We start from the raw sequence: 71823 nt of genomic DNA, 5'->3' as shown, positions 1-71823 counted from the left end.
TGGCCTCCGTAAACGAGTCTCTGTCCTGGCCAATGGCCCCCCTGCATGTGCCTCTGTGCCCGCCTCTGGCCTCGGTAAATGAGTCTCTGTCCTGGCCACCGGCCCTCCTGCATGTGCCTCTGTCCCGGCCACTGACTGCGGTATACGCACCTCTGTCCCGGCTGCTGGCCTCCCTGCACGCGCCTCAGTGCCCGCCTCTGGCCTCCCTGCACGTGCCTCTGTGCCTGCCTCTGGCCTCCGTAAATGTGCCTCTGTCCCGGCCGCTGGCCTTCCTGCATGCGCCTCTGTCTTGGCCGCTGGCCTCCCTGCACGTGCCTCTGTGCCCGCCTCTGGCCTCCGTAAATGAGTCTCTGTCCTGGCCACCGGCCCTCCTGCATGTGCCTCTGTCCCGGCCGCTGGCCGCGGTATACGCACCTCTGTCCCGGCCGCTGGCCTCCCTGCACGCGCCTCTCTCCCGGCTGCTGGCCTTGCCACATGGCTTGGCGTTCCTTGGTTTGCAGCTCTGTAACTCCCCTCTCCTTAGCCACCGTCACATGGCCGGCTTCCCTCTGTGTGTCTGTGTCTCTGTGTGGCATCCCCTCTCCGTGTGTCTCTCTTCTAAGGTTGCTGGCATACTGTGCAAACACCCTTCTACTCCACGTGACCTCATCGTAACTAACTGTGTCTGCAAGGACCTTCTTTCCACACAAAGCCACTTTCTCAGGTGCCAGGAGTTAGGTTTTCAAAAAACCTTTTAGGGGGACACAATTCCACCCCAAAAGAAAGAAAGAGAAGACAAGAAACAGCATAAAAAAGAAAGAAAAGAAAAATGAGGGCGAGGGATGCATTCGGTGTGAAATTTCAGCCCAGGACTCTTGGGGTGTGTAAGGAGAGAGAGAATCTAGTTCTAGGTGGGTCCTTCCTGGGGGCCCTCTATGCTCTACCCCCTCAGGAGCCCACTTTGGGTTGCTGAGTGAGCAGAACTGGCCACTGGCAAGCCCGGCCCTCCCCCCTCGGGCCCTGGGAGCCACATATATAAATACAGCCTGTGCCCAATAAGATACAAGAAACGACAGATCGGCTTCCACACCCCATGCCCTTTAGTCACCACCCCCCCACCACAAACAAGAGCCAGATGGCCACAAGGCCAGGTAAGCAGCTTGTCTTCCAAAAGCCACCTTGTGTCTGCAGGACGCGGAGCACCCGGCAGCCCGGGCTGGTCCTCCTCGCCGGCACTCCTCGGCTTTGCCTGATGAACACCAACACGGTTTTAAGCTTCCATCCAGCATTTGCAGCTTACTCGTGAGATGCCAAGCTGGTAGGTTTAAACCCAGTTAGGTCACTTTCTAGCAACATGACCTTGATCTGGCTGAGTTTTCTCCATCTGTGACGTGGGGAAAAGAGTTTCAACCTTACAGGATGTGTTGAGAATTCAAAGGAATGTGTGTGTAAAGTGCGCCAGCCTCACTGAAAATTGAAGCTGTCCATGCCACCGTCCTAATCAGAGCAACACGACTTGTTGGTCTTCTTGTTGGCTGTGGTTGGCTTGGCACAGCAGGAGGGCTTGGGAAGAGTGGACGACTCTCCCACTCGAAGCAGGCTGCTCAGGTCTGACAACGCCTGCTTTGGAAACAGGCACCAAGAGCTCACCTCTAGCCCAGTTTTCACCAAGCACCTTTGGTTGCGTCAGCACTGTGGTGGGTGATAGGACAGGCAGGGAGAGGGTGGGAGCCCAGGACACACTTTCATCTTTAGGAACTATATAGGAGTCTCCAGCTCTTTTAATTAGATTATAACTCTTGCTGGTACTGTTTGTTTGCTTTTTAATAAAATTCTACAAATGGGTCGAGAGCTGTGAAGGGTCTGAGATCTTACTCTACTTGCGGGCTAACAAGTTAGGCTGCCATAGTTTTGTGGATGCTGGCAAAAGACACAAGACTGCTGCATCAGAGACAAGGATGGTGTATTACTCACAGTCACAGCAGCAGGCAGAGTACTAGCCATTTTTGTCTAAGTTATTTAAGCCCTAATCCCCACAGAACGAGACCTGCACTCACTGTGGATTCCAGGACAGGAGAGGATCCTCCAGCTTAGGGAACCGGGATCTTTTCTCTGCAGGGGACACTTCATATTCCAAACCAGGGTTGTCTGCAGACATCCGTGACAAGACATCCTGGGGCAGAGGTTATTGAGATCTTTGCTTTCAGGATGTACAGACAGTCAGGAGACCCGTGGAAAATTGTGTCCCTACAAAATATAACATTGTTTACTACTATTTATTAGTAATGGCAAAAACTGCAATTACTTTTGCACCAACCACACGGAAGAAATCATGCCCTTCATGAACATTGAGAGCAATGAGGACTCAGAGTAATGAGGACTGAGGGAAATGAGGACTGAGGGTAATGAGGACTGAGAGCAATGAGGACTGAGATCAATGAGGACTGAGGGCAATGAGGACTGAGGGGAATGAGGACTGAGGGGAATGAGGACTGAGGGCAATGAGGACTGAGAACAATGAGGACTGAGGGGAATGAGGACTAAGGGCAATGAGGACTGAGATCATGAGGACTGAGGGCAATGAGGACTGAGGGCGATGAGGACTGAGGGGAATGAGGAATGAAAGCAATGAGGACTGAGGGGAATGAGGACTGAGATCAATGAGGACTGAGGGCAATGAGGACTGAGATCAATGAGGGCTGAGGGCAATGAGGACAGAGATCAATGAGGGCTGAGGGCAATGAGGACTGAGATCAATGAGGACTGAGATCAATGAGAACTGAGGGCAATGAGGGTTGAGGGCAATGAGCACTGAGATCAATGAGGACTGAGATCAATGAGGACTGAGAGCAATGAGGACTGAGAGCAATGAGGACTGAGATCAATGAGGACTGAGAGCAATGTGGACTGAGATCAATGAGGACTGAGGGCAGTGAGGACTGAGATCAATGAGGACTGAGGGCAATGAGGACTGAGATCAATGAGGACTGAGGGCAATGAGGGTTGAGGGCAATGAGCACTGAGATCAATGAGGACTGAGATCAATGAGGACTGAGAGCAATGAGGACTGAGATCAATGAGGACTGAGATCAATGAGGACTGAGAGCAATGAGGACTGAGATCAATGAGGACTGAGGGCAATGAGGGTTGAGGGCAATGAGCACTGAGATCAGTGACGACTGAGATCAATGAGGACTGAGGGGAATGAGGACTGAGATCAGTGAGGACTGAGATCAATGAGGACTGAGATCAATGAGGACTGAGGGGAATGAGGACTGAGGGCAATGAGGACTGAGATCAATGAGGACTGAGGGGAATGAGGACTGAGGGCAATGAGGACTGAGTGGAACGAGGACTGAAAGCAATGAGGACTGAGATCAATGAGGACTGAGGGCAATGAGGACTGAGGGCAATGAGGACGGAGGGGAATTAGGACTGAGGGCAATGAGGACTGAGGGGAATGAGGACTGAGGGCAATGAAGACTGAGTGGAATGAGGACTGAGGGCAATGAGGACTGAGGGGAATGAGGACTGAAAGCAATGAGGACTGAGATCAATGAGGACTGAGGGGAATGAGGACTGAGGGCAATGAGGACTGAGTGCAATGAGGACTGAGATCAGTGAGGACTGAGGGCAATGAGGACGGAGGGGAATGAGGACTGAGATCAATGAGGACTGAGGGCAATGAGGACTGAGCGGAATGAGGACTGAGATCAATGAGGACTGAGATCAATGAGGACTGAGGGCAATGAGGACTGAGGGCAATGAGGACGGAGGGCAATGAGGACTGAGATCAATGAGGACTGAGGGGAATGAGGACTGAGGGCAATCAGGACTGAGATCAATGAGGACTGAGGGCCATGAGGACTGAGGGCAATGAGGACTGAGGGAAATGACGACTGAGTGGAATGAGGACTGAAAGCAATGAGGACTGAGATCAATGAGGACTGAGGGCAATGAGGATGGAGGGGAATGAGGACTGAGATCAATGAGGACTGAGGGGAATGAGGACTGAGATCAATGAGGACTGAGGGCAATGAGGACGGAGGGGAATGAGGAATGAGATCAATGAGGACTGAGGGCAATGAGGACTGAGATCAATGAGGACTGAGGGCAATGAGGACTGAGGGCAATGAGGACTGCAATCAATGAGGACTGAGGGCAATGAGGACTGAAATCAATGAGGACTGAGGGCAATGAGGACTGAGATCAATGAGGACTGAGGGCAATGAGGACTGAGGGGAATGAGGACTGAGATCAATGAGGACTGAGGGGTATGAGGACTGAGGGGAATGAGGACTGAGATCAATGAGGACTGAGGGGAATGAGGACTGAGGGCAATGAGGACTGAGGGCAATGAGGACTCAGATCAATGAGGACAGAGGGCAATGAGGACTGAGATCAATGAGGACTGAGGGCAATGAGGACGGAGATCAATGAGGACTGAAGGCAATGAGGACTGGGGAATGAGGACTCAGATCAATGAGGACTGAGGGGAATGAGGACTGAGGGCAATGAGGACTGAGATCAATGAGGAATGACGGGAATGAGGACTGAGGGCAATGAGAAGTGAGATCAATGAGGACTGAGGGGAATGAGGACTGAAAGCAACGAGGACTGAGATCAGTGAGGACTGTGGGGAATGAGGACTGAGGGCAATGAGGACTGAGATCAATAAGGACTGAGGGGAATGAGGACTGAGATCAGTGAGGACTGAGGGGGATGAGGACTGAGGGCAATGAGGACTGAGGGCAATGAGGACTGAGATCAATGAGGACTGAAGGTAATGAGCACTGAGATCAATGAGAAATGAGATCAATGAGGACTGAGAGCAATGAGGACTGACAGCAATGAGGACTGAGATCAACGAGGACTGAGGGGAATGAGGACTGAGGGGAATGAGGACTGAGAGCAAGGAGGACTGAGATCAATGAGGACTGAGGGCAATGAGGACTGAGAGCAATGAGGACTGAGGGCAATGAGGACTGAGATCAATGAGGATGGAGGGTAATGAGCAGTGAGATCAATGAGGACTGAGATCAATGAGGACTGAAGGCAATGAGGACTGAGATCAATGAGGACTGAGGGCAATGAGGACTGAGGGGAATGAGGACTGAGATCAATGAGGACTGAAGGCAATAAGGACTGAGATCAATGAGGACTGAGGGCAATGAGGACTGAGGGGAATGAGGACTGAGATCAATGAGGACTGAGATCAATGAGGACTGAGGGCAATGAGGACTGAGATCAATGAGGACTGAGAGCAATGAGGACTGAGAGCAATGAGGACTGAGGGGAATGAGGACTGAGGGCAATGAGGACTGAGATCAATGAGGACTGAGGGCAATGAGGACTGAGGGCAATGAGGACTGATATTAATCAGGACTGAGGGCAATGTGGACTGAGGGGCATAAGGACTGAGATCAATGAGGACTGAGGGGAATGAGGACTGAAAGGAATGAAGACTGAGGGTAATGAGGACTGAGATCAATGAGGACTGAGGGGAATGAGGACTGAGGGCAATGAGGACTGAGGGCAATGAGGACTGAGATCAATGAGGACTGAGGGGAATGAGGACTGAGGGGAATGAGGACTGAGATCAATGAGGACTGAAGGCAATAAGGACTGAGGGCAATGAGGACTGAGGGGAAAGGGGACTGAGGGCAATGAGGACTGAGATCAATGAGGACTGAGTGGAATGAGGACTGAGATCAATGAGGACTGAGGGCAATGAGGACGGAGGGCAATGAGGACTGAGATCAATGAGGACTGAGGGCAATGAGGACGGAGGGCAATGAGGACTGAGATCAATGAGGACTGAGGGCAATGAGGACTGAGATCAATGAGGACTGAGGGCAATGCGGACTGAGGGGAATGAGGACTGAGGGCAATGAGGACAGACATCAATGAGGACTGAGGGGAATGAGGACTGATATCAATGAGGACTGAGGGCAATGAGCACTGAGATCAATGAGGACTGAGATCAATGAGGACTGAGGGTAATGAGCACTGAGATCAATGAGGACTGAGATCAATGAGGACTGAGGGGAATGAGGACTGAGATCAATGAGGACTGAGGGCAATGAGGACTGAGGGGAATGAGGACTGAGATCAATGAGGACTGAGGGCAATGAGGACTGAGGGGAATGAGGACTGAGATCAATGAGGACTGAGGCCAATGAGGACCGAGATCCATGAGGACCGAGGGCAATGAGGACCGAGGGGAATGAGAACCGAGGGGAATGAGAACCGAGGGGAATGAGGACTGAGGGGAATGAGGACCGAGGGGAATGAGGATCGAGGGGAATGAGGACTGAGGGGAATGAGGACTGAGATCAATGACGACTGAGAGCAATGAGGACTGAGAGCAATGAGGACTGAGGGCAATGATCACTGAGATCAATGAGGACTGAGGCGAATGAGGACTGAGATCAATGAAGAGTGAGATCAATGAGGACTGAGATCAGTGAGGACTGAGAGCAATGAGGACTGAGGGCAATGAGGACTGAGGGCAATGAGCACTGAGATCAATGACGACTTAGGGCAATGAGGACTGAGATCAATGAGGACCGAGGGCAATGAGGACCGAGGGGAATGAGGACTGAGCGGAATGAGGACTGAGATCAATGAGGACTGAGGGCAATGAGGACCGAGATCATTGAGGACTGAGGGCAATGAGGACTGACATCAATGAGGACTGAGATCAATGAGGACTGAGAGCAAGGACGACTGAGATCCATGAGGACTGAGAGTAATGATGACCGAGGGGAATGAGGACTGAGGTGAATGAGGACCGAGATCAATGAGGACTGAGATCAATGAGGACTGAGAGCAATGAGGACTGAGATCAATGAGGACTGAGGGTAGTGAGGACTGAGGGGAATGAAGATCAGAACCACCTGGGTAGAAAGGCTGGGTGGCTGTGGGCGTGCAGTGCCGGACTTTGCAGAGTGGGACACATGCACAATCTCGTCTTCTGCTGACAGCCCAGTGAAGGGCCTCTGAACCCAGCTGGGCATTGGACTCTGCAGGCATCCATGTGAGAGGTGAGAGCTCTACGCAGATTCTTTATTCTGTCTTAGGCTGCAGATCTGCCGTGTGCTCCCCTCCACTCTCAACAACAGCCCGTTCCCTCTCTTCAGCCAGATGTTCACTGATCAGGCTCAGATTACCCAACAGAGATGGGAGATTGGTGCCGGCCCTGCACAGCATGCCTTGAAGGAAGCCCTGTGGCGAGAGATGAACCTAGCTCAACTTCCATTCTGCTGCTGGCGCCTGCCCCGGTAACCCCCATGTTACATGCAGGTCTCTGTCCTCAGAACTCCTGCACACGTGTCCGAGTGCTGAGGCTTTTACTTTGTAGTGTATTGCAAATATCTTTCATTGAAAACAAATATTCATCTACCATGGAATAGCTAACATTCAGTTTAGTGTTCCAATATGTGGGCGACAGCTCCCTTAGCCAGTCACACTCAGCTGGCCAGCGTTTGACCTCTTCCCTGCAGCTTTGTCCTCTCTTAGCTTCTGTGATGTTGAGTTTTCCCGGACCTCTCTCTGCCTCTCTGATGCCTTCTGTCTCCTCAGAACACACCTTTGCTTGTTCCCTCTGTCTGCCAAGTGTCTTCCCCAATGCCTTGCTTCCTTCTTCCCCGTGTTCTCACTCTCTCAGGGGCCCCATCTGTGTGTGGGTTGCACCTGCAGCTTCCTGGGGGCATCTAGGACATCCTGTCCTCCTCTCATCCTCAGCTCCTCTGCCACTGAGCTCCCATTCCCATTGTAAAGCCAGGATTTCCATCAGAGCATCCCCATTTTTCCCACCTTCTGGGTGGGCCATCCAGAAACTTCACATGCAGAACAATGGGAGACAGAAAGCACCCAGTAAGTGGGTGCTGAATAAATGAATAAATGCAGCCCATGGCCAAGAGGGACTTGTGCATTGTGCACATATTAGATCTGTTCTTGGAGCGACTGCATTTGCTGTCCTCTGAAGCCTTGCACCTCTGTCTTGAACCTGCACTCGCCCCCACCATTCCGGGTTAGCCGATCTGTTTTGTAGCCAGGGGTCTTGGTTCCTAGCAGCAGAAATCACTCTGCTCAGCTTACACGGAAAACAAAGGTACTGGAAGAGTGTGGGATCCGGAAGACGTGGGGACCGAGGGCACCGGGGTTAGATTCCAGATAGACACGGAAGGTTCAGATGCAGGCACGGCGTTCATTCCCACGGTCATGCCACACCCATAACGCATGCCTGCTCCCTCGTCCCCACTCACTGGAGTCTCGCGAGCTGCAGCCAGCCCTGCCTGCTGTGGAGGTCTTCCCTCATCACTCCGGTCTGCGTCTCTTTCTTTTCTATTTCCCATTGCACCTCATTTGTTTCTTCACATAAGGAGCCCATTTCTTAAGACAGGTCTTACACTTTTTAGATTCCCCCCACCAAGCTGGGCAGATGCTCCTGCCACGTCACTCTCCGAGGTCTTCATTGACTGACTGCGCAGGGTGGCGTGGCCGTAGACCTATCTCTAGGTGAGGCCCACTCATCAACATTCATCTTTCCTTTCTCCACAGCAGCAGAAATGGAGCTGGGTCCTGGAGGCCTCATTTTCCAGCCTCCCTTGTAGCTGGTTGTGACGTGTGGCTGTTATCCTGAGGGCAATGTCACTAGAAGCCTCTATGAGTTTCCGGGTCTTCCGGAGCAAAGCCCCACAGCCTGCAGGCTTCAACGACAGAAATATCTGTTCTCCCGGCTCTGGAGGCTGGAAGTCTGAGACCAAGGTGTCTGCAGGGCTGGTTCCTCTCCTTCCTTACAGACAGTGTCTTTTGCTGGGTCGTCCCACTCTGTGTGTCTGTATCCTAATCTCCTCTCCTCATAAGGACATCAGTCGTATTGGTTTAGGGCCCACTCCTATGACCTCATTTAACTTAATCGCCTCTTCAAAGGCCCCATCTGCAAATACAGTCCCATTCTGAGGTCCTGGGATGAGGATTTAACGTGAAAATCTTGGGGGGCAAAGCACTAACAAAGCAGTCTGTGCAATTTCCATATTGCTGGCCTAAGAGATCTCCTTCTTGGATTCCAGCTGCAGCCCTTCCTCCTGGCTGGAATGGCATCCACTGGGGTGGCCTTGGAAGCCGTGGGGTCAAGACGGCAGAGGCTCTGTCCACTGAGCTCTGTCCACTACCTGCCAGCGGGGACGCTCACTTCTGCCAGCTGTGCGAGTGGGAAGTACCTTCTTTGTTCTTTCAGCTGTGCTTTCGTTGGGGTCTCTTGTTAGAGGGGCTTCTCCTAGCCTAATGAAAACACGTGGTGCAAATGGAATAGGGAAATGTTCACAGGAGAAGTGCAGCTCAGGGTAACTGAATTCATTACCTGCTATTCTCTGAGTACGCTGGCAAAGGCAGGCAACATTGTAATGGCAATGATGCCCCCAAGCCATCCGTATCTCCAATGAATCCTGGAAATAAATTGAACTGGCAGAAGAACATCAGACGGAAGGAAGTGCTTGACAGGAGCAGTCGTGGGTATATCTAAGCTTCCTGGAAATGTGCTATAAGTGAAGTTTTGTTTTCTCTTTTTCCCATTCTCCATAATTAAAATGTTATGTTAAAATATTTTAATACATAAAAATATATGTAACATGTAAGTTCCAAAACATACTCATATAATGAACCCCTGGGAACCAACTTCTCAACTAAGGACTGAAGTGTAGCCAGTAGCTCGCATGTACCTAGGAGTCCCATCCCTGTACTCCGCCAGAGGTGGCCATGATTACCGCGGCGCAATGATTGTGTCTGTTGTGTGTCTGGACTAGTGAGTGCTACTCCTGAAAGACCGTCAATATAACAAAGGTAATTTACAGCAAGAGGCACTTAAGGTTAATGGTGTAGCTCTTGGAAACACTCAGTGAAGACTTTGATGAGTGCTCTGTAATGGTGGGGAGGCACAGGGCCCTTAGAATAAGAAGCTTGTGTGTTTTTATTTATACACTTTTGACTTCTAGAAAAGTTTACTTATTGTGCCTACATTGCTTCTCCAGTGCACTTCTGTTAGTGCTATGCAGAGCTGTTGAACCTTCTTTCTTTTCTTTTTGGCATCTCTTTCAAGATGAGAGATTCTGGCATCCACCCTACTGCTCAATTAATGATGATTTTTACCAATTTTAGAGATGCAAACGAAATTAGTAACTCTATTGTAATCTTTGAAATTTCATGTCACCTATTGGGAAAATGGAATTCTCCTTAGACTTGGCTTGCCTTCCCTGGCTGTGTGTTGATGAACATTTGCAAATGCGTCACAGTTTGTAAACCCATTTCAAATCCATCACTTTAACGAACAGACGTTTTACAAATAAAGCAATAATCTCGCAAAATTACATGATGGGTCCTGAGGTAGTGAGAGTCAGAGATTAGACCCAAAATCAAATGCACTCCCCTCTGTGATTTTTTTCCCTGCTGATGTTGACCCCCAGTTGGAGTGCTTGGTCAGCAGGAAGTATTCTGATGTTCTGGAGGGGCGGGAGTTACCAGGGTGTATTAGTGTCTTGTGGCTGCTAAAGAAAGTACTATAAATTGGGTGGCTTAAAACAACAGAAGTTCTTCTCTTAGTCTAGAGGCTGGAAGTTGAAAGCATATCCAGGGCAGAATTGGAGGCGTCAGCAGGGCCGTGCTCCCTTGGGAGACTCCAGGAGAGAATCTGTTCGCTGTCTCTTCTGCTTCTGGGAGCTGCTGCCATTGCTGGGCTTGTGGCCGCATAGCTCCAGTGTTCAAGGCCTGGATCTTCACATCTCTCTCTGCCCCATCTTCTCATGGCCTTCTTCTCTGAGTGGATCTGTGTCAAATTTCCCTCTGGCTCCCTCTTAGAAAGACCCATGTGATTGCATTTAAGGCCCACCTAGATAACCACCCCCCAACCTGAAGACCTTTAATTTAATCATAGTCTGCAAAGCCCCTATTTACCACATAAGGCAATACTCACAGGTTCCAGAGATGAGGTTGTGGGTGTCTTTGGGGGGAGGGAGAGATGAGGATGTGGGTGTCTTTGAGGAGAGGGAGAGATGAGGATGTGGGTGTCTTTGGGGAGGGAGAGATGAGGATGTGGGTGTCTTTGGGGGGAGGGAGAGATGAGGATGTGTGTGTCTTTGGGGAGGGAGAGATGAGGATGTGGGTGTCTTTGGGGGGAGGGAGAGATGAGGATGTGTGTGTCTTTGTGGAGAGGGAGAGATGAGGATGTGGGTGTCTTTGGGGGGAGGGAGAGATGAGGATGTGTGTGTCTTTGTGGAGAGGGAGAGAAGAGGATGTGGGTGTCTTTGGAGAGGGAGAGATGAGGATGTGGGTGTCTTTGGGGAGAGGGAGAGATGAGAATGTGGGTGTCTTTGGGGAGAGGGAGAGATGAGGATGTGGGTGTCTTTGGGGAGAGGGAGAGAGGAGGATGTGGGTGTCTTTGGGGGGAGGGAGAGATGAGGATGTGGGTGTCTTTGGGGAGAGGGAGAGGTGAGGATGTGGGTGTCTTTGGGGAGAGGGAGAGATGAGGATGTGGGTGTCTTTGGGGAGAGGGAGAGATGAGGATGTGGGTGTCTTTGGGGAGAGGGAGAGATGAGGATGTGGGTGTCTCTGGGGAGGGAGAGGTGAGGATGTAGGTGTCTTTGGGGAGAGGGAGAGATGAGGATGTGGGTGTCTTTGGAGAGAGGGAGAGATGAGGATGTGGGTGTCTTTGGGGAGAGGGAGAGAGGAGGATGTGGGTGTCTTTGGGGAGAGGGAGAGATGAGGATGTGGGTGTCTTTGGGGAGAGGGAGAGGTGAGGATGTGGGTGTCTTTGGGGAGAGGGAGAGGTGAGGATGTGGGTGTCTTTGGGGAGAGGGAGAGATGAGGATGTGGGTGTCTTTGGGGAGAGGGAGAGATGAGGATGTGGGTGTCTCTGGGGAGGGAGAGGTGAGGATGTAGGTGTCTTTGGGGAGAGGGAGAGATGAGGATGTGGGTGTCTCTGGGGAGGGAGAGGTGAGGATGTGGGTGTCTTTGGGGAGAGGGAGAGATGAGGATGTGGGTGTCTTTGAGGAGAGGGAGAGATGAGGATGTGGGTGTCTTTGGGGGGAGGGAGAGATGAGGATGTGGGTGTCTTTGGAGAGAGGGAGAGATGAGGATGTGGGTGTCTTTGGGGAGAGGGAGAGATGAGGATGTGGGTGTCTTTGAGGAGAGGGAGAGATGAGGATGTGGGTTTCTTTGGGGGGAAGGAGAGATGAGGATGTGGGTGTCTTTGGGGAGAGGGAGAGATGAGGATGTGTGTGTCTTTGTGGAGAGGGAGAGATGAGGATGTGGGTGTCTTTGGAGAGGGAGAGATGAGGATGTGGGTGTCTTTGGGGAGAGGGAGAGATGAGAATGTGGGTGTCTTTGGGGAGAGGGAGAGAGGAGGATGTGGGTGTCTTTGGGGAGAGGGAGAGATGAGGATGTGGGTGTCTTTGGGGAGAGGGAGAGATGAGGATGTGGGTGTCTTTGGGGAGAGGGAGAGATGAGGATGTGGGTGTCTCTGGGGAGGGAGAGGTGAGGATGTGAGTGTCTTTGGGGAGAGGGAGAGATGAGGATGTGGGTGTCTTTGGAGAGAGGGAGAGATGAGGATGTGGGTGTCTTTGGGGAGAGGGAGAGAGGAGGATGTGGGTGTCTTTGGGGAGAGGGAGAGATGAGGATGTGGGTGTCTTTGGGGAGAGGGAGAGGTGAGGATGTGGGTGTCTTTGGGGAGAGGGAGAGGTGAGGATGTGGGTGTCTTTGGGGAGAGGGAGAGATGAGGATGTGGGTGTCTTTGGGGAGAGGGAGAGATGAGGATGTGGGTGTCTCTGGGGAGGGAGAGGTGAGGATGTAGGTGTCTTTGGGGAGAGGGAGAGATGAGGATGTGGGTGTCTCTGGGGAGGGAGAGGTGAGGATGTGGGTGTCTTTGGGGAGAGGGAGAGATGAGGATGTGGGTGTCTTTGAGGAGAGGGAGAGATGAGGATGTGGGTGTCTTTGGGGGGAGGGAGAGATGAGGATGTGGGTGTCTTTGGAGAGAGGGAGAGATGAGGATGTGGGTGTCTTTGGGGAGAGGGAGAGATGAGGATGTGGGTGTCTTTGAGGAGAGGGAGAGATGAGGATGTGGGTTTCTTTGGGGGGAAGGAGAGATGAGGATGTGGGTGTCTTTGGGGAGAGATGAGGTTGTGGGTGTCTTTGGGGAGGGAGAGATGAGGATGTGGGTGTCTTTGGGAGGAGGGAGAGATGAGGATGTGTGTGTCTTTGTGGAGAGGGAGAGATGAGGATGTGGGTGTCTTTGGGGGGAGGGAGAGATGAGGATGTGGGTGTCTTTGGGGAGGGAGAGATGAGGATGTGGGTGTCTTTGGGGAGGGAGAGATGAGGATGTGGGTGTCTTTGGGTGGAGGGAGAGATGAGGATGTGGGTGTCTTTGGGGAGAGGGAGAGATGAGGATGTGGGTGTCTTTGGGGAGAAGGAGAGATGAGGATGTGGGTGTCTGGGGAGAGGGAGAGATGAGGATGTGTGTGTCTTTGTGGAGAGGGAGAGATGAGGATGTGGGTGTCTTTGGGGGGAGGGAGAGATGAGGATGTGGGTGTCTTTGGGGAGAGGGAGAGATGAGGATGTGGGTGTCTTTGGGGAGAGGGAGAGATGAGGATGTGGGTGTCTTTGGGGAGAGGGAGAGATGAGGATGTGGGTGTCTGGGGAGAGGGAGAGATGAGGATGTGGGTGTCTTTGGGGAGAGGGAGAGATGAGGATGTGGGTGTCTTTGGGGGGAGGGAGAGATGAGGATGTGGGTGTCTTTGGGGAGAGGGAGAGATGAGGATGTGGGTGTCTTTGGGGAGAGGGAGAGAGGAGGATGTGAGTGTCTTTGGGGAGAGGGAGAGATGAGGATGTGGGTGTCTTTGGGTGTCTTTGGGGGGAGGGAGAGATGAGGATGTGGGTGTCTTTGGGGAGAGGGAGAGGTGAGGATGTGGGTGTCTTTGGGGGGAGGGAGAGATGAGGATGTGGGTGTCTTTCGGGAGAGGGAGCGCCACCACACACAGTGAATCGATTCTTTAAAAAGCAAATTTCATATTTGTAATCACGATAATAATCCTTAACAGCTATTTTGAAAGTTGGGACCATTTAAAAAGTTAGTTTCCATATGGAAGTGAGATTAGAATACTTTAGATTATAAACCAACCAAGGGCAAGAATACTGGAAAAATGTAACTCTGGATTCAGGCAACAGAACACGGTAGACTGCCTTGGGAGCCTGTGTTAGATGGTTCAATCCTGTGGCTGCTCACCTGGCTGAGGGCCACACACCTTTCAGGTAGCAGAGGTGCCTGGGAGACCCTGCTCCCCTAGTCTAGGCACATGCCTCCAGTCTAGACACACACCCGGGGTGGTCTGAGCAGGGGTCTGCTTGGCCTAAGCCGATCAGCAGTGCCCACCCCGTCTCTGGGAAGGGACCTGGGGAGGCTCAGCGGCGGAGTGCCTAGTGATCCTCCGCATGACGCTTGGACCCATCCCACCCAGGACAGAGGATGGTGGCCTGTGCACTCTGCACCCAAGGCCTTGGAGAGGGAGGGCTGGGGCTGGCATGGGAGGTGTGCTTAGGGATCCTGTAGGGGGAGGGACTGCAAAACAGGGCTTGGTGTGGTTGGGATGGGGCTCAGGGCTGTGAGAGTGGCTAGGAGGTGTATTTAGGGCGGGGCTGGTAGGCAGGGCTAGGAGGTGTTTGGGGGTGGGGCCGTGCACATGGCCAGGCTGTGCACAGGGAGCCCAGGTGCCTGGCTGTGGTTAGGGTGCAGGTTGGGAGGGTGTGATTTGGGCATGGGACTGGGAGGGGGTTTCAGGTCTGGGTCTGGTCGGAGGTCAGAGGTGGGGGTGGAGGTTGGGATCATGGGTGGGGCTGGTGCAGCTGGTGCAGCTGGTGTGGTAAGGGCAGGGTCAGGGCCGGGACAGGGTCAGGGTTGGGGGAGAGACGGGGGCACTGGGGTATCTCCCAGTTAACTCCCTTCGGTGGTACAGAGTGTCTTTGTTATCATTACCAGTCTTCAGGAGTCCCCATCACTGGCTCCCACCACGGTGAGACGGCTGTCCTGGCACGTGAGTCCTGAAGTCGCCCCTGACTTGAGGTGACCTGGGCCAACTTTCAGCTTTCTGTCCAGGTGGAGGAGGGAGGAAGGAATCTCATACCATTACTCTATGCAGTAGCTCAGAGATAATATACTTAATTTTGTAGATATATAAATCTGTGTGATAAAGACTCCAGAAATAGCAAGGACTCATGGCCGTAAGAACATCCTTTTAGAAACACTGAATGTGCATGCTTTCCACCTTCTCTGTGGTGTTGCAGGCCTGGCATTCTGGTGGCCAGTGTGCCTGCTTTCCTGGGGCTCCCTGCAGTCTTGCGGGTGCCTGCTGTCTTGTGGGTGCCTGCTGTCTTGGGGGCCCCTGCTGTCTTGGGGGTGCCTGCTGTCTTGGGGCTCCCTGCGGTCTTGCGGGTGCCTGCTGTCTTGGGCGCCCCTGCTGTCTTGGGGGCGCCTGCAGTCTTGGGGGTGCCTGCTGTCTTGGGGGCCTCTGCTGTCTTGGGGGTGCCTGCTGTCTTGGGGGCCTCTGCTGTCTTGGGGGTGCCTGCTGTCTTGGGGGCCCCTGCAGTCTTGGGGGTGCCTGCTGTCTTGGGGGCCTCTGCTGTCTTGGGGGTGCCTGCTGTCTTGGGGGCCTCTGCTGTCTTGGGGGTGCCTGCTGTCTTGGGGGCCCCTGCAGTCTTGGTGGCGCCTGCTGTCTTAGGTGCCCCTGCTGTCTTGGGGTTCCCTGCTGTCTTGGGTGTATCTGCTTTCTTGGGGACCCTGGCCATGAAAGAATGTACAGCATCCCTTCTGAAAGGAGCCAGGGCCCTGCACATGGGGCCTCTGCTTCTTGGGTGAGCAGGGGGCAGGGGCCTTATATGGTTGCCCCCTAGGAAGGCGCAGCTTCTGGCGGGGTCTCCTCTCGCCTCCCCGCCACGTCTCCAGATATTTAATGGCCCCCCACTGTAAGCATAAGAAAAAAAGAAGGAGGTTTCTCTTGGGGAGTGTTTTGTGGGGCTGGGCAGGGTTTAAGTGACTGAGGGTCGAGTCTGCTTGGCCCTCTCCTCATGTGTGTTTCTGCAGCCACCACTGACCATGGAGCAAGAGTGGGTGGGCATAGACCAGAGCAGGGTGCAAATTCATCAGGGAATAGCCCGGGCTGGCTGCTTCTCAGCTTCCCCTGTTTGACAGATTTATCCAAGTAACTGCTAAGATCTGTGCTGGGGTCGGAATGTGCCCTGCAGATTTCACGTGCTGAAACTTAATTGCCACTGTGATGATACTAGGAGGTGGGACCTTTAGGGGTGATTAAGTCAGGAGGGCTCTGCCCTGGTGAGTGGGATTCGTGTTTTGTAAAGGAAGCTTCACGCAGGGTTTACCCCTTCGCTCTTTTGCTTTCACCACGTGAGGACACAGCGTCCCAGCCACCGTCCTGGAAGCAGAGATTGGGCCCTCTCCAGGCACTCAACCTGTGAGAAGGAGGTTTCTATTATTACAACTTACCCAGGTGGTGGTGTTTTGTTACAGCAGCAGGAACAGGCTAAGACAAGAGAAATAGCTCGAAAAACCACCCTCCACAGAGCACAGTCTTGAATTTGTTTCCTAATTGCTCTGGGTCTAATGGTCTATGGGCCTGAGCCTGGCCAAGCTCCATGGCTCCCCAGAGTACTTGGAGCCAGTGCCGGGGCCTGGTGGAGAGAGGGCTCCGTTGTGATCTGGGATTGTGTCTGTAAAGCTCCAGCCACCACTTCGTTCCCCATCTCAGATCCTGGCAACGTGACCTTCAGGGTTTTCAAAGCAGAGACAAAACTTGTGATAATGCATCTTTGTTCTTTTTTGTTTGTTTGTTTTTGAGACAGGCTCTCACTCTGTAACCCAGGCTAGAGTGCAGTGGCATGAACACGGCTCACTGCAACCTCCACCTCCTGGGCTCATGTGATCCTCCCACCTCGGCCTCCTAAGTAGCTGGAACCATAGGCGAGCACCACCACACCTGGCTAACTTTTTGTATTTTGGGGAGAGACGGGGTTTCACCATATCGGCCAGGCTGGTCTCGAACTCCTGAGCTCAAGTAATCTGCCTGCCTCTACCTCCCAAACACTGGGATTACAGGTGTGAGCCACCATGCCCAGCTGATGATGCACCTTTGACCAAAAAGCACTTCTGGGTAGAAGTCTGAGTGAGTCAGAGTTATGGAGTTAATTTTAATTCATCCACAGTAGTCAGGTAGCTGGAAAATTACCTGGGCTCTGTGGCCAGAGGGCTGAACTCCAGCCTAGGTGATAGATAGATGTCTGTTCCAGCTTTTCACATGTCTTTTTTCCATTAATAGAAGCAGTGGGAAGTCAACCAGACATTCAGCCTAGTTCTGGGGCTCAGGGATTCCTTTACTTAGGATGGTCTAGATTCTGGAAGGCCATTTTTAAATTTAAGATTACAGAAAATACAGCCCCTGGTGGCCTTTCCACCAAATTGGAATATGAGTCCATCCTCTGTAGCTTTTAATCCAGGCACTCCTTTGATCTCTGCTCAGTTTGTTCCATAGGGTTGCTCAAAGGTTATCTGTGTTAAAAATGTGTAGAGGCAAGTAACTATTCTTTAATCTGACCAGTGTTCAAGACTCAGACTGGCTGAATTTTGACCCCAGCTCTGCCACTTGCTGACTGTGTGACCTTGGGCAAGTTACTCAACCTCTCTGTGCCCTGTTTTCTCATCTTAAAATGGGAGTAATCCTACTTCATAGGTTATGATAAGGATTGAATAAGATAATACAGACAAAGGGTTAGAACAGTGCCTGACACGCATCGAGCCCCCAGTGAATGAAGCCGTGCTTGGGATTACTGTTGCCATGTTCAGTGTTACGCAGGACGCCTTGGCAGTTCTGGCCTCCACAGTAGCCGCCTTAGAAGTCACTGGAATGACCCATGGCTTAGATAAGACTTTCATCACCAGCACCTGCAGCACGCTTAGCCTTTAGCTTCCAGAACAAACACCGGTATTGCTTAGGGTACCCAGCAGCGGCGCAGATGCCCTGGCCGTCCACTTAGAGCCCTTTCCATCTGCTGATGGGACTCTTCTCAGCTTCTTCTGACATTCTTGGTTACACAACAGAGTACGTAGCTGAGGTTACCAGGTGCGCCTTAACATACGGGTCTTCAGAATCACTGGACGAGGGGTAGAAGCACCAGGAGGGGAGATTAGGTGGTACTTTGTTCTGCTTAATTCCAAGTTCTTGGTTCAGATCCAACTTTTCTTTATGTTTCCACCATTTACCTTCAACTAAGAATGTAATCCAACAGAAACATCCTTATTTTTGGTTCCTCATTCATTTGCTCATCCATTCAGCAAACATGTGCGTGTTGATTATCTCTACTAAGTAATGCAATAATGCATTGTGTTTATACAGCTGAAAGATCTATCCTGGTGATTTTGTTTTTAAACTAAGAACTGTCTGCTCTAAAGGGGAATTGAAGTGTTTATCTGCAGAGACAGACAGCTTCGTGCAACTCTGGGGCAGTTGATTCTGTGTTATCTTCATCATACTTGGCCTTTGTAAATAAAAGAAACCCAGGTGCCGTGGAGGAAGAGAGAGGCAGACACAGCGAGGCTGCAGTGTTAGGTATTGTTTATCACTCCAACCCAGATGCTTGAGAGTGAAGGGGGAGCAGCTAATCATTACACCAAGACAGAAGGCACAAGCTGGGACCGTCCCAAGCACACAGGGCATATGGTCGCCCTGTACATAAAAGACAAAGGGTTTATGTTCCTAACATACAAATAGGCCCTGGAAGTTAGAAATAGCAACAATTAAGAATAAACAACCATGTAGAAAAATAGATCAGCAACCAGCACCCTCATCAATCAGCAGCCATCAACATAGAGACAAGATCCTTCATGAGCGAAGGAATTACTACTCGCTGACAGCTCAGGTGATTGCTAGCCTTTTTTAGCAATAAAGTATTTTTAAATTAAAAAAATGAAAAATAGATCAGAAAATTAATCAGAAAAAGACAAATGGCTAATAAACAAATGACTAGTGATCAGAGAAATGCAAGATAAAAATCAGAAAACATTTTCACCTGTAGACTGGCAAAAAGTTAAAAGCTGCTCAGTATTGGCAAGGTTTATTAGTTCATTTTCACATTGCTATAAAGAAGTTTCCAAGACTGAGTAATTCATAAAGGAATGAGATTTAATTGACTCACAGTTCCACATGGCTGGGGAAGCCTCAGGAACTTACAAGCACGGTGAAAGTGGAAGCAGGCACTTCTTACATGGCGGCAGGCAAGACAGAGAGAGAAAGAGAGAGAGAGACAGCAGGAAAAACTACCATTTGTAAAACTATCAAATCTCTTGAGAATTCACTCACTACGACAAAAACAGCATGAAGGAAAGTGCCCCCATAGTCCAACCCCACTTCCCTCCCTTGATTACAATTCAAGATGAGATTTGGGTGGGGACACAGAGCCCAGCCATATCACAAGGGTTCAAGGCTCTGTAATGGGGAAGTAAATAGGAACAAAATATTTGAAGGGAAATTTCACAGCATCTGTTAAAACTGAGTTATGCAAATGCTGTAAGTTCAGAAATTTCCCTTCTAGAGCTCTAGCAGTAGAGATACTGAGGCAAGTTCCACAAGGATCTATGGACAAGTATCTTTGCCTTGGCAATGCTGATTAGAGTGAACAACTGGAATCAACTTAAATGCTCTCAGAAGGAGATGTTTAAATAGTTTAAAATCCATTCCATAAGATTGCATGCTGCTAATAAGAGGAAAGAGATTGTCACACAAAGAATGACATAGGTAGTTTGCATCCGACAAACCATGCCTCTTCTGAGTCTCTCAGCCTTTCTGTCCCTAGAAACATTGGCCATTTGCTCACCGTGGAGACCTTCCTGACTGCATGCCCGGAGCCTCAGGTTCCTCTCGCCCTTTCTGGACACTCCCCAGTTGGAGGACATGGGAGCTGCTTCCTGTAGGAGTTGCCAAAGTGTCCAAGCAACACAGCTCAGAGACCAGGCAACATGACTCATGACTCCTGCAGCTCCAGCTGCATCTGATGGGAGGTAGGAGTGAGCAGCCAAAAAGATCTCTCTCGCCCTGCTTCCAATGGGCCGTTCTCAGGCATGGTTTTTCCATATGAACTGTGTAGAGATGCCCCTCTGGCTGAGCGCCTGGTCTGTATCTCTGTGGCTCGTAATGAAGCAGTGCTCAGCCTGCAGCGGTCTCAGCCTGCATGGTCTTCCCTGGCTTCCCTGCCTTGATGCCCTGTCCTCACCATGCTGCTCTGGGATGGCACCTTCCAAGGAAGTGTTAGCACTTAAGCCTTGCCTTGGGCTCTCTTTTCCTCTTTTTTTTTGAGACGGAGTCTCGCTCTGTTGCCCAGGCTGGAGTGTAGTAGCATGATCTTGGCTCACTGCAACCTCTGCCTCCCAGGTTCAAGCAATTCTCCTGCCTCAGCCTCCTGAGTAGCTGGGATTACAGGTGCCCACCACCATGCCCAGCTAATTTTTTGTATTTTTAGTAGAGACAGGGTTTCACCATGTTGGCCAGGCTGGTCTCAAACTCCTGACCTCAGGTGAGCCACCTACCTTTGCCTCCCAAAGTGCTGGGATTACAGGCGTGAGCCACCACGCCTGGCCTTGGGCTCTCTTTTCTAAGTAACATGGACTTAGCCACTTTCTCAAGGAGATTTCTAGTTCAACCATCCTACTTAAAATCACAGCCCACCTTCCCATCTGCCCTCCTAATTCTTCTCACTCTGCTGTACTTTTTCTTTTATGTCCACAGTACCTATCAGGTCCTAATTTACTATACCATTTACTTACTTATTAGCCTGGTGTTTAGTGTCTGTTTCCCCCTGCTAGAAAAGAAGCTTCAATAAGGCAGGGACAGGCTAGGTGCAGTGGCTCACACCTGTAATCCCAGCACTTTGGGAGGCCAAGGCAGGTGGATCGCTTGAGCCCAGGAGTTAAAGACCAGCCTTGGCAACATGACAAAACCTTGTCTCCACAAAAAATATCCAAAAATTAGCCAAGCATGGTGGTGTGTGCCTGTGGTCCCAGCTACTTGGGAGGCTGATGTGGGAGTATCACCAGAGTCCAGGGAAGTCAAGGCTGCAGTGAACCATGATTACACCACTGCACTCCAGCCTGAACCATAGAGTGAGACCCCATCTCAACTCACCAATATATCCCAAGTGCCTAGAACAGTTCCTGGAATGTAGTAGGCACTTATTGAACTCTCACTGAATACATGGATGGATGAATCTGTATGTTTGACACATGATGATATATTGTTGAGTAAAAATCATCATTTTCAACATCCTATGATCATGGATCAGAGGACTTAATTAAGTCCTTAAGTTAGGATGTCAATACTACCCAAAGCAATCTACAGATTCAACATAATCGCTGTCAAAATCTCAATGACATTTTTTGCAGAAATTGAAAAAGTCATCCTAAGATTTATAGGGAAGTTCAAGGGACCCCACATAGCCAAACAAAATTGAAAAAGAACAAAGTTAGAGGACTTACACTTCCTGATTTCAAAATATATTTTAAAACTATAGTATTGTAATCCCAGCACTTTGGGAGGCCAAGGTGGGCAGATCACCTGAAGTCAGGAGTTCGAGACCAGCCTGGCCAACATGGTGAAACCCCGTCTCTACTGAAAATACAAAATTAGTTGGGCATGCTGGTGCATGCCTGTAATCCCAGCTTCTTGGGAGACTGAGGCAGGAGAATTGCTTGAATCAGGGAGGCAGAGGTTCCAATGAGCCAAGATCGTGCCACTGCACTCTGCCTGGGTGAGAGAGTGAGACTTCATCTCGAAAAAAACAAAGCTATAGTAAGAAAAACAGTATAGTACCAACATAAAGAGAGACATATAGACAAATGGGATAGAAGAGAAAGCCCAGAAAACCCTCGTGTATATGGTCAAAATGATGATCTTTGATCTTTCACAAGGATGTCAAGACCATTTAATAAGAAAAGGACAGTTTGTCCAACAAATGGTGCTAGAAAAACTGGATATTCACAAGCAAAAGGATAAATTTGGATCCTAACTTTATACCACATACAAAAATGAAGTCAAAATGGGTTAAAGACCTAATCATAAGACCCAAAACTAAAAAAGCCTTGGAAGAAAACATAGGAGAAAAACTTTGTGACACTGGACTTGGCAGTGATTTCTTGGATATTACACCAAAAGCACAGGCAAAAAAGCAAAAATAGACAAATAAGACCACATCAAACTTAAGAAACTTTTATGTATCAAAGGATACAATCAACAAAGTGAAAAAACAACCTATGAATGGGAGAAAATATTTGTGAATCATATATCTGATAAAGGGTTAAGATCCAAATATATAAAGAACTCCTTCAATTCAACAATAAAAAATTAAGTAACCTGATTTAAAAAATGGGTAAAGGACTTGAATAGACATTTCTACAAAGATGATATAAAATGATCAACAAAACTATGAAAAAAGGCTCAGCATCACTAATGATCAGAGGACTGCAAATCAAAACCATAATGAGATACCACTTCACGCCCATTAGGATGGTTACTGTCAAAAAAAACCCCAAAAGACAACAAGTGTTGGTGAGGGTGTGCAGAAGTTAGAACCCTTGTATGCTCTTGGTGGGAATGAAAAGTGGTGCAGCCGGTATAAAACAGTATGACAGCTTCTCAAAAAATTAAAAATAGAACTACCATATGATTCCGCAATCCCACTTGTGGGTATATATCCAAAAGAACTGGAAGCAGGGTCTCAAAAAGATACTTGCATACCCATGTTCATAGCAGCATTATTCACAAAAGCCCAGAAGTAGAAGCAAATCAAATGTCTGTTGGTGGGTGACTGGTTAAATACAATGTGGTGTATACATACAATGGAATACTATGCAGCCTTACAAAGGAAGAAATTCTGACATGCTACAACCGGGATGAACCTTGAGGATGTTATGTTATGTGAAATAAGCCAGTCACAGAAGGACAAATACAGTATGATTATATAGGATATCTAGATGAGTCAAATTCATAGATAGAGAAAACAGAATGGTGGTTACCAGGGATTAGTGGAAGGTGGCAAAGAGGAGTTGTTATTTAATGAGTATACACTTTCAGATTTGTAAGACAAAAAAGTTCTGAAGATATGTTTCCCAATACTCTAAATATACTTAAAAATACTGGACTATACACTTGAAAATTGTTAAGATAGTAAAGTTTATGACAGGTATATTTTACTACAATAAAAACAGCACAGGCTTGCTTTCTTTCTTTTTGAGACAGTCTCGCTCTGTCACCAGGCTGGAGTGCATTGGCGCGATCTTGGCTCACTGCAACATCTGCCTCCTGGGTTCAAAAGATTCTCCTGCCTCAGCCTCCTGAGTAGCTGGGACTACAGGTGCATGCCACCATGCCCAGCTAATTTTTGTATTTTTAGCAGAAGATGGGGTTTCACCATGTTGGCCAGGATGGTCTCGATCTCTTGCCCTCATGATCTGCCCACCTCAGCCTCCCAAAGTGCTGGGATTGCAGGCATGAGCCACTGCACCCAGCCAAATTATTTTTACCATTATAGTGCATCCATTATTCTGATTTTTTGTGTGTGTGTATTGATGAAGACCTGGAAGAATACACACCACATTGTAAATAGTATTTACCCCGGCAAGTGGGAGGAGAGAATTCCAGTTTTCACTTTATCCATTTTGATATTATTTGATGTTTCCAGAAGAAAAGTATATTACTATTGCAGTTTTAAAAACTATAAACATAAGTTTAACTATTTGAACAGTTTAAATAGGTAAAGAGTTAGATGATACCTGGCTACTTAACTAAAGACAAATGCATGCCTGGGAGTGCTGAAGCTCAGTACATTTTTCCATCTTAAGAAGAATTGTTATTTTTCACTTCTAGCACCCTGAGCCCTTAGGCTTCAGGGTTATAATTCTGGAAATCGGAATTAGGGTTCTGTAAATGTGAGCTGTAAAATTCTCCTGATGCGCCTTTCTGTGGATTGACATAGACACAAAGCAAAGCAGGGCAGAGCAAATAATAAGAATAAAGAGATGACGATGATGATGGTGGAAATCCTGATAGTGATGATTATGATGGTGGTGATTATGATGATATGATGATGTGATTATGATTGATGATGGTGATAGTGATGGTGATGGTGATGAGGGTGATGGTGATGATGACGATGATGGTGATAATAATGATAATGGTGGTGATAGTGATAGTGATGACAATGATTATGATGGTAATAGTGATGGTGATGATGATAGTGGTGGTGATGATGATGATAGTGATGTTGATGATGACAGTGATGGCATTGATGATGATGGTGATGATGAAAGTGATGGTGATGATGATGGCGGTGCTGATAGTTATGATGGTGGTGATGATCATGATGGTGATGACGGTGATGATAGTGATGGTGGTGGTGATGATGATGATTATAATGGTGATGATCGTGATGATAGTGATGGTGGTGGTGATGATGATGATTATAATGGTGATGATCGTGATGATAGTGATGGTGATGGTGATGATGATGATTATAATGGTGATGATCGTGATGATGGTGATGGTGGTGATGATGATTATAATGGTGATGATCGTGATGATAGTGATGGTGGTGGTGATGATGATTATAATGGTGATGATCGTGATGATGGTGATGGTGGTGATGATGATTATAATGGTGATGATCGTGATGATAGTGATGGTGGTGGTGATGATGATTATAATGGTGATGATCGTGAGGATAGTGATGGTGATGGTGATGATGATGATTATAATGGTGATGATCGTGATGATAGTGATGGTGGTGGTGATGATGATGATTATAATGGTGATGATCGTGATGATGGTGATGGTGGTGATGATGATTATAATGGTGATGATCGTGATGATAGTGATGGTGGTGGTGATGATGATTATAATGGTGATGATCGTGATGATAGTGATGGTGATGGTGATGATGATGATTATAATGGTGATGATCATGATGATAGTGATAGTGATGGTGATGGTGGTGATGATGATTATAATGGTGATGATCGTGATGATAGTGATGGTGGTGGTGGTGATGATGATTATAATGGTGATGATCGTGATGATAGTGATGGTGATGGTGATGATGATGATTATAATGGTGATGATCGTGATGATAGTGATGGTGATGGTGATGATGATGATTATAATGGTGATGATCGTGATGATAGTGATGGTGATGGTGATGATGATGAATATAATGGTGATGATCGTGATGATAGTGATGGTGGTGGTGATGACGATGATTATAATGGTGATGATGGTGATGATAGTGGTGGTGGTGATGATGATGATTATAATGGTGATGATGGTGATGATAGTGATGGTGGTGGTGACAATGATGATGGTGGTGATGATCATGATGGTGATGATCATGATGGTGATGATTTGATGATGATGGTGGTGGTGGTGATAGTGATGATGAGGATGGTGATGACAGTGATGGTGATGATGATGGTGATGATGATGGTGATGATGGTAATGATAATGATAGCGATGGTGAATGGTGATGATAGTGAAGGTGATGATGGTGATGATGATGATAGCAATGGTGATGATCATGATGATTATGATGATGATGACGATAGTGAAGGTGGTGGTGATGATGATGATAATGGTGACGATGATGGTGATGATGATGGTGATGATTATGATGGTGATGATGGTGATAGTGATGGTGATGATGATGATGATAGTGATGGTGATGATAGTGAAGGTGATGGTGATGATGATGGTGACAATGATGGTGATAATGATGGTGATGATAGTGATGGTGATGATGATAGTGATGACAATGGTCATAGCTAACATTTGTTGAGCTTACACTCTTGTCAGGTAATCACAGCCCCATGAGGAAGGTACTATTATTATTCCCATCTTACAGAAAACAAAAATGGGATACTGAGAGGTCATGAGCCCAAGCTCATGTAGCTATGAAGGGATGGAGCCCTGGACTTGAGCCTGGTCTCAGGAAGGGTGTCCCAGCTCTCTCTTTCCTTGTCTCCACTGTAGGACTTCACCTGAGGCTTGCAGAGGCACTGAGGAGGCCTCCTCAGCTGAGAGAGGGAAGGAGTTAGCCAGGTAAATAAAGCAGAGCACTCTGGGACTAGGATACCTTCAGGCAGAGGGAGCAGGCCTCATGGGCCTGTGCCAAGGGTCTAGTCATAGCACCCCAAAGCTCTGGGGAGACACCCTCAGAACCCTGGAGGGCAGTTCGATGTACCTGCCTTCCAGTAGCCACAGGACTTCAGTTATCAGGAAGGTCTAGGGAGACAGGTAAGGCTCCACTGCAGAAGGGCACCCACCTGCAGGGACAGGCACCAGGACCAGTGCACTGCAGGGTCTAATTATGTGAACTGGACACACGGGGCTCACAGTGAGAGCACAACAGGGTTAGGTCTCCCTCATTAAAAGATCACAACTGGGTGCCCTAGTGCAAGGGATGGAAGACAATGGGGAGTGCAAGGCACAGTGGCTGGAGGCAGGCAGGGCAAGGGCACTGGAGCTTCTGGGCTGTGAAGTGGAGGTGGGGAGGGAGTGGATGTGGACAAGTCCGAAGACACTCTGGTCTCTGATGTGACTGCGTTCCAAATAACAGGGGGCATTCCAGCCACGGAGTCCACAGTGGGAGTGCACTTTGGGTTCCCTGGGAAGGAAAGCTGCTGGGCCATGGCCCACAGGGGAGGGCCGGCTGCCAACCTTGCTTGAGTCTGAGTGTGGTGCCCCCAAGGCCCACGTGCCTCTGCTTTCGGTTCTTTCTATTTTGTTTGTTTCCTTGAGTCGGTTGCGTAGGGACTGGCTGCTGAAAGGAGGTGGACTGATCTGCTCAGCAGGGGAATTTGACACTGGGTGTTGAAATTCTGCTGTTTAGTGCTGATTTTCATCTGAGCCAAGTATGTTTACACAGGACTAGCAAACTTTCCCCTGCTTGCTAAGGAGAGCCCTTCAGCAACTGTCTTCCATGGCCCTGGTTCTCTGTGTCCTGGTGTCCTCACCCTGGATGGAAATAAGTGCTTCCACATGAGGACATTTTCCAAATAACAGAATCTTTTGCTTCAAGTAGTAGACTCTTAGATTTTAACACTTTTTAATGGAACTATTTCTGAAATCCTTTGCGTCTTTCTCCTGCCTTACATAGAACACCCTGATGACGAGCGTACCCTGAGGCCATCAGGAGCCTCTGCCTCCCATGCTCTGCCCCCTGCCCTTGCTCAGGCCTCAGCAGGCTTCACCTACACCCACTGCAGCTGCGCATTCATGCCATGGATGGGGCGTCTCTCCCCACCTCCCTCGTTGCCCGCACAGTTGTTGAGGGAAGTTCTGGGTGCAGAGCCGCCTCTTTTGAGGCTCCTCCAGACAGTTATCTCAGAACCTATAATTGTGTCCACACTCCTTGGGAAGCAGGGGCGTTGCAGCTGCCCTTTCTTCCTTCCTGTTTGAAGCTGGACACCCAAGCGGGCTTGATGCCTCCTTAGGATGCATGGTCTTCAAGCTGGGACTGAGGTCGTGGTGCATTCTTAGTCCCCTGGGGCTGCCCCAAGAAAGTACCGCAGACCACCTGGCTTAAACACCAGACATTTGTTGTCACACAGCTCTGGGAACCAGAGGTCTGAGCTGGAGGTATGGGCTGTGCTTGCTTCCTTCAAAGGCGCAGGGAAGAATGTGTCCCAGCCTCTCCCCACCTGTGGCAACGGCAGGCATTCCCAGACTTGCAGCTGCACCCCTCGATCCTCTGTCTTCATGTGGTATTCCTTCTGTGTCTCTTCATGTAGTCTGCCTCTGTGCGTGCCTGTCCAAGTTTTCCCCTTTTATAAGGACCCTAATTTCTTCATCTTAAATTGCTTAATTTTGCAAAGATCCTATCTCCAAATAGCATCACATTCTTTGACATTGGAGGTTAGGACTTGGACATATCTTCTTGTGGGGGAGGACACAATTTAACCCATAACACAGAGTGAAGAACGTGAGATCCCAGAGCAATACAACCCAGGATGGACAAACTCCCAGCCTGTGGATTCAACACAGGAGGCACGCTGACACTGACAGGGGACGCTTCTCCCAGCTCCACTTTCTTCCTACTGCCCAGAGAGCCAAGGGGACACTAAATTCAGGTGCTAGGTAGGCTAGCACCTGAATTTGGTGGGTGGTTATAGGCTATTTTAAGTTAAAAATTGGTTTAATAATGCTCAGCACCTGAACGTTTAACAGCCAACCTCCCTCTCTCTCCCCCTCTCTTCCTTTTGTTTTTATTCTTTCATTTCTTCATTCATAAATTTCTTTTGAATATCTAGTATGGAGAAAACCTGGGGTTACTAAGATGAAACAGTGTCCCAAAAGCATTTTATTTTTCATTATTATTACTTTTTATTATACTTTAAGTTCTGTGTTACATGTGCAGAACGTGCAGGTTTGTTACGTAGGTATACACATGCCATGGTGGTTTGCTGCATCCATCAACCCGTCACCTACATTGGGTATTTCTCCTAATGTTATCACTCCCCCAGCTCCCTGGCCCCCAACAGGCCCCAGTGTGTGATGTTCCCCTCCCTGTGTCCATGTGTTCTCATTGTTCAACTCCCACTTATGAGTGAGAACATGCGGTGTTTGGTTTTCTGATCTTGTGATAATCTGCTGAGAATGATGGTTTCCAGCTTCATCCATGTCCCTGCAAAGGACATGAACTCATCCTTTTTTATGGCTGTATAGTATTCCATGGTGTATATGTGCCACATTTTCTTAATCCAGTCTATCATTGATGGACATTTGGATTGGTTCCAAGTCTTTGCTATTGTGAACAGTGCCACAATAAACATACATGTGCATGTGTCTTTATAGTAGAATGATTTATAATCCTTTGGGTATACGCCCAGTAATGGGATTGCCAGATCAAATGGTATTTCTGGTTCTAGGCCCTTGAGGAATCACCACACTGTCTTCCACAATGGTTAAACTAATTTACACTCCCACCAACAGTGTGAAAGCGTTCCTATTTCTCCACATCCTCTCCAGCATCTGTTGTTTCCTGACTTTTTAATGATCACCATTCTAACTGGCATGAGATGATATCTCATTGTGGTTTTGACTTGCATTTCTCTGATGACCAGTGATGATGAGCATTTTTTCATGTCTGTTGGCTGCATAAATGTCTTCGTTTGAGAAGTGTCTGTTCATATCCTTTGCCCATTTTTTGATGGGGTAGTTTGTTTTTTTCTTGTAAATTTGTTTAAGTTTTGTAGATTCTGGATGTTAGCCCTTTGTCAGATGGGTAGATTGCAGAAATTTTCTCCCATTCTATAGGTTGCCTGTTCACCCTGATGATAGTTTCTTTTGCTGTGCAGAAGCTCTTTAGTTTAATTAGATTCATTTGTCAATTTTGGCTTTTGTTTCCATTGCTTTTGGTGTTTTAGGCATGGAGTCTTTGTCCATGCCTATGTCCTGAATGGTATTGCCCAGGTTTTCTTCTAGGATTTTAATGGTCCTAGGTCTTAGGTTTAAGTCTTTGATCCATCTTGAGTTGATTCCCCAAAGAATTTTAAGTCTCCAGAAGTGTAACCAGGATCTCCAGTGAACAGGTAGATTTCTGACAGCTCCTATTTGGGCAGGAACCTGCTTTGCACACTGCTGGGCTCCCAGAGCACAGCATGATTCCTGGCACACAGTAAGTGTTCAAGAACATTTCCCGCACAGTTTCAAAATGAACAATCAAATAATTGCAAATGCCTGTATGTGGAGCTTAGGAAATGCAACAATTTCATTCAGGAGAAACCTTAGGAAAGGGCTTTTCCATGTGCCCAGCCTAATAAAAGGACTCACGATTCATTTCCAGTCCTGGCAAGATTAATACGGTGCAAACTCTCCCTCCTGGTGGATGCGTTAAACTCTGAAACGGTCTTCCACGTAATTTGTTGGCATGCTGACCTTTCTTCAGGCGGCTCCTACAGCTGGCTGGATGTTTGAGGAAGACATGAAGAGCAGTGTGTGATGAGGCAAAGGCAGGAAGCCCCACAGCCGGCCCAGCAAGCCGGGCTTGTGGAGGGGGGTTGATTACACGCAGGCTCGCACACCGCTCCTGGGCTGGCAAGGACAGGGAACAGGCGGTAGGAAGTGGCTTTTTAGGAGCAAGGTTGGTGCAGGTCCGTGGACACTGCTACCCTCCTGACCCTGGGATCTCTCTCTCGCAGTCGTCTGCTCACATGCACCCTGCCCTAGCTGGGTGTTTGCAACTAACGTGATTGATGCGAAATGAGGAGAAAAGGGGAGGCCAAATGTCCACATTAGCCTGGGTCAGCAGGCCCCTGGGCACTAAAGAAAATAGGGATGGGTTTGAAAGCAGTTGATGGCAAATGAGACCTAATTTGAAGGGCAGGGACAGATATCACATACTGAAGCAAGCAGCCTTCCTCCTTGAAAAGATGGAATTTCTGAGGAATCAGTGTGTACCCGGGAAGGGCAGGCTGGCAGGTGGGAATGGGCGAAGGCTCTGAGGGATTCAAGGACTCTGTACTGGTGCTGCCCGTGGGGTGCTTCCTCCTGGGCCTGTGGGTGTCACACTGGCCACCCACAAGCAGATGCCGGGCACCAGTGCAGTGGGGCGGGAGGGTGTGGACGGTTCAGCACACTTCCAACCCCATTCCTGGGAAAAAGAATCCCTAATCCTGTAACAGCTCGTATTGGTGTTAAAACAAATCCTGCCACTGAAACTCATCCACTCTACTTGGAGGAGCCCTCCCTGGATCTTGACCCAGATTTTCATTGTATGATTGATTCTAACAGCTTTATTTATCTCATTCCCCACAGATTGGAGATCACAAATCAGAAGGGAACTCAAGGGCTGTTGGCAACAGGATGGGACTGTGGACAGCCCATGTGCCTGCCTCTGTCATGATAGGCACCCAGAAATATTTCCTGGATGGCCAGTGACCAAGTGGGGGATATCATCTCTTCACACGCTTCCAGCACACACATGTGATGAAGCAGGATCCAGGCTGTGGCGAGGCACCAGGATAGGACAAGCAAGGAGGCGGCTCCTCTCTGTCGGGGGTCTGGCCTGCGGGAGGAAAGCAGCCTGACGGTGCCCACTCTGGTGGCCACTGTGACAAGGGCTCTGCAGCCCGGAGGAACTGGAGGTTTGATGTGAAGAGGAGAGCCAGGGATGACCCTTTGGTGAGGTCTGAGGGATGAACTGGAAGACACTTATGATTTTAAATGAAAAACTTGCCTGAGAGAAGACACAGAAAAAAATACGAAGAGCTAGGTTCCGATGAGGAAATTACTTCTGTGGACCCAGCGCTTTTGACTTCATCTTCCCTCTGTTCCTGAACTTGGGAACGTGGAGAACAATGAGGAAAAAAGGTGTCAAAGCACTCAGAAAAATTAAGTGTCGAATACGTGGAAATAGTAATAAAAAAACCACTTTTCATGTTATGTGACCATTTGTCTTGAAGACTACAAACGTAGACTGGCACTACCATACCTAACGCACGATCTCAGCCGTTTATTCTTCCCTGAGAAAACTGGGGCAAGAAGAGAAAGTAACATTTATTGAGAGCTTATCTTGTGCCAGGCACTATTAGGTGTTTTTATAAATGCTCAGGGAAGCCATTCTTCAGGTATGAATCTTACCAAGATGTATAAAGTCTACAGGGCACTATGTTTGGGTATTAGGACTTGGATCTATTTCATGCACCTTTTTCTTTGCATATTTTGACTACATTTAGGGATCAATATGAAATCCCTCCTGTGACTAATTTATTGCTTACAAGCTCACCTCAGTCCAAGAGTAAACAAAATGGTAGATTAGTGAGGACTAGGTCAGCTTATTGCATAATATACATTAAGGCTAAATTTTAGTATCTTTATTAATATTTTACAGCATTAATACTTTTCAAAGAGAATATCCCTACAAGGGTATGCTAAAGTTACATTATTACAAAGAGATAATCTGAAACTCTGAGAAAGTGAACATTCTTAGTAAAAGGTCTGTTTTAACAGGTAAAGTAGAAAAGGCAAGTTTAGATTTATAATTGCTCCCTTCTCTCGTTGCTTTTTACCACCAGGATAAAGGAAATGTCTATAATTCAAGGATAGGGAGAGTGCCAGGTCACCAAATGATTATATCTAATTCATTTAAACCCATCTGCTGGAAATCTTGCTTAGGTTAAGATCACAGGTGGCTTTTAAAACTAGCCAAACAAACATCTTTGAATCTATCTTGAGTTCCTATTTACTCAGCCTTGCTCAGTTGAAAAGACGTGAACAAGGAAATCTTTTGTAAATTACACACCTTACCCTTAATGAAATGGTTTCATTCCATCACTTGCTCAATAGATCAGAAAAATTCCAGGAAACGTTTAACCTCCAAAACTTATTCTAAAGCATGAATAGGCCAGGCGCCGTGGCTCACGTCTGCAATCCCAGCAATTTGGGAGGTCGAGGCGGGCAGATCACTTGAGGTCAGGAGTTCGAGACCAGCCTGGCCAGCATGGTGAAACTCCATCTCTACTAAAAATACAAAAAAATTACCCAGGTGTGGTGGTGAATGCCTGTATTCCCAGCTACCTGGGAGGCTGAGGCAGGAGAATGGCTTGAACCCAGGAGGCGGAGGTTGCAGTGAGCCAAGATCGCACCACTGCACTCCAGCCTGGGCAACAGAGCAAGACTCTGTCTCAAAAAACGAACAAACATGAACTTAGACTAGTTCAGCAGACATTCCTATACTTGATCCACATAAATTGGGTTAATCTCAGGCAAACCTCAAGTCTCTGTAATGAGGGAAATGTTTTTATCATGAGATCTACCAGTTTTTCCATACATGGATGTTTCATGTTTTAAATGTAGTAGAAACCTATTGGTTTGGATCTGTATTATAAAATGGATTGGTACATATAAGGTAAGGCCTTTCTCTGCTAGTACTGACATGCGATTTCACAACTACAAGTAATGTGAAGCCTGCCTAGCATTAATGTTCCTGGTGCTCAACGCATCTCTTCAGTTCTCATCCCATCGTGATAACCTGTGAGTGCAAGTAACTCCAGCCACGCCGGCTGGCAGCAGGGGAGCTGCCCCTGTGACAGGCCAGGCACGCCCGCTCCTCCTGCCTGAAAACCGGGTGCCTGTGGTGAGGAGGGGTAAGGTGGCAGGTTCAATTCAGCTCGTGCTGCACTTAAAACTTTCTACCATAAGAAAAACACATACTGTTGACCCTTAAACAACACAGGGTTTGAACCTGTGGGTCCACTTACATACATGGAGCTTTTCCAACCAAACATGCTTTATTTGCTGAATGTGAAACCCACGTATACAGACGGCTGACTTTTAGTGTACGCAGGTTCCGTAGGGCCAAGTGCCAGACTTGAGTATGCAGATTTTCACATACGTGGGGTATCCTGGAACCAATGTCCTGTGTATACTGAAGGATGATTCAAATACTTCCCAAGAGGTTGTGTCAAAATTCAGTAAAATTTGAAGAACTGCAAAATATTTCTCCATTACAAATTCTAACATCCTACACAGAGAACACCACCCCAACTGTTTTTTAAAAAGCAAACATAAATACAACACTTGGTTTTGAACCTTTAATAAAAGTAAAAAATGAATGCAAAAAGAACACAATGTTGAAAACTTAGTATGAATGTGAACCTCACTAGATGTTCAAATCTGGTAGAGTGCAAATTTTGTTCATACTATTTTACATTTTTACAAACTCAAATCACTTTGGTTCATATATTTTCTATAAACTATTGGCAAAAAAATCTTCAAATTTACATTCTTTTGGCTACATTATTTCTAACAGATATAGATTTACTTCCGGTTTCGGAGAGAAAGACTTACTGTGTGTGCGTGATCAAGTCTGTTTTAAAGATTCACTCGCTGCTTTCATCTAATAACTTCTGGTTTTTCATAAAATGCTGACATCTTCATTGGAAATTTTTTTCATGTAACTGTTTTCATTTTCAGAAAATATATAAGGGGGTCATTCCAAAGTTCAGAATGATCCTATTTTTTTAAAAAACAAAATTCCTCTAAAACAAATTACCTCCAGGAACTTAAAATTTACTCCAAGACATTTCCCTCAAAACAAAGCAAAAAACCCCAGCAAAGATCGTTACATACACAAAACCAAACACAAAGCCCAGCGCTCACAGGCAAGTTCCTCTCAGCTTCCATTCTGCTGACTGGTGGCTTCCATTTAAAAGGAGTCTTTTAATCAAGCCACTTTCACAGAATTTAAAACAAACCAAACACATGTAAATTGCAAAATACAAAAAGGTAAATTTATAAGTAAAAATGACTAAACCCACAAAACTGGAGTATTTCGAAGGTTGAGGGTTCAGTGGAGGGTGTAACACGAAAGGAACTTCACAACTGAAAGAAATCATTGCCGAGTTTCCTCCAGGCAGCACTGAAATGAATGGAGAACCTTCTCTCGAACATCTCACACGTTAAAAAAAATAAATATTTAAGAGATACAAGGCTCAGAGTGGTTTTCATATACATTGCACTTGAAGTTTAAGACCCAATACTTGCAAATTAGGTCTGGTATGGTCTATGCCATTAGATGAATACATTGTGCTCACCAATATCATTGACTAGAAACACCACACGTTTAATGCAGTGCCATATGCACTCTCCTTTTTACAAGGCAATCACAGATTGCAAATCCCATAGGGCTGTGGCAAAAAACAGTCATCTCTATTCTGTCGTAACAAACAAACAATTTTGGCTCACTAAGACTGAAATACATGGCAGACAGGTATTCATTCTTAGATGATTATGGATTTCGAAATAAACTTCATAAACTGAGGTGAAAATTCCAATATATCGCAGTGTGGGAACCAAGACTTTTCATTGCCTTTTGCTCAGTAAGATTGTCTACACAAACTGCCACGGGAGGAATGACAAGCAGTTGACCCACTGGTGATACACACACGTGTGACCGTGTAAACACGCCACTGCAGGACGGACGAGCGTGACCGTGAAGCGTGACCACGCCGCGACCCCACTTAGAGTGTGACCTCTCTATAATCACTGCTGCTTTTGTTTTTTTTTTTAAACACAGCCCTATTTTTAAAAATCTTTTGGATAAATATTATTCCTATTACACCATACTTCATGTTTGTTAAGCACCATCAACCTACCTCCTTTGGGCACTGACACAAAACTGAGAGTTGGTAATTGAGTCTTAGTTCAAGGCTTTGAAATACGGCAACTTGTTTTAATCACATGAATGAAATCGAATACTTGGGAAACTGCCACCTGCCTGAACCCACGTAGCCTGGGCAGAATGCTCCAGGGCACAGACAGGTGCCAGTGCGGGCAGTCAAGGGAAGACTTCAGGGTAAGTCATCATTCTCCACCTCCCTATTCTAGACTAGGTGAAGAGTTTTTTCCAGGAGTCATTTGTACAGTCAGCCCGATCTAAATAGATTATTTAAGAAAAAAGATAATCTTTGTCATAATCCACAGTCAGATTTTCTTCCAAAATCTTCCTTGCTCTCAGAATCGGTGGTTTTGAAGACTCAATCACTATGGGGCTTTTCAGGAACACCCTATGTGTAGAAAGGAAAAAAAAAAGGAAAGAGAAAATTAGCACTAAATGTATAAATATTTTAATTACCAATTAAGTAGGTCCTAACATGGGAAAGACTGACACTTTCTTTGACTGAAGCAACAAGATTGAGAGGTGGGACATGTGCAGAGAACTGGAGCCCGAGGCCAGCTCTCCCATCTCCCCTGCGCCGTCTTCATGGCTCTGGCCCCGTGAGCCACAGCTCTCACCTGCAAATTTAGGATAATTCTCTGCCTCAGGTGAAATTACGCTGCTGAGGCCCTTATATAAAGCCTGTTATATAAGTGTAAGATATTGGTGAAAGTTTAACTAAATTAATATCTATATAAAGGAAACACCCAATTTTATCAAAGCATGGTGATGCTTAGGGTATGATAGGTTCCTGAAAGTTCTAACTGCAATTTAAGGGATTGAACCTTTATCTGAAGGGAGGTTTCTGCCACAAACCTTTATTAGTATCTGATGCCTGTGTTATAACCCACCTTACCAGCAGTTTGTTGAAACAGACATTGGAAATAGGTCATGCTTTGTAATACTGAAGCTCTGTGTGCCCTCAATTCACACAGAGCTTCACAGTTGGGAAATCCTTTCTACATGTTCTTCCTCATCTGACCCTCCCAGAGCTTCTGAGAGGTAGACACTACAGTTACTACTATGACCAGGCACCTCAGGGTAAATTCTCAATGGAGAACAGTATTTCACTGATGAAGAAGCAAAGCCAGAGAGATTAAATGACCTTCCTGAGGCCACGGAGCTTCTGCTAAAGGGCAAAAGAGAAACCTCCATACAGATTTTTCTTCCCTCAGAATCGTGACTTCCCACGTTACTTAATTGCCCTCCACTCACTTTAAGAGGAAGGAGCTGAGCTCCTCACCTTCAGCAATGACGGAGATGACTCATCCAGAAAACAGCAAGAGCCTCTCATCTGAACAGACAGGTAAGAAAGTCATGAGTCTGGGTTGAGTCACCCAGGTATGCCAGTTACTGCCCTGGGGACTCACACAATAAGATCTTCTAGGAAACACATGCTTTTAGGAACTGATGATGTGAAAGCACCGCCAATTGTTAGATACGAACACTGGGAGGGTTCTATACAAACTGCGGTGAGAAAACAAAAGAGCAAACTCTTGGCAGCAACCTGGAAAGAAAACTGGTCATCACATTTGACTCCCTGTTCACTAATGTGCTGATAAATAAATGGGAAGTGGACTTTTAGAATCCCTGGTCGACAGAGGCCACAGGGAGGCCTGGCAAAGACGCCAGAGACGAACGACAGCCAGCCCGGGCGGACCTGACACGTGGCACAGGGACTTCCAGCAATGTTGCCTAATGGTGGCACATTGTAAATGGCAACCCAGACACCAACACAGGCTGCTGTAAACCTACTTCCAGGGTGAAGGCAGGTGCGAGCTATGTGTTGAAAGGGCAGTGTGGTATGCTAATGAGAAGCATGGTGCCACGTCGACCTCTGCCACCCACTTGGCCAAGTTGTTTAATCTTCCTAAGCTGCAATTTCCCCTTTTAAAAATGGGCTAATAATAGTTTCTACTTCAAAGACTTGTGTTATGAGGACTAAAGTGGCTAACAATGGAAACGCTCAGCACAATGCCTCCTGTGCAGCAGTAAGAGCCCAACAAATGTAAACCCTCAATAACAATAATAGTATTATTATCATTAGCAGCTGAATTGGGTCAATCAAAAACAGGAACGGCAAATCAAATCCCAAGCTGACACTGAGGTAGGCGGGACTCTGCCTCCAGGTGGCCCAGTGGGGCCGGGCAGTGGCAGCAGGACAGGCTTGATTGCTGTTAGCAGTTTGCAGCTTACTCTTGAGAAAGGACTTGAAGCTACAAACAGCAACAACTACAAGTTCTACAAATGATGGTTACAGACTCATTTTCTTTTAAACATACAGGCTGGGCCGGGCGCGGTGGCTCATGCCTGTAATCCCAGTACTTTGGGAGGCAGAGGCAGGTGGATCACCTGAGGTCAGGAGTTCGAGACCAGCCTGGCCAATGTGGCGAAACCCCGTCTCTACTAAAAATACGAAAATTAGCCAGGTGCGGTGGTGGTCGCCTGTGATCCCAGCTACTTGGGAGGCTGAGGCAGGAGAATCACTTGAACCTGGGAGACGGTTCAAATGCAGTGAGCCAAGATTATGCCACCGCACTTTAGTCTGGGTGACAAAGCAAGACTCCGTCTCAAAAAAAGTAAAAATAAAAACAAACAAAAAGCAAACACAAAAACCGTAACAGGCTGATAACAAATGTTTCTGCTGTATTTTCGGACACAAAGGACAACGGCATGTGGGGGGGAAATACCACATAGAAAAAGCTAGGAGACCATATAACTTGAAGCAAAGCCAACTTGTAACTTTTGAGCATGGTTATTCTTGCAAGTAACTATGTTTCTTCTTAAGGGAGGGAAGCATAAGTTAGAACAAAGGCATCTGAAGAGAACTGAGACAGCTAAGAAGGAGAGGGTGTCGAGTGCACTGGGCAAAACCATCAGCACCAAACACAGACCTCAAATTACCCTGGATCTGGGCGGGTCTGGTCCCGGTGCTGAACTGAGCCTCGGAATCTCTTCACCTTCAGACTGTCATCAACTTCACTCTCGTCATCTCCCTTCACAAAGCCTTACTTGGTGTAGGTTTCAACCTTAAACCAATAGCTCTTAGACACTATCCCTGGAACATTCAGCCACTTCCATTTTGTGAGTCAACAGTATGACAAGAGTGGAATGTGGGGAAGGCTGCCCTGGGAGAAAACACGCACCACGAATGCGACCTGGGGCACAGCGTGAGGAACGGATGCAGCAGGAGGGAGGGGACTGCACTGTGAAGCCCCTGGGCCATTTCCGGGGCTTGATGGATGGAAATGAGTTTGCAAATTTTGAAGAGAAAAAAGAGTAACAGTTGGCATCCAGAGGTAAGGATTTAAGTATTTATGAATAAAAACGGTGGTAGGCGGGTTAGGCTTAGAACCTCAGAGGTCAGTTTCATGTGATAGCCCAGTAGGGAAGGGGATTAAGGCGGTGATCTCTCTCCTCCAGTATTTCTTTTTTTTTTTTTTTTTTTTGAGACAGAGTCTTGCTCTGTCGCCCAGGCTGGAATGCAGTGGCACAATCTCGGCTCATTGCAAGCTCCGCCTCCTGGGTTCACGCCATTCTCCTGCCTCAGCCTCCCAAGCAGCTGGGACTACAGGTGCCCACGACCACGCCTGGCTAATTTTTTTTTTTTTTTTTTTTTTTTTAGTACAGACGGGGTTTCACTGTGTTAGCCAGGATGGTCTCGATCTCCTGACCTCGTGATCCGCCCGCCTGAGCCTCCCAAAGTGCTGGGATTAAAGGCGTGAGCCACGGCGCCCGGCCTCTCTCCTCCAGTTTTAAGATACGAGAACATCCAAACATTTTCCCCCAAGCTTAAAGAATAAAAAGGATGAAGAGAAAGCTGAAGTAAGGAGAATTATAATTACACCAACTATCCTATTTTGAGTTATCTTTAACATTTTTTTCTGTAAGCAAAGGAGCACAGCAGGGATTACTTAATGAAACTATCTTCAAAACGAAAATGTTTCCTCCAACCATTTCTAGATGTTTAGAACTTATGAATGTTGTGAAATTTCTACCTCCACCAAAATAATGCTTATTTCTTAAAACCGATTTAAAAAGCCTTGACATATAACAGCACCAACCTATCATACAGAAATAACCAACTCTTTAAATGTTATTCAAGTTGTAGTTATAATGTGTAATTAGTCAATCTGGTTAAGGACAATTTTATTCTAAAAACCTTCTTAGGAATTCTCTCCCAAAGAGTACCGAAACAAAAATCTCAAAGCAAGAAAGCAGTGATGGAGTTGCCAGCTCTCCTTTGAAGACTATTAATGGGGATGATGGCGAATGCATGAAAACAACATACTATTTCCATGTGGGACCATCCGACCAGATTTTTAATATTAAAAAAAGCAAGGCCAGGCTCACGCCTATAATCCCAGTGCTTTGGGAGGCCAAGGTGGGAGGATGGCTTGAGCCCACGAGTTCGAGCGCGGCCTGGACAAGGCAGGGAGATAACATCTCCACAAAAAGCAAAAAAGTTAGCCGGGTATGGTGGCATGTGCCTGTAATCCCAGCTACTCGGGATGCTGAAGCGGGAGGATTGCTTGAGTCCGGGAGCTCAAGGTTACAGTGAGCTATGATGGCACCACTGCACTCCAGAGCTCTGTCTCAAAAAAAAAAAAAAAAAAAAAAAAAAAGCGAGCAAAGTCCTTTCTTCTCCATCATGAGAAATTTGGCAGCAGAGACTCAGTCACCAGTGGAAGACTGCAAATTCTACTTGTAATTACTTCTGGTTTTGTGAAACAGCCAAGTGGTCTTCAAATTCAACTCCTCACAGAAGGGTATCAGCTGGCAAAAATAAATGTACTGTTTTAAAAATAGCATGAGGTACTAAGATAAGTTTTCCCAGAGCTTATCTCCGAGAGCAACAGCTCTAGGTTTTTTTTTTTTTTTTTTTTTTATTTACTTTCTTTCAGCCTGCCAAAGTCAACTCAAAATAACATTTAAAAGTCCACCTCTATGTTTTTAAATTGAAGTGCTAAGATGTCAATTTTTAACTAATAAGAACTGCTAAAGCCATCCTGGAGTTCACTACCTTTCCGTCTCCCTCAGGGGGGCTGTGAGAGAAGCTCTGCGGGGTAGCGCTGCTTTCTCCTGCAGTTGAGAACAGATGCAATGTTCAGGCAGGACAGTCCGTCTACATGGTGACCCGGCCACGTGCAGCGGTGCTCTCATCACCACTTCTCCATGCCCAGGGCCACCTGCCCCACAGAAAGGTGCTGCCTGCCTGAACCAGGCTGTCCCCTTGCCCGCCCACACTAGTCCCTGCCCTGGCCCGAGACAGACTCTGCAGCCTCAGGCTCCGATTTGCTTGACTGTGGACTAAGAGGCCAGCATCATCTGCATCCACTCTGATTTTGTGAAAAGAAACATTAGTGGACTGATGCTCAGGGAGCAAAGTATCACTGCATGAGGTCATCCAGATCTGCTTCCAATGGTGAAGGAGGAGGGGACATTCACACACCAGTCACTTTCTCTACTGCTTACTACAGAAATTTCAAGAATTCAGAACACTGACCACATCTGCAATTCAAAGGGGCAGTGCGAGGGCTCTAGTTCCTTTTCTAGATCAAATATTATGAATTTTCATAATTTAGCAAAGAATTACCTGGGTATCATTACCTATTTTTTTAAACATAAGCTTTTCTCAGTAGTTGTCACTCAAGTCTGAACCAGAATATATAAACGCAAATTTGAATGTATCATGTAAAGGCATTCTATCAAGGTAAAGAGACGCAAGTTTTAGAAGATAATATGATCATTTCACTTACCATAGCTAACTGTCGTCCTATGTTCCCCACTGTGACGCCTCCTGAGAAAAATATACAAGGGAGCCAAGAACGAATATAGAGGAAATCTGGGGATGTATACCTGGAGCGAGAAAAGAAACTGTGCCTTAGCAGTCAGTTTCACCTGGCTCAATTCTACATCACAGATTCTCTGTAGTGGGGATATGCAGAACGCATATCAACCACCCAATGTTACGAATGTTCATATTTGTTTGGTTGTAACTGCTACTACTTGGTTTTCCTTTGCGTTACACTAAGTTATGGATAGCAGCATTTTTGAGAATTTCATGCCTAAATCTGTATCATTCTATATAAAAAACAAATAAAATATGAAAATATCTAAGCTTAGTGGATGTTTTAATGAAAGTTAAGTAAGCTTTCCAAAGCCAATATTTGAAAACACACACTTACTGATAGACACCATTATACACGAGAAACTGCGTGATCAGCGTAGCTAGAAAAGCTATGGTGATCCCCAGCCCAAGGCCACTTCTGGAACGATCAAATGTCCACCAAAGGCCCAAAGATAGGGCTGCTAAAGTCAAGGACAGCTGGACATTATTGGCAAAATCCAATTTCTGGTGATATAAAAGTTAAGGAAAAGTTTGCTGACTCTTATTAAGATAAAAAAACATAAAACCACAAGGGTTAAAAACATGGGTATTTTATTATTGTACCACAGATAATTCACTGTCCATAAAAACTGTGTAATGAGCTAAAGAAAGGATTTGTTGGATACAGGTTACAGTAATCATTAAGATCACCTGAAATCTCCCTGCCATCACTGAGTCAAAAACTTAACCATAAGAATAAACTTGCTGAAAGCTATAAAGTGCTAATATATATTTCTTATATATAAATATATATAATACATATTTATATATATAAATATATATAATACATATTTATTATATATAAATATATATAATACATATTTATTATATATAAATATATATAATACATATTTATTATATATTATCTATATATTTAAATATATATAATATATATAAAAATATAAATAAATATATATTTATTTTGACCATAAAACAATATATTTTACTAGGAAGTCATCGATAGCCCCATTCTTCTTTCTCTTTTTAGTAATTTGAAATGGGTAGGTACCACCATCATGTCTGTATTATGACATGGAGTCATTTGAGTATATAACAAAACAAAACGCTTCAATATATAACCTAAGAAGATACTCTGGACGTAGCACAGAAAATTAAGGATACAGCACTGGCGTGGTTAATGCCAACAAAAACTGCTATGCAGCGCATGACACTGGCCCATTCTCTCTTAAATTTGTGGGGTTCTCCGAGGTGACTGTCGATACAGGGGTACAGTAGGCCAACAACAGCTGTTTTAAAAAAGTTGACAATGTTAGAATACAGCAGATTCAAGTTCCAGAATTTCAACGTGGTCATTAGTAACACAGTACATTACTCAAACCAGTCCTTTTCCTAGAAAAAATTATCAGCTATAACTTCAGTGATTTTATATTCTTGTTCTCTTTGAGTACCACTCCCACAAAATTGTACTGTTTAGAAAAGTTTTTTAAAAATCACTATTATTTAGTGTAGTTGAACATGTCTCAGTAAACACAGGAAGGAATCAAGCAGGGATTATTCATATTAATATGAGCAATATGTAACCTTATATTTAATATCCACATTTGCCTAAAGCACACAGAACTTAAATGACTATGTAGTTCACCTTGTCTTTTCATCCAGTGTGATTTCTATCTTACAATAAAAAGGTTAGCATCTGTCCACACCCTGTCACATCACAGATCTGACACTCCTGCCACCACCCAGTACTGGGGTTGGGCACCTGATGAGATACATATTTGCTGATGTGACTTTGACAGTCTGGGTCACATGCTCCTAGAGTGGCCCTGGAGTTGATTTTCGGGGGTTCTAGCATGTTCTGTAAGAGGCACTGAGCACCTACTGTGCACACATGCCCATGGGCAAGTACGGGGCGAGACAGCCCCACACAGGCTTCGCTTATTCTCCATCTGGTTCCCGCATGGTCAAGCCTCAAGCTGCGGAAAGAACACCAGACCAAGAAGAGAAAACTCAGCCTCAAATCCCAGCTTGCCCTCTGATGGGACGTGGCTCTGCATGTTTGTTTTCTCATGTGTAAAATTATAAGGATTATGTAACTGGGACACAGAGAAAGAGATCACTGTGGTCTGGAATAGTTATTCTTTATAGACACGAACTTGGAATTTGGACAGGTGGGAAGGAATGGCATTCCAAAAGAAGTAAAATGGCAAAGATGAAGGCAGGAATGAATGTCTGTAGGGGGGAGTGGGGTGCCGGCCCGTGGGGTTGGATGCTGGGACACAAGGGTCACTGTGTCCCAGGGCTCTTGAGAACCCTGCAATTGTTTCACCTCAGTCTAGTATGAAAGAAATATACATTTTAGGTTCAACTGAGAAACAAGAAACACAGTTTGCATCAAACATTCAGATAAAAAATGTTCAGTTTTCAATTGATTATACTTCATCAGGTTCTAATTTTGGAGTTCTGAAAAATGGACCCCCCAAATTAACTTTACTTCACTATAGCTTAATAAATAAATAGGTAAAAAACATACTATGAAAAATTTTACTTATGCTCTTGGCTGATGGTTTAAAAAAAAGTAGAATATGAGAGTATGAGAAATTGTCCAGATATTCCTAGAAACCCTTGAGGCTCCAATTACATATACTGAAGGCTAAACTATTTCATTTCTAAGATCAAGTTTTTGGTTAAAGGAAAGAAACTATTCTGCCAAATGTATATGAAACATGGAATTTTAAATCTAGATATAGTTCTCAAAAAATTTTCAATTAGTACAGCCACATAAAGTGTTTCGAAAAACGAAAGAGGATCCCGTCCCTCCGAGAACAAATATGAAAACATTCTACCCACTACTTAATAATTACAGACACCTGTCCTAGTTCTTGAACACACAGCCCTCTGTTAATCTGCTACAAACCTCTTTGCTGCTTGCTGTTTTCAGTGAGTCAACTGAGGCAATGTGTTTCCACAGTGCAGGAGACACACCTACCAAGGCAGCAGGAGCAGTTAGCAACGATGGCTTGGCCCCTTTCTACCTGCGCACCCTTGGATGTGACTTCACCTGTGATTCAGTTTCCACATCTATAAATGAAGCTACACATGGTATTGCTGTAAGGAATGAACATAGCAAAGCATCTGAAGCCTATGGTCAGCAGTCAGCTGACAAACGTCAGCCACAAAGCAAACAGGATGCTCCCTGCACTGCACTGGAGTCACTGACATACTGGTTTGTTTTCCCCACCAGACTCTAAGCTGCTTAAGGATAGGGGCTTGTGGTGCTCACTTTTGGATTAACATTTCAACAGCTTATAGAGTTGAGGTTGCAGAAAGCACCCGACAAGCTCGTTAAATAAACAAATGCTGTGTGACTACAGGAGCAGTAAGTGATCTGCTGAGCCTAGATCGACTCAACATTTCTATAAAAGCGGTTCGATGATAGCCAGGAAAGTCTAGTACACACACCCAGCAGTCCCCGTGTCCACAGTTCAGACTGACCCAGTGTTACGTTGTACAGCATCTATGCTACTGCTTGGGTGTACGAAAATCTAAACGCCGTAAGGGGGTTACTCTTTTCCTTAAGAACGTAATCTACAGAGCTCTAACAGTTCAGGGGGTAGACGGTTTGGCTTCAGACCACAGTTTACTCAGCGACCCGGCAAAAAAAGTGCTGAGAAGTTGCTCCCCTGGCAACCGCCTCCTGAACCCATGTGACGGGTTTGTTTTCAGTTATCCAGCAGGGTAGCATGTTTGCTGCCGCGACCAATGGCCTTTCAGTCCCGCTGCTCACCAGTTCCCCAGGCGGCCAATCCGGGGCGGCTGGCGCGGGATGACAGCTGGGGCTGTACCCGGACGCCAGGAGGGAAGGGCCCTCAGTCAGCTTGGCACAGCACCTGCTCGAACAGCCAATTATCTCCCTGCCTCATCTCCATCACTGTGCTTCCTCAAACTTCAGAGAGCTGTGGCCCGAACCCGCCCTCGGGGGTGCCAGGTCCTCTCTACCCCTCCTTCATTTCTCTAAATCCCAAGACTGGAGATGCACACTTTCAATCTGTGGATAGTTCCAGTTTCAAATGCATGTTTCTTATAGGCTGAAAAGTACTTTCAACCGAAAAGACACCCTTTTTACTTCCAGAAGAACCAGGAGGGGTACTCACCAGCTGCTGTCCCGCAGCAGGGAGGGACCCACCAGGCGGAGGAAAAGATGGTGGCGATCACCTCCTCGGGGAAGAGAGTGACATTCCTCTGGATCTGCAGCAGGTTGAGCACCAGGGCTAGGACCACCCCAACCGAGAAGAGCACGAGGCTCCTCTGCACCAGGCGATGATGCCAGGTGTTGGGGTAGGGGCTGCCGGGCTCGGGGCCGCTCATCGCAGCACTGCGGCCCCTGGGCGCGGGGTCAGCGTCCGGGGCACCGTGGGCCGCCAGCAGGGAGGGCCCGGACACGGAAACGTTGATCATCTCCCCAACCTTGGCCGCCAGCCCCGCGGCGCTGGCTCGCGGGGGGCCTCGGCGCCTCGCGCTGTGCGCACGGGAGCAGCTCCAGAAGTGGTCGTGCAATCTGGGCATCGGTCACCCGCGTCCAAAAGGCGCTTCCTGGAAGAAGGGGGTCATCAAGTTCACTCAGAAGAGACAAAGAGCGAGGAAGGCCTCGCGGGACGCGAACCCCGGCACCCAGGCCAGGCGGCAGCGCCGCCTCCCACGTTAGACCCCCGGGCGCCCGCCCGGGGCCAGCGGCGGACGGGACCCGCGCTCACAGCGAGCAGTACCCCCGGCCCCAGCGGGACCCGCGTCCCAAAGACCCAACGGGGCCCGCGCCCGCCTACCTCCGGGGAGGACCGGCTGCTGCGCGACCAAAGCCCGCCCGCGACCCCTATCCCAGCCGGCCGCGTACCTGGCCGAGAGGCGCCCGCCCGCCGGCTCTCCGAACGGAGGCGGGGCGGGGGAAAGGAGGAGTCACGGCCCGGGACGGCCCCAAGTGCGGCCGCAGCGCCTGGCGGGCGCGCGGGTTTATATGGCGGGCCGCGGGGCCCGCATCACGTGAGCCTGCCCGGCCTACCCGCCGCCTGCGCGCACCGCCCAGGGGCGTGGCCTGAGCTTGCCCCGCCCCGCCCGCGAGCCCGTCCGCACGCGGTCTGGTGAGGCGGCCGCAACCAATGGGAGGCCGGCGGCCCATATGACGTGCACACACGCCACCGCCGGCCCGCGCGCGCTCGGGCGGGAGCCTCGGCACGGACTGCGGGGCGCGTGGCGGCTGCGGGGCACGCGGGCCCGAGCGGGACTGGCCGGCTGCGAGTGGGCGGCCGCGGAGCTGGGGCCTGGGAGGGGACGGTCCTGCCGGGAGGAGGCGGAGGCAGGACAGGGTGGGGTTGCGGGCCCGGCGCCGCCCCTCCCGGCTCCTGGCTCCCCTCGCCTGGTGTCCCGCGCCTGGCCGGGAGGCGGCGGGTCTCGATCGCGCGGGCCTCCCTGGAGGGGCGCGGGCTCTGGCGGCGGGGCCGGACCCTGCTCAGCGCAATGGCTGGCTTGCATCCTTGGGTGATTTTTTCGGGCCCCTTGTGGCCTTTGCTCACGCCTGGAGAGCAAACCACCCGCACCACCCAGGAGCAGATAAAATCGAGACCACAGTTCTCCAAGGGAGCGCGCCTCCATCCTGTTTGCCCCTCGGGTCGCCGTCTGAGGGCGGGCCCGTGCCCGCTCAGGGCCTACATCCGAGTCGTATAAAGCGCTGACAGCAGAGAAAGCTGCGGCTTTGCTCCGTGCAGATGAGCAGGGGCTGAGGGAGGACGCTGTGCTCTCAGTAGCCGCGCTTGGCCCGGGGACCCTGCAGGCTTAGAAACGTGAGTCACGCCTGCAGCGTGGCGAGGAAACGCCGTTGATGTGGCATCCTCAGCCTGGGGTTGTGGCTTTAAGCCAGAAGGTTAAAAAAAGAAGTCTTCCTGAGCTGAGACTGCTCTGAGTCGCTTTAGGGGCGAAATTCCGAGCATCCGATTGCATTTCCTGAGGATGACACGCGTGGTGGGTGTGGACGGCCTGCAGGGGTCCGTCCTCAGCGGCCCCTCTGCAGGGCAGAGTCTCGCTCTCACTCTCCCAGCTGACTCCTCTCAAGCCTGTTAACCATTGTACACGTTCCCAAGGACTCCAAGCAGGTTGGACTTCAGGGAACATTGCAATTTGGGTCTTGGCCATTGTTTACACTCCACCTTGCATAAGTGCTTGAGGATCACACAACCAGATACGTAGATGATCCGTAGATCATCGCAGTCACGTCGAAGATTTGTTTATAATAGGAAAAAAAAAAAAAGCTGCCCACTGTCATGCGCTGGGAAACTGGTGAGCTGAAGGATGACCCATCTGTAAATGGGGTGCTCCCTAATGGACAGGGCACCCTTCAGAAGCCTGTGCTGTGTCTCCTCGACCCCACTGTGAGCTCCCCGTCCCGCACGCTGATCTAAATCAAGCTGCTAACCCCATGGAGAGGCATCCGCACGGCAGCCCCGGCCCTGAGATGCAGGGCAGTCACCCATTCAATTAGGAAACACCAGCAAGTGCCAGAAGCTTCCCATTAGCAGGTCAGCTTTCAATAACTGGTTTATCCAGGTGTGTGAGACCTGATAAGCAGAAGGGAAAGCTCTTGGCGACCTATCCAGCTGCTCTGCACTGGGCCCCTGACATCCCAGAAATCAGTACATCTGTCTTCTGGGGTCCAAGAGGTATTTCAGTTTCTCTGGCTTTGTTTCCCGTCATTTGTACCTGGCCCTGCAGACTACCCCAGTATTTCCATCATAATACCCCTGTGGGCAGGTGCATACCTCATGACAATATTTAATATTAATAGATTTCTGTGTTGTCTCCAGAATGGAAAGGGGCTATCTATTCCTTGAGCTAGTTGGCTTGCTGAAGACTATTGACTTCATTCTTCTTTTCCTATCTACCTAATAAACCAGTGTTAATACAACCCAGCCTCTCTGACTCTGTCCCTCCTCTCATCTGTACTGGGACATTATGAACCATGGAAGATCCTGGAGTCATAGAGGCACCCTGTGGCTCTGTGGCTGTTGCACTTACACTGACCAAGATGTCCCGTGGGAATGTGGGAGGGTTGCCCGTGGGGTTCCTGCTGAGGGCCTCCGGCGTGGCCTCTGAGTCGTAGGTAGAGATTGTCACTGCGTTCCCAGTGTGTGTTTGCCCAGGTGCCTGTGGAGTCTGGCCCCATGAAGAAATGCAGCCCGGGATAAAGACAGTGGGAGAGTTTGAGTTTACCCCCTTGAATACCCCCTTTGAAGACCGAGCCTCCATATCAGTAACCACATTCCAAGATTTTCAGGGGTTGAAATTTGCTTATCCTCAAGCAAAGCTGTTGTTGATTTTGTTTCCCTGCTAATCGTGGGCCGTGTGTTGAAGATAATGGGGTTCATTCTCTTCAGCCCCTGTCAGCCACTCTGAGTTAAGCATTTAGGGAAATCTGCTCATGATGGCACCGTTTAGTTCTTAATTGCCCCACAATACAGTAATCATCACAGATGTGGCCTTACTCTAGGGTTGTTGACTATTGTTGAGTTAAACACCTCGCCATGCCTTCCCAGATCACTAAGTAACCCTCAGAGTGGTGGCCCCTGTACTGAACAGGCTGGCGGAAGGGAGCACAGGACGGCTGTAGCTCTTTCGGATACGGAAGAATCATGCACTCATAAAGGCCTAAAGACTGGGAGGTGTCACGTAGTGAGCAATCTTGCCTTTAGTCTGTTCTTGCTGTTCTTTTTATTATAACATTAATAACCATTTGTAAGAAATATTCTTAAGATAAAGTAGATTACCAAATATATATTTTTTCATATAAAAGCATCACATGCTCATTGTAAAACATCGTGGAAAAATATATTTTAAAGAAATCGTCTATAATCCTACCAACTAGAGATAACCATTGTTAACATTTTGGGGTATGTATTTCCAAATATTTTTTCTATCCATAAATGTGTTTAAAAAAACACAAATAGGATCAACTTCACATGAGTGGAACCAGTTATTAAGTGATCATGAACGTCTTTTAAAGGCAATCAATACAGACTACGCCGTTTTTTAACAGCTTTAGTGAGGGCGAATTCATGCGGTGTACAATTCACCCATTTAAACGGTGAATTCAGTGGTTTTCTGCGTATTCACAGAGTTGTACAACTATCATCACAGTCCATTTTAGAACATTTTCATCACCCCAGAAAAGACCTTCATATGCTTTAGTTATTGCCTCCTTATCCCCTGACTTCCACCCCCAGCCCACGGCAACCACTGATCTACTTCCTGTCTCTATGGATTTCCTGTTCTGGACGTTCGTATGAATGGAATCGTATAATATGTGATGTTTTGTGACTGGCTTTGTTGACATAATGTTTTCAAGGTTCATCCATGTCATAGCATATGTCAGCACTTCATCCCTTTTTATGGCTGAATAATGTTCCATTGTATGGAGAGGCCACATTTTGATTATCCATTCACCAGCTGACGGACGTTTGGGTTGTTCTCACTTTTCGGCTATTACGAATGATGTTGCTGTAAATGTGCACAAGCTCATCCATGTGGGTGTAGCTCTTCATTTCTCTTGGGTGGAGTTACTAGGAGTGCACTTGCTGGGTCACATGGTAACTCTATGTTTAATCGTTTGAGGAACTGCTGGACTTTTTCCAAAGCAGCTGCATGATTTTAAACCTCCATCAGCAGGGTATGAGGGTTCTGATTTCTCCACATCTTTGCCAACACTTGTTATTCCTTGAGTTTTTGATTCTAGCCATCTCAGTGAATGCGAAGTGGTATGTCATCGTTTTCAAAAGCAGAATAGTGTTTGTCTATGAAGGGAAATGCCTTAGCTTACTTGCCATGAAAGTACAATCCCCCAAGAGTGAGGGAAAGAGGTGAGTGAAGCAGTGAAGGAGAAGCTATGGTGAGGGTCACCTCACTGAGCCGACCATGGCTGTTGCTTGACATGTGGTTGCTAGTCACACAGGGTACCTTCCATACAGGCTGTGGAGACCCACCAGGCCTTGCAAGAACAGTCCTTTGGGGGAAAAGAAAGAAAAGAAATGCATCTGGTAGCTCTCTATCTTCCGTCTCTTACTGGCCCCAGTTTACCCCTCCTTCATTAACTCTTTCAGTTTTCCTGATTCTAGTACAGTCATACACTGCACGATGACATTTCCATCAGTGATAGGCTGCATATATGATGGTGGGCCCATGTAATGCCACATGTTCACTGTGCGTCTTCTACGTTTACATATGTGTAGATGCACACATCCTCGCCATTGGGTTCCACTTGCCCACAGTATGCAGTACATCACATGCTGCACAGGTGTACGAGGAATGCCCTCCAGCCTAGGTGTGTAGTGGGCTCTACTGTCTCAATTTATGTAAATGCACTCAATGGTGTCTGCATGACAAAATCTCCTAACAATGCATTTCTCAGAATACATGCTCGTTGTTACGCGACACATGACTATACTCAGCTCCTCGCTGCGGCTGATGGGACAACCAGATTCCACAGCCAACAGTGGGCTCATCATCAGAGCCCCAAGTGGTAAGAAGACCCCAGAGCTGCTTCTGCAAGTCAAGTTGGTCAGACTGTCCATGCCTATATTGATCACTGGAAAGGGGAGTAGAAGAGTTATGATTGGCAGAGAGATGACCCTCCAATGTGAAGAGCTGTTGGTGAATCCATCGCAGAGACCACTGCAGATGGTTACTCTGCATTGGAGTGGAGGATGGGCCAAGGCAGACTGTGTAGGATGAGAAGTCAGTGTGCCTCGCACAGCCCTGAGGCTGGAGCAGAGGAAAGGGGCTGCCAGGGGCAGTGGCAGAAGGTCCAGTAAGATAGGAAGAAAGTGTGTGACCAAGAAATCCAGGGGGGGATGTTCTGGAAAGGAGAAAGTGGCAGCCATGGCATGCAAGACAGAGACCAGTCATGTCTGGGGGTCCTGTGATGTGGTCAGCAGGAAGCTCGGTGAGAGTGGCCTGAGTCACGGGGGAAGCTGGGCTTCTGTGAGATAAGGAGACAAGGAAAATGAGGCTGCCAGTGAAGATCCCTCTGGAAGGGGTCTGGCTGTGAGAAGGAGGGGAGAGATGATGGAAGCTGGAGGAGAGAGTGATGGGGAAGGAGTTTAGTTTGTCTGTTTGTTTGTTTATTTATTTTGAGACAGAGTGTTGCTCTGTCAGCCAGGCTGGAGTGCAGTGGCTCGATCTCAGCTCACGCAACCTCCACCTCCCTGGTTCAAGGGATTCTCCCTCCTTTAGCCTCCCACTCAGGATTACAGGCATCTGCCACCACACCCGGTTAAGTTTTGTATTTTTGTAGAGACAGGGTTTCACCATGTTGGCCAGGCTGGTCTTGAACTCCTGACCTCAGGTGATCTGCCCGCCCAAAGTGTTGGGATTACAGGCATGAGCCACGGGACCCAGCCTGTTTTGTTTTAAAAAATGAGAGACGTGAACAAATATAAATGCTGATGGACCCAGTAGAAAGATTGAAGAAGAAGGGCAGGGCGTGGTGTCTCACGCCTGTAATCCCAGCACTTTGGGAAGCTGAGGCAGGTGGATCACGAGGTCAGGAGTTCGAGACCAGCCTGACCAACATGGTGAAACCCCGTCTGTACTAAAAATACAAAAATTAGCCAGGCGTGGTGGCACATGCCTGTAATCCCAGCTACTCGGGAGGCTGAGGCAGGAGAATCGCTTGAACCCAGGAGGTGGAGGTTGCAGTGAGCCAAGATCGCTCCATTGCCCTCCAGCGTGGGTGACAAGAGTGAGACTCTGTCTCAAAAATAATAATAATAAAATAAAGAAAGACTGAAGAAGAGGGAGTGAGAGCAGGCAGTGGAGAGTGAGGTCCCTGAGGAGTAGATTAGAGGAGGAGATTGGTGTCTAGGACCAATCCTAGTGGGGATTCCTGGGCAGGCACACCCTCTACTGAGGAAGTAGGTGGGAGAGATGGGGGGTGTAGTGGGGTCGCCTTCCCCTCAGGAAGTTTCTGTCATTTCTGAAGAAGGAGGAGAGCTCCTGAGTTAAGAGGGAGACAGGAGCGATTGGAAACTGGGAGTGTAAACCCTTTGGTGTGGAGTGCCTGGTGGAGGTTTGTGATGGCGACTTCACAGGGCCCAATCTGCAGGGTGGCGTGGGAGTTCTTCTCTATGGCACTCCAGGCTGGGTAGCAATGGCAGAGCATTCGAGGGGCCTCTAGAATTGGTTTTTTCCTGGTGGTGCCAAGGAGGGGCAATGGAGCCGTGGAGGGCAGGTTAGCGGCAGGCGGCTGGTGGCGTCGTGGAACCTGGGTCAGGTGAAATGGAGGTGAAAGGAGTATGCCGGGAGGAAGAGGGCCCCACAGAGGGAAGGGCCAGTGTGTAGAGGCTTGCCCTATGTGAACACTGGGTGTTGGCCCCACGAGGGTAGCAATATTCATTGATTAGTGCAACCCAAGTTCCCTCAGATTCATTACTGGATGGGTGATCTGAAGGCGAGAGCCTGGGCAGGAGGAGGCTGTGTGGGCACATGGCGTCAGGGGAGAGCCACTGCAGAGGCTGGCAGTCCCCACGATGAGCCTGGGATTGGGTGGCTGGAGTGGTGTGGAGTGAGTCACCAGGGCCAAGGAGGTCAGGGAACCCAGAGGCGAGGCCTTGGATGAGTCATGCTTGAGTGGGACGAAGTCCTCAGCCCAATGACAGGTTTGGGATATGGAGACAGACTGTGTGTCAGGTGTCTGAGTCCCTGGGGAGTGAAGGCAGCAGATAGCAGCGGCAGAGGGGGTGCACTGGGTGGAATGGTGTGCCCCCAAATTCATGTCCTTCTGGGAACCTCAGAATGTGACCTTATTTGGAAATCGAGTCTTTGGAGATGTAATGAGTTAAGATGAAGTCCCACTGGAGTAGGGTGGGCCCAAATCCAACACGACTGTTTCCTCCTAAGAAGAGGAGGTGAGAACCAGAGACAGACATGCAGGAGAAGCCGTGTGAGGACTGAGGCGGACATGCGCCATGGTTTGCTGGAAGCCACCAGAGGCCAGAAGGAGTAAGGAAGGATTGTCCCCTAGGGCTCTCACAGAGAGCAGGGCCCGGAAACACCTTGCTTTCAGCCTTCTGTCCTCCGGGACTGGGAGGGATGTGGAGCATGGAGCAGGAAGGAGCGAGGGGCTGAGGGGCCAGGGGCTTGCCACCTGTGTGGCCATGTCAGGCCTTGGCCCCACGGTCGGTGGCTACCACCCAAAATATAGACACACCATATAATCTGTGTTACTCAATTTCATGGCACCTGAAAGATGAGTGTTCTCTCTATCTGGTGAAGAACGTGAAGAAATGGGGTCCTGAAGCAAGCAATGTGCTCAAAGCTGTGACAATGCTGAGGGGCAGAGCAGGGGTTCAGATCCAGCCTCCCTGAGTCCATAGCTGGGCTCCCCGCACCCCCATTGCTCTCACCCCTGGAGTTCCTGCTGTGCCCCAGGCACTGTGCTAGAGATACACAAGGGCTCTTGCTGCATGGTCCTGGAGCTGCTCACAAACTAATGGGGGAGAAGGACCTAGGAGGAGGCTCCCGGCACTGCTGTGACAAACGACCACAAACACGGTGGCCCTGCACAGCGCGCATGTGTCATCTCAGAGCTCTGGGGGTTGGGTGCCTGAACTGGGTTTCGCTGCAGTAAGATCAAGGTGCTGGCAGGCTGGGTTCCTTCTGGAGGCTCCAGGGGGTCTGTTCCCTCGCCCTTCCCAGCACCGAGAGGCTGCCTGCCTTCCCTGCTCATTGGTCCTGTCGTGGTATCACTCTGGCCTCCTGCTCACTTCGAAGGGCCTGGAGTTAGGTGGGACTTGCCTGAATAACCCAGGTAATATGAGCTGAGTGTCTATGTCCTCCCAAATTCATACGTTGAAAGCCGCACCCCAAGGCAATGGTGCCAGGAGGTGGGGCCTTTGGGAGGTGCTGAGGTCATGAGGGTAGAGCCATTGTGAATGGGGTCGGGGCCCTGAAGAGAGAGCCCCAGAGAGCTCCCTGGCCCCTTCACCATGTAAGGATGCAGGAGAAGGCGCCATCTCTGAACTAGGAAGTGGCCCTCGCCAGACACTGTCTCCCAGTGCCCTGAGCTTGGACTTCCAGCCTCTGGCACTGTGAGAAATGAATATCTGCTGTTTATAAGCCCAGTCTCTGGTACTTTGTTAGAGCTCCCCGCATGGGCTTAGACACCAGCAGAATCTCCTCATCCCAGGATCTTTAATCGAGTTTGCAAAGTCCCCTCGCCATGTAACATCACACATTCACGAATTCCAGGGATTAGACTGTGGACTTTTGGGAGTGGACTGATATTCTGCCTACCACAGACATGAAAACATCATTTCGATGCATTTTGGTGATTTTTATCATAGAAATTCATAGACAGGCGGTGCTATGGAAACACAGAAGAGGGACAATTAGAAAATGCTTCTCAGGAGATGTGACATTTGAGCTCAGTCTCGAAAGATGAATTTGTCACGCAGAGAAGGAGCAAAGCCATTCCAACAGAGGAACAACTTGTGCAGAGGCGTGAGGCCCTTGGGGGATTCTGAGCACGTGGGAGACGGAGTGGAGAAGTTAGCTGGGCTGAAGCCTGGGGACAGGCTAAGCAGCTTAGCCTTTGTCCCGGGAGCTGGTGTGGCTAAATCTTTTTTGATCATCTGTTTCAGTTGGCTGATGTTTACCTTGTTCCCCCCAATACATGTATCAATGTATTTACTACATATATATATAGCTGTCCTCATATCTTATATGCACTACACGATATATTATAAATAGATATTTAATTACAGAGCCTCTTGAATTTTAGCCAAACCAGCTAAAGACTGGGCACCAGCTAGACTGAACTTCTCAGCGGTCGGCGTGGCCATGAGCCTAAATTTGGGCCAGTGGGCAGTGGGCAGGTGGGTTGTTTGCAACTCCCAGTCACTCTCTGAAGATGAAGGCGCTTCCCTGGACTCCCTCTTGATCTCTGTTTTTTCCTCCAGCAGGGAGTGTGGGTGTGGCAGCAACCCAGCATCTACCATGCCGACCATGTGCCATGCCATGCACCGCGTGTCGTAACAGGACAACAGAGCAAGAGACCCAGCAGACAGGGGTCCCCAGCAACCTCATGGAGCGCCATCCACTCACCTGCAGACAGTCTGGGGAGAGACTGAAACTTCTATCTAAGCCACTTCATCTTTGATCTCCTTGTTTTTGTGGTTCAGGTTGTATCTTAATAAATAAAACGTGTTTGAGTTCATGTTTACATCCAACCATTAAAAAAGTATATTTTGCCATGAGATAAACAATGAGACCCTGCACGAGATGAAATATTTCCATGGTCACTCGTCATCTCCTTACAGAGAATTACTAAGATTTTATTAAAACAGTGTAGATTATGAGAGTATGGTGACTCCAAAGTGATGTTTACGTTCAGATGACCCCCAGGCCCGCGTATGGAGCTCCGGTTCTGTAGCTGAAGATGGGACAGAGGCGCAGGGAGAGCTGCAGTCGCGTTCTCGGAGGCATGGCCCCGTGTTGATCAGACACGTCATGTTCAGTCAGTGCCATGCAGGTGTGCAGCGGACGGTCTGGCTGAGGCCGGGGGTGCCACGGTCCCCCCATCTGCTGAGTAGTAGCAAAGCTGAATATTTTCCTGGAAACATTTTGTGCGCCCCTGGGGTGTGCTGCTGGGGACAATGGGAAGTCTTTGGAACTCAGGAGCGGCGCACGCTTGGTGTTTGTGCTGGAAGATGACCAGCCACAGACTGGAGATCAGGATGGCCCGAGACCAGGGCCACTGCTGACCCTGGGCAGGGAGGACACGGTGTGGCAGAGGCCTGCATTGGTGGGATGGGAAGAGGCCTTGCTGGAGAGCTCAGAGGTGGAATATGGTGGTCGCATGTGGCTTCTCTTACCACAGACCCCAAGACAAAGGTGCCCACTGGTGGGAGGCTATGACCATTGTGCTGAGTCGCACGACCTGGAGCATCTCTGAGAGAGCAGAACTCACCGTCCCCACTGCATAGCTCTTCAGGCCCAGGGCTTGCGAGGAAGAAACAGGTGGTCATCTTCCACCCGGCAGCTCCCAGGAGACGGGTGGGGTCAGTGGACCCTGTTCTCAGAACTAAAGGCGGGAAGACCGTGGCTTCCACTCACCTCCTCAGAAGTGAGCCAAGGGCCCTGGGCTGACGACAAGGACTCTAAGAAGCTTGCAGGACTGTGCGGTGTTCGTGACTTCCCCTTGCCTGTTGTTTTTAAAATCCTTTGTTAGTTTCTCTGTAGTTATTGGCAGAAAAATCTTATTCGTGCCCCTGTTCAAGATTAGCAAGAAAGAGGAAATGTGGAAAAGCCACATCCTGTTTTGCAGCCAGGCTTGTGTGTGGTGGAGGGACAGGGGACAGGACCCTACGGGATGGGATGAAGAGGGATAAAGACAGCCTGGGATGGAGACGGTGGGAAGGTGCCTGTGATTCCTTAGAGCAGCACAGGCGGTGCAGAGGCTCCAGCTGGGGTCTGGAGGACGAGGCTTCCATCAAGCTCCACCATGGGCCCTGGGGAGGGGTAGGCAGGGCAGGGGGACAGCCAGAGGATGGGGAAGAGGAATGGTTGTACCATAGACCTACAGTGACATGGAACGGGCATTAGTAGGAAGGCAGCCGGGTGTTTGGGGGTCTGGGCCACAGCAGATTTCAACAATAACATGGATAAAACATGGAAAGAGCAAAGAAGACAGAGCAGGTGGCCCATAAGCACATGGAAAGGCACTTAGCTTCACCAGTCAGCAGGGAAATGCGAATCAAAACCACAGTGAGTCGTCACTTCACACCCTTTAGGATGGGTATTGTAAAAACAAAAACCAGAAAAGAACACGCACTGATGAGGGCGTAGAGAGATTGGAACCCTTGTGTGCTGTTGGTGAGAATGTGAAATGATGCAGCTGCTCCAGAAAACAGCACGGCAGTGTATTAGTCAGGGTTCTCCAGAGGGACAGAACTAATGGAATAGATACATATATATGAACGGGAGTTTATTAAGTATTAACTCACACAATCACAGGGTCCCACAATAGGCCGTCTGTAGGCTGAGGAGCAAGGAAAGCCAGTCCCAGTTCCAAAACAGAAGAACTTGGAGTCCGATGTTCAAGAGCAGGAAGCATCTAGCACGGGAGAAAGGTGTAGTCTGGGCGGCTAAGCCAGTCTCTGCTTTCACATTTTTCTGCCTGCTTTATATTCTAGCCGCCGTGGCAGCTGATTAGATGGAGCCCATCCGGATTGAGGGTGGATCTGCCTTTCCCAGCACACTGACTCAAATGTTCATCTCCTTTGGCAACACCCTCAGAGACACACCCAGGATCAATACTTTGTATCCCTCAATCCAATCCAGTTGACACTCAGTATCAGCCATCACAGGGGGTTTCTGAAAAGAAATAAAAGAAAGAAAAGAACTACCATGTGAGCCAGCAAGTCTACTTCTGGGTGTTTGCACACAGAAACTGAGTGCAGGGCCTTGAGGAGATACGGGTACCCCCGTGCCCCTCACAGCAACATTCACAAGAGCCAAGGGTGGAGATAACCCAAAGTCCACTGATGGGTGAATGGGCGAGTGAGCAAGATGGGGCCTTTCCGTACCACAGAATATCACTCAGTCGTAAACAGGAAGGAGATGGAGGAAACTGGAGGACGTTATGGTGAATGAAATCAGCCAGTCGCAAAAGGACAAAGACTCCTTCTCCACTCATATGAGGTCCCCAGAGTCGTCAGATCACAGAGGCGGACAGGAGAGTGCAGGGTGCCGGAGTCTGGGGGAGGGATGGGGCATGAGTGTTTGGTGGGGACAGAGTTTCCTTTCAGAAGATGAAAAGGGTCTGGAGATGGATGGTGGCGATGGCACAACGATGCGAGTGTGCGTAATGCCACAGAACTGTGCACTTGAACATGGTTAAAGGGTAAGTTTTACGTTATATATGACTTACCACAGTAAAAAAAGTACGGAAGGAGGCAGAAATGACATCGGCCTGGTTCTTCCTTGACATTAGGTCCTGCCGGGACCTATGTTCCATAAGTCCCTGGGGTTGGAGTGCGAAAGTGATGAAGAGGAGACACAATAGCAGAGGGGTGAGGGCAGGGGCATCGTCTTTGGGTGCAATGCTCTGTGCTCTCGGCTGCTGGAAGCTCCAGCGGCATCCACAAGGCAGCAGGTCCTTCATTAGGCTTCTTTGTCCTTCTTGAGCTTCTTCTCTGCATATTCTCTGGCCTCTCTTCCCTGCCCTCTCAGGCCTCCATCTGTGTGCTGTCATGCTGTCTGCACTCCGGAGGTTAGTGTTTGCTAGAGCTGAGCTTCATTGCAAGAATTCTCTCCGCTCTCATCTCCTTCATCTCTTCTGGGTCACCTGGTGATCCAACGATGTGTCCCTTGATTGAGTTCTCCCAGGGTGAGTCCCCCAGAGGTCTCGTCCCCTGTGCTGGTCTCTCTCCCTTTGCTCTCAGTCTCCTGATCCATTCTCTGCCCTTCTGGGCCCTGCCTGGCTCCCCAGGCTGCCTGCTGGCCCACTGCCTCTGCAGGTGGTGACAGCAGGTTGAGAGGGTGAGAGAGGGAGGTTGGATGCCCGTCCTGCTCCCTCCTTGCCCAGCCCTCTGTCTGCAGCAGCGGCTGTGCCCCCATCCCTGGACAATAGCTGCTCCATGGTGGACCCTCCCAGCTTCCCACTTGGTCTGCAGCCCTGGGGAGGGGAATGGCTTCCTCTGTCTCTCATGTTTGGTTGCCTCACCAGCCCTTGTTTGTTCCTTCACCCTGGCCACACCTCTCCAAGTAGTCTTTTCATTAATGCATCTTTCTTTAGAGGGTCCAGGGGACTTCTGGTTCCGCTGGGACCTGGAGGACTTATCACTACTTCTTGTCCCACTCTCAGCAAGCTGCTTTCAGGAAGAACTGACCCCTCTGCAAGCCTGGCTGTCCTCAGTCCAGGTTCCCAGGGATGACACGGAAGCCTCTGAAAGCCATCTCTGGGGCTAAGGACGTGGAGGCTGCTGCGGACATGGAGGCTTCCTCACACTTAACCCAAGATCGCTGGGGGGCCGTTGCCTTACACCAGGGCAGGGCTCCCTGGGAGCTTGGACACGGAGACACTGGGCCATTTAATAATATTAGAAAAGCCCATCCAGGCGAGGTGGCTCATGCCTGTAATCCCAGCACTTTGGGAGGCCGAGGCAGGTGGATCACTTGAGGTCAGACGTTTGAGACCAGCCTGGCCAACATGGTGAAACCCCATCTCTACTAAAAATACAAACATTAGCTGGGCATGATGGTGCACATCTGTAATCCCAGCTACTTGGGAGGCTGAGGCAGGAGAATCGCTTGAACCCAGGAGACGGAGGTTGTAGTGAGCCAAGATCATGCCACTGCACTCCAGCCTGGGCGACAGAGTGACACTCTCTCTCAAAAAAAAAAAAAAAAAAAAAAGGAAAAAAGAAAAGAAAAGCCCAAGACAATAAAAACGTGATTTGGTTTTGATGGGATGGGGTTTTTTGTTTTGTTTTTCCTGCACTTGCACCAATAGGTACAGTAGGATTACTGAGAGTTGGATTAGGAGACACCAGGGTGACAGCCAGGCACCACTAACCCCAGCAACTGTTTGAAAACCACAGTCTCTAATTTACAAGGCAAGACATACGGTTTGCCCACAGCAAGGAGTTTCAGCCACACTCTAGAGACTGCATATGATTGGGGTTGAGTGCACCTAATTTAGAGAATGTGTTTATTAAGAGTGTGAAAAATACTATGGGAATTTCATTGCATAAGTGTGAATAAAGAATTGAGATATGTTAGAAGTGGGAAATGCCCTGGAAGGTTGTCTTAAAAAGCTTGTTTGTTTTTAGTTACATAAGTAATTCATGCAGAAAAGCCAGAAAACACAGAGAAGTAAAAACAAGAAAATAGAACTCACCTATACTCCCCAAACTCAGGGCTGGTCATAGTTAGCATTTTGGCATATATACTACCAGGTTCTTTTGTGACATAATTATACATGTAAATTTATGTACCAGTTTTGATATGTAGAACCATATACTATACAGATTATTTTGTATCCTGTTCCTTAGCCTATCCCTTCCCCAAGAATTCAGGGAAAATATTATTCTGTGACAAGAAATATCTTCTCAACTGGGCACTGTGGCTCACACCTGTAATCCCAGCACTTTGGGAGGCCAAGGCGGGTGGATCACTTGAGGTCAGGAGTTCAAGACCCGCCTGGTCAACATGGTGAAACCCCGTCTCTACTAAAAGTAAAAAAATTAGCCAGGCGTGGTGGTGGGTGCCTGTAATCCCAGCTACTCGGGATGCTGAGGCATGAGAATCGCCTGAACCTGGGAGGTGGAGCTTGCAGTGAGCTGAGATTGTGCCACTGCACTCCAGCCCGGGTGACAGAGCAAGACTCTGTCTCAAAAAAAAAAAAAAAAAAAAAACCTTCTCAACAACATTTTTACTGGCTACATAAGGGGGTGTGTGTGCGTGTGTGTGTGTGACAGATTTGTTACCTATCTAATATTGTTGGGCATTAATAGACCATTTCATACTTTTCAGTATCGTAAACAAAGCTGCAACAAATATGTGTGCTAAGTGTGTACACATCTTTTATTCATTTTCCTTAGGATCAATTCCAGCACTGTCTTCTGATAAAATAACCTGGTTGCACAGTCAACCAAGTGTGGTGAAATTCTTTCTCATGTGTGATCCTCCAGCCTGGCTTCTGCCACTGGCATCAGATGCCCTGGGGGTGCTGCCTCTGGACAGGCTCTTCTACTTCCTCCGGTGGGCACGGGGTGCCATCAGTCATCAGCTCGGCATCACCAGTCCCCTCGTCCATTGCTTGTGGGACAAATGGCTCTTGTTCTGCTTTTCATTCATAATGATTTCCTGTTTCCCTTTTTAATCAGAGCTCGCCTAAAACATCTTAAGCTGTGCTTTAACAAGAAACCCTTAAACTGTACTTTTAAGTATTCAATAGCAGTTTTTTTCCTTAGTGTGTTACTCTTACTAGAACATTCTATATGTATATAACTAAGGAACTGTGTGTACGACAGAGCTGAGAGAATTCGGCAAATCAGAACAAAATGACAACCCCTCCTCACCCCAGGCCATTGCGATCCAGAAGCAAATAATGGCAGGTAGGTTAACAGCAGTAAGTTTGGTTAAGGTTTATTATGTGAAGTTTTATCATTGCTCTGCTGCTGAATGGGTCGCATTGGAGGCTGACACCTGGCTCCAGGTAAAACAGGTTACACTGGAGGCTGTCTCCTCTTGCTTAGAAGTAGAGGTCATCTGTTCCTGCAGAGAAGTCACATGGCACCCACACACCCCAACTCCTAATGGTTCTCTCCCTTTGGGTGTGACCCCCTGGCCAGAGAACAGCAATGCCCCAGTGCGTGGGGAAGGGTGAGCCTGGTCTCTTTTCTTAACCCCTAATGTGTAGACATGTTTACACCCAACACTCTCGTATCTGAGGAGGAAATTACTCCAATACTTAATTATAACTACTAAGTTAACAATTTCAAAGATTTTACTTAGTGCAAAAAAGAAAGAAGAACTTCATTAGCCAGATTCAACTGTTATTTAGCAAAATTTAATACACAGTGAAAGCAAGCTAAATCTAGCCTCAATGAAGTGACCTATTCTGTTTATTAATAGCACTGTCTTACTTTAAAACTGCGAGTAACAAAAGCAAGCTGAACTAATTTTGTGTTGACACACTTTATTATCACTAGTATTGTGTGTTGAGATCACAGCGATGGCTATGACAAATAAGGTGATGAAATGTCATCCCATTCCACACCGAGTCTACAATTAAGGATCCAAGCATAAGAAACACTTGGAAAATTCTGTGTTCTCCAAAGTGGACAGGGGCATGGTTTAGTGTGCCAGACGCCAGAAGCCTACCTGTGGGCTGCTCCAAATGTGGTCCTGGTATGGAGGTCCAGGGTGTGGACCTTTTATCATTGCGCTGCTGCTGAGTGAGTCGCATTAGAGGCTGACACCTGGCTCCAGGTAAAACAGGTTACACTGGAGGCTGTCTCCTCTCGCTTAGAAGTAGAGGTCATCTGTTCCTGCAGAGAAGTCACATGGCACCCACACACCCCAACTCCTAATGGTTCTCTCCCTGTGGGTGTGACCCTCTGGCCAGAGAAGGTCCACACCCTGTGGGGTCACTGAGAAGGCAGAACCTGGGGCCCACATCACCGAATGTCAGTAGTCTGGTGATTCGTGCATACATTAACCTTTGAGAGCTTTGCTTTGATGGAACTTGATAAATATTCCTTGAAGATGCTGAATTTACCACTCTTTGTCTTTTTTATGTAATGAGGAGCCAACTGCTGTCAAAAGAGGCTTGTTATCCTCAACAATGCTGAACAATTACTACATGTTTTTGGTAAATATGATGTTGTAGTAGGCACTTTCGAAAAAAAAGAGGAACACATTTTTTTTCCTTCCCAAATAGGCTGAGTTAAAATATTTAACTGGCCTCTTACACAGGGGAGGGAGATTTCAAAAAGCCTCTTCAAGAAAGAAGCCTTCATCTAATTCCTTTAAGTTAACGAAAGTCAGAAATTTAGAAACCAGCAGAAAGAGGTTTTGAAGGTGCAAGAAAGAGAGGATTACTGAGAGAATGCGGTGTCTTAGGATGGGTGGTATGGAGCCACAGGCTTCTCCAGACCGGAAAATAAAATAAAATAATAAAATAAAAGCCTGCAACATGGGGTGGGGTGGAGAAAAGTAGAGCAGCAGAGTAAGAAGTGGAGGAAATTCTTTGTCAGACAGCCCCATCAGACTGAGTCAGTGGTGAGAACCTTTGTCAAGGAAAAGGGAAGTGGCTGCTGTGATTAATTCAGCAGGCGTCACCAGAGATGGGGCTGGGGGTGGGGAGGGCTGCCACCCGCTGTGGGGGAGACCCTGAGGTGAACGCAGGCTTCTCCCCAGACCTGCACACGTCCCTGGAGATAAGAGTGGAGAAAGCTCATGTCTCTGGGAAAGATACAAATTCTTGTTTCAGGTCATGCAGACTCACAGCCAGCCCTGCTGGGCACCCAGTGTCCCCTGCTGGGAGCTCCACGCTCACTCCACAGTGCACGCATCTACACAGCAAGACCTCACTTGGCGTTGTCCATAGGTTCTTGGAAACTGTGACTTTAGGTGAAATGACGCATATCAAACATCAATTTCTCCGGAGGCTAATTGATATAAACAAGAGTTATATTCCTATGGTATAGTTCTGGCCACAAAAACATCACCAAAGAAGCACACTTCTAATATGAAACACTGAAATACATGTGAGCTCTACGTGCATTTAAGAAGGTAAGATCACCCTGTCTGGGAAGTGAGGAGCACCTCTGCCCGGCCCCTGCATTGTCTGGGATGCGAGGAGCGCCTCTGCCCAGCCGCTGTGCAACCCTCCAAGTGTGAAGTGACAGCCTTGTGTGTGATCTTTCTGCCCTCCCCAAGTTTGCATTTTCGACATTAAAGTTTACTTTTTAATTAAGTTTTAAATTGGAGAATATACATTTAAAGTAAAAAAAAAAAAAGTAAGATCATTACCCAATTTCTGGTGAATCCATGAGTGACCAGGTCGTGGAGGGGCTGCGTTAAATCAAAAATAATGTTGGCCAAGCCAAAGCTCTGAAGTGCCTCCCCCTACCATGCGGTTTCAAAACAAACGAGCCAATTCTCAGCCCGCTGGGCCTTTCCTACTGCATCTGGTATTGTCCTGCATCTCTGTGTGAATACCGTATGCTTTACGAATTTTTATTTGACAAAATTTGTATCATTTCATTTTCCAACCTGCTTATTCCAGTTCAGGGTGGCAGGGGGCTGAGCCCATCCAGGCAGCTCAGGACCAAGGCAGGCAACCGTCCTGGAGAGGACGGCGTCCCATGGCAGGGCACACTCACACTCACACTCACTCAGACGGGGACGCCCCAGTGAGCCTCACGTGCACAGCTTTGGGATGTAGGAGGAACCCGGGGTACCTGGAGGAAACCCACAGCACATGGGGAGGACATGCAGGCTCCACACAGACAGTGGCCCCTCTGGGGATCAATTTTTTTTTCTCATCCATGTTATAACTACATTATCACTAAATGATGTTGAATGAAGGACTTTAGTGAGAAGTGTGCCCTCGCCCATCTGTGACACTGCGGCTGGCTTTCCTAAGGGCTTGCTTATGAATCTGCTGTCTCTGGTCATTTCATCTTTCTGTGTGCAGGCAAGTTGCTGATTTTTATTTTCTGAAATAACTTCTAGAATCAGAGTGAGGTCCATAGTACCTTGCTAGTGCACCCTGGCTTCAGAATAAAATGTATTGACTGCAAGAATGTAAGACCATTCCCTGGCTTTATAAATAATACTCTGTTTCAAATGTTTCTCTTACTGGACATGAACTTCAGAACCAGCTTGGGATCAACCACATCACGTTCAGAGACAAGCTTCCCAAATGCTGCGTGATGGGGAAGCTGACCGCCCTTTGCAACCATTCTTGACTGAGAGCCATGGGTGGGGCTCGCCGTGGGTGCTGTGAGAGCCGCAGCCTGGGCGGAGGCTTCCGGGGCTTCAGCTGCAAAGTGCTAGGAAGACTCAAAGGGTAGAGCCTGAAAGCCCCACTGAGAGGCAGCAACACAAACCCAGGGGAGGGCTCTGTGCGGACTTATATACCCGTGCCTCTGCTTAATTCATCTAGAACCCCTATGGCTGTTTACATAACAACGATAACACTTCATGCGGCTTATATGTATGTGGAGGTAACACATAGGCCACTAGGAAGGGGGACAGTGGTAGATGGACCTTTTTTAGGTGCAAAGTTCTTGGCTTTATCTGAAGTGAAGCAGTGTTAACTAAATAGGCTGGGGCAAGCTAAGGATGTATATTGCCATCACTAAAGCAAGCACTGAAACAAAAGTGCAAAAGAAGATATAGATTATGATGGGGTGGTACAAAAGTGTTGGAAATAAACGGTGATGGTTGCACAACATTGTGAATGCATGCGGTGCTACTGAATTATACAGTTTATCCGCGGTTTTCACCATTTGGGAAGTTTTATGTCATATATGTTTTGACGTGTTAAAAGAAAAATTACATAGCTTGAAAAGCCGATAAATAGAAAGCCAATAGGTAAATAAAAATGGGATTGTAAAAGAATCAGTCAACTCAAAAGAAGGCAAAAAAGGAAGAAAACAGCAACAACAACAATGAAACTGAGGGACAAACAGAAAGCAAATCTCCGAATGGAAGAACCTGAGCCGTAAGGAAGATTACATTATATGCACTGGATTCCACTTTCCAAAGAGAAGGCAGAGATACTCAGAGTGGATAAAAATGCAAGACGCAGTGCTACGCAGAGAAGCTGAAAGAAAAGATGCAAAAGGCAAACCACGCAAACAGCAGTGGGAAGAAGGCTGGAGGGGCTTTGTGAATATCAGATAAGATCCCTGAAGACGGAGCGTTACCGGAGACAATAAGGGATGTTCATAATCATGAAACGGTGTGTTTACCAGGAAGACATAACAGACATAACAACCAACAATGTATGTAAGCCCAGTAACAGAGTTTCAGAGTCATGAAGCAAGGCTCAACAGCGATGAGGGAGAAGCAGGCAGACCCTGGGCCAACTTCCTCGGAGGGCTGCCGGGTGCACAGGGCTGGGGTGTTAGTACAGGGGTCCTAGTCGACACCCAGCTATGCACGCTCTGCAGAACTGTCTACAAACCAGGAGAAAACCCCTTTTCCCCTGCTGTGATCAGAAATCCTGACTTTAATTCCAGTTGCAGTGTGTGTGGCAGAATGTGGCCCGTGAGTCAGAGGTTCTGAGTTCCGGTTGTGACTTGGCCACTCAACTCGTGACCTGGAATAAGTCATACACTTCTTTGAACTACAGTTTCCTTAAAAGTCAGTAGACAGTTTAAAAAGTCATCAGATAATGTTTAGGACCATTTCCACCTCCAGGAATTGGATACTCATTCTGGGCTTTGGATATTTTAACCATTTTTACAAAAAGGTATGAGGTATACAGTTTTATTGCATAAAGTCTTTGAAGAATTATCTAAGTAAAACCATTTCCCTTGAAAGCATATTGAGGAAATCTGAATAAGGCTGGAAATATTTTCATAATCTTGTGCTTGCGTAGGAAACATACTAAGTCCTTTTGTGCGGAACTTAACATCTGTGGCAGCTAGATTCCCTCACTAGCTTACCCGGTCCCCACCCTCTTCGTGGAATTGTTGTAACCATAGAAAGCAGATCCAGGTACAAAGCACTGGCCCCCCCTTCACGAGCACCTTTGGGAAGTGGTTTCATCTCCAGTGCCTCAGTGCTCCCGTGATTGAGTAAAGGGAGAAAGGAGTCATCCCCAGCTCACAGAACGGTCCTGCGGCCCGGGGAGGCAGTGCCTGCAGACGGCCTGGAGACCCCGGAACCTGCTCGGCCCTCCCCTCCTGCTAGCTTTCTGCAGTTCCCCATCCCCCATTCTGCCTTCTCTCAAGGTAAAATTGTGGTTACAGCAATTAAAGGTCTTCAAACACAGCAGAGCAGATTTACTCGATCAGCTGTGATGGCTTTGCAGGCACCAGGTCCTTCAAGGCGAGGCTGGAAGGTGCGGACTGTCCTCCCTGCTGGGTTTCGAAGGCTTCCCTGTTCCTGTCCTCTCTGGTCATGACCTGTGGTGACTGCGTCAGGAGCATTTGTTTGGCTCAGCATTATTGATTTATCCTGCAGTATTCCTTTCCCGAACTGAGAGAGGTCCAACAGCAGCAAGTTAAAGAAAGTCAACCTTTTGGGATGGGGCCAAGGAGGCCCTCTTCCTAGAGATTTGGGCTTCACCGGCCGCTGCAAGTAGCCTGCAGTGTTGCCATTTTGGATGGCTGTGGGGCAGTACACTTGGAGGCAGGTGGCTGTCTGCAATCCCCTCCGCTTCTTTTAACATGTGTTAAGATACGGTGGCATCTGCAAGTGGAAGCTGATGCGCAAACCGAATCGTGCCTTCACAGCCCCTGGGGCCTCGGTACCCAGATTCTGCAGGTGAGCAGGTCAGGAGTGGGGCCCAGGCTTCTGCATTTCCAGCAAGCTCCAAGGTGAGGCTGAAGCTGTGGGCCTGTGGACCCCACTTTGAGAAGTGGGCTTTAAGGAAACCCATGTCACAAATGACGCAACCTGCCTTGTGTGTTTTCTTTGTCTCCCATGAGAACGTGAGCACGATTTTAGTCAGCATAGACTTCTACGGAAAAACATTCATCCAGAAACATACAACATGCTGTCTCCTCTCCGCCTCCTCTCCCTTTTCCCTGGATCTCTTTCCTTCAGACGTTGGTAAGCCAGTTTGGGAGACGATTTTAAAAATCCTTATCTGTAATGTATTTCCTTGTGAACTGGGAAATCAGGAGAGCCCTTGAACCATGGAGCATCTGCATCATGTGACGTGCTTATGACAGAAGATAATCAAACACTCCGTCTGCACATTATTGGGCTAGACGCTGCATCCGATGCTCAGTTTCTGCTCTCAGGGAGCTCACTTAAAGGAATCGCTTCAGGAAACGCTTAGTGATCATAAGGCATTAAATATTAGGATAGATGTGTGCCCAGTTTCCTATGTACTGTGATATGTTACTAAGCAAAAATTTGATTTAATTAGCATTTATTAATTTAAAATTGTGTTTCTAGAAATGAGGCTCGAGAGAACTGCCACATTATCCATGGTGCAGCTCAACTGCCCTACCCTGGTCTCCTTGGAAGGAGACAGTTTTTCCCACTCATGGTTGCTACCACACTTTTTTTTTTTTTTTTTTTTTTCAAGACAGGGTCTTACTCTGTTGCCCGGGGTCATAGTGCAGTGGCGCAATTTCGACTCACTGCAACCTCAACCTCCCAGGCTCAGGTCATCCTCCCACCTCAGCCTCCCCAGTAGCTGGGACTACAGGCGTGCATCACCACACCTGGCTAATTTTTGTATCCTTTGTAGTGACGGGGTTTTGCCATGGTGCCCAGGCTGGTTTCAAACTTCTGGGCTCAAGCAGTCTGCCCGCCTCCGCCTCCCAAAATGCTTTGATTACAGGCGTGCGCCACTGAGCCTGGCCTGCTACTACACTTCTTTTGATTCTTACGAGCTCATTAACTGGTATTAGTAATATTTGTGAACCTCCCTGCTGAACTATAAATCCTTTGAAGGCTGAATTTATGTCCTAGTCATCTTTGGGTTGCCCACCATACCTGGCACAAAAAGGTGCTCAAAATTCCTCCTTCAATGATGCTCACTACTCCCTGGAGCTTGGAGTTGCTTTGCTCCAAACCAGTGTTAGGTGGGGCCAACTGGACCACAGGAATGGGAGACAGACAGGATTCCTCTTTCCCTTTCCATAGTCCTTCAGGCCCAGGATTTGAGGGCTGATGATGTGTTCATAGATCGACGCCCCAAATTTGAATGCTTTCTCAGTGGAGAGGTCTTTGACATGGTGGTGGTTGCAGGCAGGGAAGCATTGGTTGGCACAGATGGAGGCACATAGGACTCCAGGCGTGGGGTTTGATGTCAACAACACAGTGGTGTTTGGTGTCAGTGACTGCCTTGCAACACAGGTGTTATTGACATTTTAACAAAGTGTTCTGTCTTCCTAACCTCAACTGAGAAAAGCAAAATACTGATTTATTTTCCAAAGCTTTGAGTGTTCCAGAACATATTTGCTGGCATAGGATCAACTTCTGTTGTCTTGATTCTATGTCGAGTGTCATCAATTTAAAAGCTCGTTTTCATTTAGAAGAAAGAAGGGAAAGACCAAGTGGAAAAACTCACTGTTCCACCTGAAGTGTTGTTTGGGAGGGAAAGCAAAAAAAAAGTTTCTCAATCTTTCTGGCACTTTTAGCTCTCAAAAATATTTTTTTCCTCCTTCTAGCCAGCTTGGGATTCTCTCCAGGGCTGAATCCATTCATGTGCTTTAAGAAATAATCTTAGCAGGAGTTTACATGTTTAAAAAGTAAACCTAGGAAACCTTTTTTTCTAATGAAATGCTAACTGACACCTGTTTCGTAAATGATCCACATACCCACATTTCCCAGCCCTCCTGCCACCATTTTATTTGTTTATTTTTTGTAGAGGCGGGTTTCTCACTATATTGCCCAGGCTGGTCTCAAACTCCTGGGCTCAAGTGATCCTTCCACCTCAGCCTCCTAAAGTGCTGGGATTACAGGTGTGAGCCACCGTGCCTGGCTGATCATTTTCTCAACTTGCCTTATGACCTCATCCAGACCCTCTTTCATGAATAAGGGAGGTGCAGCCTTTGGCCAGGGTTCCTTCTGCAAATATTTCTGCCCATTCTCAGGGAAGATGCACCTGTTCCAGGACCCCTCCCTGCTGCCGGCTGGGCTTGTCACCCTCAAAAGGCCTCTCACCCCACACCTCACCAAGCCCACCCCTGTCTTAACTCCTGAAAACACAGCACACCCAGGTTTTCACAGATAAGACATTTTTACTGAGAGTTTATGGGAAATTGAAAGGAATTACATTGTGAAAAAGAAAATATAAGCTGAGGAGTTTATGGGAAATTGAAAGGAATTACATTGTGAAAAAGAAAACATAAGCTGAGGAGTTTATGGGAAATTGAAAGGAATTACATTGCGAAAAAGAAAACATAAGCTGAGGAGCAAAAAAAAAAAAAAAGGCAAGACTTTGGGCATTCTCCCCCGGCCCTGGACCCTTGAAGCTCACCTGGCCTCTTTCCCCCAATCAATATGACACTGGACTGTGGTTTGAATGTGTCTCCCAAAGCTCATATGTTGGAAACCTAAGCCCCAGGGCAACGTTGTTGAGAGGTGGAACATTTAAGAGGTGATTAGGTCATAAGACGTTACCCTTGAGAATGGATTAATGTCCTCATCAAGAGAGTGGATTCAGCCCTGGGGGAGTGTGTATGCTACGTGGGAGTGAGTTCGTTATAAAAGCCAGTTCAGCTCCCTCTCTCCATCTGTCTCTTATGCCCTCTTGCCTTCTGCCTTCTGCCTTCTGCTCATGGGATGATGCAGCAAGAAGGCCCCCAAAAGTCATGAGACCCTCAGCCTTGGACTTCCCAGCCCTCAGAGCTGTAAGAAACAAATCTCTGTTTTTTATAAATTACCCAGTCCTAGATATTCTGTTAGAACAGCATAAAACAAACTATGACACACAGTCAGGGTGGGGGCAGCCTTCCACATCCTCAGGCAGAGCGGATCGGCCCCCGGAGCCTCCGTCTCCCCATTGCAGAGGGCAAGCTGAGCTTCAGCGTTGAGTAACCAAGGAACCATGCACGGTCCTCCTTGCTCCACCCCTGTCCATTCCCCACAAATGTCAGACTTTTTACAGTAGGAATTCTGCTTTAACAGTGATACCAGCTGAACCAGAAGCCAATGGCAGCTTGAAACAGCAGCTTGCTCCTGTATCTGAGGATTCTGTGGTCCCGAATCAGCACGTGTCACAGGTAGAGCCGAGCTAGGAAAGAGCTGCTCTGGTCAGAGGGGCGGGGTGACCAGAACGTGCACCATCCAGGCCTCCTCCAAGATACTCCAAGGACCTCAGCCCACTCCCTCGCAGCAGGGAGCAACCCCCTCCTCTGTTGTTGACCAGGTGCAAGTTTATATCATTTTTAACAAGCATTATTAACTGGCTCGTGTTATTTTTCACAGCCAATCTTTAATCACATTTGTCAACATACTGTGCCTCACCCCTCACTTTGGGTTGTTGCTTATTTTGGTCAAATGCATCCTTTGTTATTTCAGAGAGCAGCCATAGGTGATAAACCCTCAGGGTTTTCAGACGTCTGAAAATCTTTCTAGACTTGCCATCACGTGCATGCGAATTCAGCTGCGTGCAACATTAGGGGCTTGTAGCTATTTCCCCTCACATCTCTGAATACATTATTTTGTCATCTTTTTGTTCCTATGGACAGGAATTCAGTCTAATTTTGTTCCTTTGTAGTAATCTATTTTTCTTCCTCTCATAGTGTTTAAGAAATCTTTTCATTTTGAGATAACTTTAGATTTACAGAAAAGTTGAAAAGATATGTCTTCAGTTTCCCCTGATGTTATCTTTTTTTTTTTTTTTTTTTTTTTTTTTTAGATAGGATCTAGCTCTATCACCGAGGCTGGAGTGCAGTAGCACAATCATGGCTCACTGCAGCCTCGACCTCCAAGACTCAGGTGATCCTCCTACCTCAGCCTCCTGAGTAGCTGAGACTACAGGTGCATGCCACCATGCTCAGCTAATTTTTAAAAGATTTTTTATAGAGATGAGGTCTCACTATATTGCCCAGGCTAGTCTTGAGCTCCTAGGCTCACGTGATCTTCCTAAAGTGCCGTGATGAGAGGCATGACCCACTGCGACATAGCACATTTGTTAAAACTATGAAGCCAATATTGGTGCGTGCGGTCATCTGCACTCTAGGCTGTGTTTGGGTTGCCCGGATTTTTCTGTTCCAGGATTCCGTCCAGGAGAAGTCCTGTGTCTCCCTGGTCACTTCTGCTCTGGGGCAGGTGCTTGGGCTTCCCTTGTTTTTCAGGACCTTGGCAGTTTTCAGGAGGACAGGGCAGGTGTGTCATAGAATGTCCTGCAACTGGGAGTGTCTGACATTTCTCTCACCGTTAGACTGGGGTTGTGGGAGTTTTGAAAACTACAGAGGTGAGGTTCCCTCTCATCCCCC

The 71823-nt window shown here is 47.9% G+C and overlaps 1 protein-coding gene across 2 annotated transcripts; it reads right to left on the bottom strand.

The window, feature by feature from the left end:
• Positions 1 to 33647: 33647 nt before the first annotated feature.
• On the bottom strand, positions 33648 to 46220 carry INSIG1 (insulin induced gene 1). Of its 2 annotated transcripts, none has more exons than XM_003816351.4 (6): positions 46026 to 46220; positions 45289 to 45727; positions 42299 to 42423; positions 41475 to 41641; positions 41046 to 41145; positions 33648 to 35635 (listed from the first exon to the last, which is right to left on the bottom strand). In XM_003816351.4, the coding sequence occupies exons 2-6, from the start codon at positions 45698 to 45700 to the stop codon at positions 35606 to 35608; spliced, it is 834 nt and encodes a 277-aa protein (XP_003816399.1). In that variant the 5' UTR covers positions 45701 to 45727; positions 46026 to 46220; the 3' UTR covers positions 33648 to 35605. The 2 variants fall into 2 exon arrangements, with proteins under 2 accessions (XP_003816399.1, XP_008967677.1); XM_008969429.3 differs by having other exon boundaries at positions 45958 to 46200.
• Between the last annotated feature and the right edge of the window lie 25603 nt (positions 46221 to 71823).

The sequence above is a fragment of the Pan paniscus genome, chromosome 6, assembly GCF_029289425.2.
Source record: "Pan paniscus chromosome 6, NHGRI_mPanPan1-v2.0_pri, whole genome shotgun sequence".
Taxonomy (NCBI): Eukaryota; Metazoa; Chordata; class Mammalia; order Primates; family Hominidae; genus Pan; species Pan paniscus.
The sequence above is the reverse complement of the archived record's forward strand: the minus strand, read 5'-3'. Positions and strand labels throughout refer to the sequence as shown.

Coding starts and splice junctions, on each gene's coding strand:
- INSIG1 (XM_003816351.4), bottom strand. CDS start 45,700: ATGCCCAGATTGCACGACCACTTCTGGAGCTGCTCCCGTGCGCACAGC. Junction 42,424..45,288: donor CTGCTGCGGGACAGCAGCTG/GTGAGTACCCCT, acceptor TTTTTAAAACAG/CTGTTGTTGGCCTACTGTAC. Junction 41,642..42,298: donor GCATTAACCACGCCAGTGCT/GTATCCTTAATT, acceptor TTATATCACCAG/AAATTGGATTTTGCCAATAA.